This window comes from Harpia harpyja, chromosome 11 (genome assembly GCF_026419915.1).
Source record: "Harpia harpyja isolate bHarHar1 chromosome 11, bHarHar1 primary haplotype, whole genome shotgun sequence".
In the NCBI taxonomy this organism is placed as follows: domain Eukaryota; kingdom Metazoa; phylum Chordata; class Aves; order Accipitriformes; family Accipitridae; genus Harpia; species Harpia harpyja.
Genome location: NC_068950.1, coordinates 23,205,997 through 23,277,110, shown reverse-complemented (window position 1 = coordinate 23,277,110; position 71,114 = coordinate 23,205,997). Strand labels below are relative to the sequence as shown.

At 40.0% G+C, this 71,114-nt stretch overlaps 3 protein-coding genes across 4 annotated transcripts; all 3 read left to right on the top strand.

Annotated features, from left to right (window-relative positions):
* Positions 1 to 17,716: 17,716 nt before the first annotated feature.
* On the top strand, positions 17,717 to 34,091 carry RNPC3 (RNA binding region (RNP1, RRM) containing 3). Of its 2 annotated transcripts, none has more exons than XM_052802460.1 (15): positions 17,717 to 17,935; positions 19,173 to 19,220; positions 20,367 to 20,485; positions 21,646 to 21,723; positions 22,492 to 22,603; positions 23,086 to 23,154; positions 24,640 to 24,785; positions 25,747 to 25,872; positions 26,773 to 26,909; positions 27,752 to 27,913; positions 28,088 to 28,182; positions 28,262 to 28,320; positions 28,846 to 28,978; positions 29,941 to 30,013; positions 33,863 to 34,091. In XM_052802460.1, the coding sequence occupies exons 1-14, from the start codon at positions 17,732 to 17,734 to the stop codon at positions 29,998 to 30,000; spliced, it is 1,548 nt and encodes a 515-aa protein (XP_052658420.1). In that variant the 5' UTR covers positions 17,717 to 17,731; the 3' UTR covers positions 30,001 to 30,013; positions 33,863 to 34,091. The 2 variants fall into 2 exon arrangements, with proteins under 2 accessions (XP_052658420.1, XP_052658419.1); XM_052802459.1 differs by having other exon boundaries at positions 32,929 to 34,091.
* Positions 34,092 to 39,438: 5,347 nt separating this feature from the next.
* LOC128148544 (pancreatic alpha-amylase-like) lies at positions 39,439 to 46,970 on the top strand. The gene is made up of 10 exons (XM_052802461.1): positions 39,439 to 39,609; positions 41,167 to 41,313; positions 43,026 to 43,223; positions 44,585 to 44,815; positions 45,218 to 45,351; positions 45,430 to 45,552; positions 45,670 to 45,769; positions 45,986 to 46,107; positions 46,218 to 46,343; positions 46,659 to 46,970. Exons 1-10 carry the CDS (start codon positions 39,442 to 39,444, stop codon positions 46,846 to 46,848), a joined length of 1,539 nt encoding a protein of 512 aa, XP_052658421.1. The 5' UTR covers positions 39,439 to 39,441; the 3' UTR covers positions 46,849 to 46,970.
* Positions 46,971 to 51,360: 4,390 nt separating this feature from the next.
* On the top strand, positions 51,361 to 59,065 carry LOC128148545 (pancreatic alpha-amylase). The gene is made up of 10 exons (XM_052802462.1): positions 51,361 to 51,576; positions 52,189 to 52,335; positions 52,532 to 52,729; positions 56,680 to 56,910; positions 57,313 to 57,446; positions 57,525 to 57,647; positions 57,765 to 57,864; positions 58,081 to 58,202; positions 58,313 to 58,438; positions 58,754 to 59,065. Exons 1-10 carry the CDS (start codon positions 51,409 to 51,411, stop codon positions 58,941 to 58,943), a joined length of 1,539 nt encoding a protein of 512 aa, XP_052658422.1. The 5' UTR covers positions 51,361 to 51,408; the 3' UTR covers positions 58,944 to 59,065.
* The last annotated feature ends 12,049 nt before the right edge of the window (positions 59,066 to 71,114 follow it).

The window sequence follows — 71,114 nt, the reverse complement described above, 5'->3', positions numbered from 1 at the left end:
CATAAGTGGGTCTTATCCACAGTTATGGAGAGAATCCAAGCAACTTGATCAGTGTTTTATTATTTACTGGTTGCTATTTATTAAAAAACACTTGTATAGAGGTGGAAGGTTACCTCAGCTTTTTACATTTGTACTGTAGGATATGTTCCCTGTCTGGGAGATATTACAGCTTAACAGATGTCTCCCAGATGGTCATCTGATACAAAGTCATACACAGAAGTCAGGTCAGCAACTTTGGAAATAAAATCCAACTCACAGGAAATATTTATAGTTGATTCAGCATGCAGCAATATGACCTTTATTAATGTTTAAGGCAAAACAAAAGAAGAAGTTTACATACTTAGAGTAGAAATCTTTCAGTGAAAATATTAGTGAAACTTTTAGTTCGACATTCCTAAGGCCTACCCAAAGTTAAAAAAAGAAAGAAAAAAAAGTTTAACATACTTAGAATAGCAAAGTTTTTGGTAAAAATATTAGTGAAACTTTTAGTTTGCTCTTCCTGAAGCCTACTCAATGTAAAAAAAATACAAATACAAAAAAACCTCATAAATATTGTAACATCACATCTGCTCAAAACAGATGGATTAAGTGGATTATAGAAAAAAACTTATGAATCGGAAACAAAATACATCATCTTTCACATACTCTAAGTGCCTGCCCATAGTTATCCAACTATTTCTGTAAAAGCTATTCAAGCCACTTGGAGTTCTGATACACAGTGACCTGTTATTTCTATCAGTTAATAGCCAAAGAATCATCCTTCATGAGCAGAAGCAGAGGCTTACAGCATGAGCAGAGCATATGATTTGTTTGCTCAGCTTCGAGGGAAAACTGAAACAACTACCAAGGGACAAATGACACTAGCATGGAATAATTTTAACGTGGAACAGCTCTGTCTGCTTTTTAACATGTAGACACATCACTTAGGCACTCTGCAAACACTATATTCAAAATGAAAGTAAATATTAATGTTCATAGTTATCTATTTGAGGGGTTATTCATAAAGTCTAACATTATGATCCCTAAAGCCAATGCAGAAAAAAGCTACTAACTTAAAAGTGGTCTGCATTACCCCCAGAGGGGTTGTACCTTTCTTCTAGGACAGGGAAGCTTGTTTTGTAGCAGGAGCATCTCAGGCACATGTCTAAAGTTAAACAATTCTGCTCTTGTTGGGTTAGCTTTCAGCCAGATTAGCAAGCAGAAACATCCAGTGGTACAACCATATCAGCAGTCTGCCAGCACAGGGAAGACAGCAGAACATGTGGCCTAGGGTGGAGGGAATGCCACTTCTGACAGCAGCATTAGTGAACTTAAGCTGATTATGACACTATAACCCTTTCTTGCCAACCTGTCAAAACAATCACCCAAATTGCACTAGAGTACTTCCAGATAATACACTGGAACTCTCCTTTCAACATTAGAGATCCGGCCACACTATTTGCTATAACATTTCCTTTACTCTGCTTTGGATTGCATAGGAAGTTTATATTTCTCTCCTGGCAGTTGTGTGTCACTAATTTGTGTAGAGTATTTCATTCACAAAACCAAAAGTGTATGGTGACTTTATAAGTTTGAAAAAGTATTTAAAGAATGAAAAAAGTGGATTGTAAGTGACTTCCAAGTCTGATTCTAATACCAGTTTTCACAGTTTGTTATTCTGCATACAGTATAGTTTACCTCAGTCTTCTATAACTGCTCAGAAAAACATTTATTAGGAGACTGCTGTAACACGTTTCAAGTGACATAACTTCTTACTGTGAGTAGCATGCTAGTTTAGATATATGTCTGCACTGTAATGCAGTGCCTGCCTTGACTACAAAAGTCAGGTGGGCTGAATCTCAGCTGGGCACTCCCAGAGCCTTGAAGAAAAAGTCTTATGGCTTTCAACACTTTTTAATTCTAAATTGGCCTTAGTCCTATTTCAGGTTTGAAATAATTTATTTAATGCAATTTTTGAATTACAGTGGCTGCTAAGGTTCTTTTAGTCATACAACTTTAGTGCTCTTTATCTGCCTTTATAAAAGGGGCTACAAGATTTCAGGCACAAGAAGCAGATTCTCAGTTTACCCTTTTGTGTAAAGTGCAGTGATCTGCTTTCTAGGATCTGGATGAAGGATATGTTTTGGTTCTGGTTTTGGTTTTCATTGCCATTTGTCAAATACACAGGATGTAAAGTCAAAGTGTCTTCTACTTTCCCCAGGGAGACCATCTGGGATTTGTGGCAGTCCTTAGTTCCTGGAAGAACGGCACACGGCACAGGCCGGACACATGGGTTGTGCCATGACTTTTACATTCTTTTTTGCTTACAAACACTGCAGAATAGAATAGAATATTTCAGTTGGAAGGGACCTACAATGATCATCTAGTCCAACTGCCTGACCACTTGGAATTAAAGAATCTGGTTTTACCATACAGACTCAAAAAACATTAAGAAATATATTTACCCTAGATTTACACATTTCAGGTCCAGTTCCACTGTCATTACATGACCTCAGTGGGAATACTGCCTGAGTGAGGAGTGAAGTCTTCAGCTTTCAATGATATGCTTGTAATGTACACAAAGAAGACACGAAAGAAAACAGATGACTAAAACTTGGACTTGTATGCAGTTTCAGTTACTAATATCATCTTCATTTCAATGCCATTTGACATGTGCTTCATTTTTTAGGATGTTTTGCAGCATTCTTGCTGCACACCAAATTAATTTTAAATTGGCTAGAGTGGTACCTATTAGTGCCAAACATAAAAATTAGTTCTAAAATGGATTTTCATCTCCTGAGGGTAGATGGTACATTTTAAAGGATTTACAAATGTCAAGGTCACTGTACCTTTTTAATTTATCAAAGTCAGTTTGGGAAGTAGAACATGTTTTCCTGGAGGTGTTACAGCTTTTTGCAACAGAATTTTTGAATAGAAATTTACCTTTGATGTTACAAGATTCTATAAAATAGAAAGGAAAAGAAAATAAGTTTACTTCTTCACAGCAGAAGCGTGACTCAGGAGCTTGGCTATGCTACATCAGTTTAAATTAATCTTTCTTAGCAGAAATGTTGCTTGAAATTTAAAACAAATTTTTTAAAAATCAAATTGAATAATTTTTAGAAAAACTGACATATTCTATAATTAACTGAGGGTCATATTATTTTTTAATCTATTATCATTAAGGGGCAAAGAGTTATTTGTACAGCATTCAAGTATAAGCATATTACATAACCAAACAACACAATACCAGTTCCATTTCCCTACTGTAAATTGCAACTTTTTTCAGTTAGTCCACTCCAAGTATGGTTGAAATACTTGAACATGCTGATTTCAGTAGTCAAGTAGAAAATACCTTCTGATTCAGAAAAGTTTCCCTTGCACAGAAAACATCTTTTTAAGGCTGCCTTCCCAACACCTCTTCAATTTATGCAGATGACATGACCCTTCTGCAAAACTGGAGTCAGTCTAATATGTATCCATCCACTCCAGACTGTTCCTCAGTTCTGCCTGTTCTAGCCTCCACCAGGTGCCTTTAGGTGGACAGACCAGTGCTGCATTTAAGAATGTGAGGGGACATGTATTTTACTGTATTAAATGATCCATTTATCTCACAATAAATTGTTTGAGACTTACAGTTCAAGGCTCAAAATATGCCTCCAAGATAGGTAGAGTTTACAATTCTAATCATTGCAGACACCAAACAACAAGAATGTTTAACAGCTGTCAAACCTTCCATCCATTTAAAAGTCTAACTGATTTGCACATATGGTATTGGTCTTGGTATTGGCCTTTGAGAGGGTACACAAATACAATGAGAACCTTGAAGAAGTTAGCAACATGCAACTATTCACCAATGATCACTGAAAATGTTAACCACGTGATCTCTTGGTTAACACAGTTTGACACAAAAATGAAAAACCTAATAATCTGTCTCTTAAACCACAAAATAAAGATATTTAACAGAAAGTAGATTTACTATAAGGAAGATCCAGAAGAAGAAGAAAATACTACAGAAAATTTGGGATTATGCATATCTCAGTGGCCATCATGAGGAAGTGGCATAAAGCACTTCAAGGGAAAATAAAAACAGCATAATCCCAGCACATACAGTTTTAGGGTATGTACTCACAAGTGAGTAGATAAAAAAATTTCATCTAAAGAAAAAGTTGATATAACTTATTACTAGAATATAGAAAAGAAAGCAAGGGAAAGAGTCCATCTGAGCAAGTCATACAAGAACATCCAAGATCTTTTTTTCCCATTTCTTCCTTCCTTACCATGCCTCTTCCACTTCCCTCTTTGACAATATTTTTACAAAACTTATCAGAAAAAAATAGAAGTGAAGAGGTAAAAAAGGAAATGACTGCATTTTGTGAAGTTTTCCCTTCATGAAATTTCCTTCCAAAACTCCATAGATATGTTTGCACCGAATTCACCTGCAATTCGTGAAAGGGCACGTAGAAAATATGCAGGCAGCAGTTCATTGTCGAGAATACTCTCTAGCCTCTATTAACCCTTCCATTATTGCACTGAGTTTCAACTAGTCACATCCGTCAGTCAGCCTTACTCTTCACACTACCACTACACTCTCTCTAGAGAAGAAAGGACTTGTCTACTCTTACTGTTAGAGCCCTCAAGGAACTAACAGGCTTTAATAGCCCTGATCAGCCTCAGCTGGAACGTCCACTCACATCCCTTGCCCATGGGCCCGGGAGCTCTATTTAAACTCAGCCTTGGCCCTTTAGTGGCTTGAGTTACACTGTTGGAGGAGTAGTGGTCTTGGTTTAGTGCTAGTCACACCTATGCTTGGCTACTGAGCCCCTTGATTCAGGCCTTGACCTACAAACTGACTTCCTGCCTTCACCTTGGACTATCATGCTGCTGTGGACCTGCTGGGCAACCACTGGAACTGATCCTGATGTGTGTGGATTGACTCTCTCCCTTGATCTTAGTCCTGTATCATCACAATGAACTTGTCTTGTGATGTGGACACCTGGTTGGATATGGTAACTGTCTCTGGACATGCCCTGCCTACCTTGCTCAGGTACTGTGGGGCTGGGCCCTGGCTGGTGAGGCTGGCTCTGTCGTGCTCAGCTCCTAGCTTGCTTTCCCTCAGAGACTCGCTAGCCAGTGCTGTTCCCTGATGCTTACTTTTGTGCAGCTTTTCTGTGTTCTTGAGTACACTTTCTTATTACACAGTGTTAAGTGATTTTCCTTATGTTTTATCTGTATCTCTCCTTAGGTTTTCTGGCCCTTTTTCTCTTCAGGTTTCCAGCTGACTTTTGGTTTGCCCTTCCTTTCATACCCTTCTTCTCAGGTCCTCACTAGGACTCCTAGCTGTGGATCTCACTTCTTTCTCAAATCCCTCTATCCCCTTCTACTAGGAAATCTGTCAGTTGTTTTCAGTAGAACTACTTCACGCCTATCCTTGATGAAAATGGTTTCATGACCTGATCTGTCCCTAAATAAATAAAGGTGACTTTCTCACAAAATACATCAGAATAATTTCACAGAATAAGTAAAAAAGGGAGAGAAAAATCTTCGGAGTTAGAAGATAAGTAATGATTTAGCAGAAACTCTTAATGACATCCAAGAAAGGTCACTGCAATTGAGGGGAGGGGGGAGGAACTAAAATGCCAAGCTCTCCCTTAAATAGAATTTTAGGTGTACAAACTCCAAGCTCTTCCTCTTAAAATCTGATGTAAACTTTGTCTCGGTAAACTTAATGCTGAATGAACAGAAAGGAAAATGCCAATGTTTTTTGGTTTTGGTTGGGGTTTGTTTGTTTGTTTGTTTTCTGGGCCAAGACTCTGGAATGAGTAATAAGCTGGAATAATATTCTGCAGTAAATCTAGTGTTTGACAGATGTGCTTCTTTCAGAGCAGATAAGTAGCTTCTTACGCTAACGGAAGTTTGAGAAGCGTAAATAAGGATCTGCTGCTTTGCTCCTTCCATCAGGGGCTACAAAGCCTGAAACATTACTAGTAGATTTTATGAAACCCATGCAGGCCTTGTTTGCCAAGTACCATGCTTTATTTTCCATATTGATGAACTGATTTGCAAACAAAAGGGTTATGTGTTTAAAAAACAAACAAACAAAACCCCAAGCCAAACCACTGCAAACCAAAAAACCCCCAACAACACCTGACTATGGCAGTACAGGGACAGTGTGGGGCTTTGCCTCAGCACAGCTCTTGGAATTAGTGGCTCTGAGCACCAAAGACACTGCCTCCTGTTACTCTCGTCACAGCAGCAGCCCTCTCATGAAGAAAATAATTTATTCCCCCCCCTCCCCTGCCCCAGTGTTCATTTTTGCATCTTTCCGATCCAAGTGTTTTGCTGAACATCAGATCATAAAGTTTTCTGAGAGTGCTAGGTATTATTTCAGTACAAATTCTTTTTCTATGACTATGACAGGAATCAAACCACAGCAGCCAATGTTTTTACAGTTCCAAATCTCTTTCCATTATCATTCTGATTGTCAGAATAGCTATTTTTATGACCTCCTGACTGCCACGCTCCCAAGGCTGTGTTCAACAGTGCCTTGATCCCATTTGTTCTACCAGTTCATTTCACTGATGTCTCCCTATAGCAGGCGCAAAGGCTACTGTAGTACTACAAAAAGCAGCATGTCCTTTCTTCCTCCTAAGTTAAGGAACTAAGAACAGGAAATTCCAGTGGTTCCTAGACCAGGGTATGCCATATACATGTTCTCCTTCAATGGATAGTAAATTTAAATTGCAGTTTTCCCAGTGGGTTTCAAGTCTGAACTATATTGAATACTTAGACCTTAATCCAGCCAGTAATTAATGAGACTAATGTGCTTACAGCTTGTGCTTGAAGTGCTTTACTTGAGGTAGAGTGCTCAGCACCATGCATGTAGAAGCTTTTGGCAAAGTGAACAATCTATGTGTGACACTTACTGCAACTATTAGGATTCAGTGAAACTGCATGGAATGGTCTTGGCCTAAGGTAGCCTGGTCTGAAAAGTATTAACCTTATAGGAAAAAAAGTCTAGTAAGACGATGATCTTTCACTTGAAGACCTCTGCTGGATCATTCTGAAAGCATACAGATGAAGGCATTGTGATGCTTCACTGCACAGATTTTTATCAAAGTTACACTACAAAAATACTGTTCTGAATGTATAAAATTCTTTGTTAGCCCCACAGCTTTTTTAACTAGTGTGCAAAAAGAAAAAAGAATGTTTGTCTTAAGGGGAGAATTAATACTTAAATATCATCATAAAAACATAAAAATAATTTGCTTTATAAAAGCCAGAAAAAAATGAGTGGACTTATGAGAGTGTGCACTTGAAAGCCTTCCCAAACAGTCGTGCTCTTAGCTAGTAGAATCAGAATAATAACACGCTAGATAAAAACTCTAATTAGGGTACAACAAGGAGAAGAACCTAAGGGGAAATACAGCCTTTTATAGTTGTGTCTTAAATGAAGCAGAGCTGCAAAAGAACTTTTATAGACACTCTGCACTGGAAAGAATTTAACCACTAGTGAATATTCCTTATGTTTTGCTATGTTATGTTTGTATGGCTTAGGATGGTGCCCTCTCATTCTTCTCTGTTCCTCCTTTTAAATATGACCTGACTCCAATCTCAGGCTGACGTTGGCACCAATATATAAAGTAGATGTACACGTCTAATGCTAATGACTGTTTGAGCTCTTCTATTTATCAGTGACAATGAATGAAATCTACTATATTCCCTTATGAAATTTGTCATCCTCTTCTGTGATTTACACAAAGACTTAGTGATAAGTGAGCTGCTGTAATTCAAGTCAATAGATCTCCAGATGACTTTTTAAAGTTATCAAAGAAAATTCTTTTTGTAGCAGGGAAGCTTCTTCCAACCAATGAAGTTCTGCCAGAGTAGAAACGGATATATATACTAGCATCTAAAAATAGAGTTCAGACACAAAGAAAAAAGTTTTTAAAAAAGAATAAAAATCACACTCTCAAACAAAATAGAAGTGTGTTGCAACCCAAGAAGACTCTTCAGGGTTTGGGAAATATATAGATTTATTTAAATGGAAATTCTGGTGATGAAGCCTCTTGTATCAGTTTTAAACGTTACAATTGTACACCAATAGTTTTAAGGCCAGAAAAAGTCCTGGTAGAATGCTGATATCCTTACTAATACTGAATAAATATTTCATGCAGTACCTGGATATCAGTGGGACCATTAGTGAAACAAGGGTCTAAATTACCCAGTCATGGGGTAGAAGAATTAAAACAAGTGGCTCTTAATCTTTGCTCTAGGTCTCTTAGAAACTAAGACTGGCCTCTGCTTAAGCCTGAAGAAAGCCTTATGATTCTCCATCGTGCTGCCTCATTAGAATGTGTTACTGCATGCACACTGCAACTGTGTAAGCATGCTCTGCAGATTTGAGGTCCCTAACACCATCATTCTAGTGGCACAGAATTCAACAAATTTTAATGGCAGATATTTCACTTAAGGACTTTTACTTCATGTACTTGTTGCCTATATAGGCACTTCCTTTTTGGAAGGCAGTTTTACATGTCTTGGAAGGTGCCAGTAAGCTTATACCTGAAAGTGAAATGAGTAATAGCCTATATATTTAGTGAAACTACTGCAACTTGGTGTCTATTATAGAAGCCTACCTCAAAGTAAATTAGTAAAGACACACACCAAAACAAGAGTTAGCATGCTTATGTTACAGGAGCTCAGTTTCAGTATAATTGTTAATGAGTTTGCAAAAAGAAAGATCATTTTTAAAATGAATGTTGAATTACACCTCAACTCAGAGCCTGCTGTGACTATAACAACATCATGGTAAATTTGGCATTGTAGTGCAATGTAGCCATTTTCCGATTAGACCCTAGTGTGACTAGCAGATGCTATTTCAGTGAGGGCAAAATAGGCTTTATGTACTACTTATCTTTCAAAGAGCATAATTTCCTTGCTTACATATTGAAAATCTGATCCAGATCTCTGACTGGTGGAAGTATACTACATGCGTGTCTAGAAGTGGGAAAAGCTGTTATTAAGCTAGTTCCAAACCTCTTTTATGCTGGAACTGACAGGTGCTGAACTAGCTTAGAGGCTGTTCTGAATTGTATAACCTGTTTTCATTCCTGTGCTGTTTTTGACATATGGGGATCACCTGAATGGAGTCATGCCTCTAATACTCCTACAGAGGAGGCAGCTAGTTGAGTATGTATGCTTTGTCTGCTGCAATCAATTTAACCTTATTGTAGTTAACATTTCCCATAAGAAGATGGAAGAGTTACTGCAGAAATTAAAAAGTGTTTGTAGGAGTGCATAGAAATGGCAAATGCTGAAAAACAATCAGCTCACGTGTCAGAATGCTGTTCTTCAGTAAAATGATGTCACGTTTGAAAGTCTAATGGAGCTCTTGGCTAAAAGACCCAACAGTGTCAATCAAACCACTGTGCTGCTTAAAATAAAAAGGGGAAATGACTTATGGCAACAGAAATTGGAAATAATGCCTATGGAAATAAGTAAGACCATCTCATTTTTTAGCAATAGTTGCAAAAGAGAAATGTCACCCTTAATTCTAGTTGCAGTTACAGCATAGAAAAATAAATTCTAAAACTGAAACTAAAAACACCATTCTAACTAATTATGTAGGACAGATAAACAGAATGAAATATAAATATAACTCTGAATTAAATATATCAAATCTCTTCTCAGTATGCTTTCCACTTTTTGCAAAAACCTTTACTCAAAGCAGTCCACATCTGCATCTATGCAGAGTATATATATGCACAGCTTCTAGAATCATGTGATATTCACATGATTTCTGCTAGTATTAGCTGAGCCACTGCTAAGCTGTGTGATCTATATGGATTCGCATAAAATATAACTAGTCTATATATGATAACAGCTACAATGCATGTAAGAACAAGAAAGAAAATATCAATTTTTCATATATGAAAATGCTGCAGAATTCTATAAAATGAAAGAATAACAACAAAATATTAACAGTCCAGTATCATTTGCAATTAAGAGTCACAGCATCACCTAGTGGTCAAATATGAAAAGCAGAATTCTAAGTGAATTGTCCATTGTTTTGGTACTTTATTCAGACAGAAAAATTAAAAGCATAAAGAAAATGGCTACTTACACTTCAGGGAGCATTATACACAAAGCCCAGGAAAGCACTTACCTGACTTAAGGCTTTTTTAAATATCTACTTTCTCTTTTCACAGAACAGAAATTTAATAAACCATACTAATAGAGGAGACATCATGTACTCGCTTTTTCTTTAACTGTATTCAGATATACTCCAAATGGAAATAAAATCCTCCACAAAATGTACAAGTCAAGTGAAATGACATTTAGCAATTATTTTGCAGTCTCTTTGAGGTTATATGTATGCTTACATAGTTGTGGTGGGTTGACCCTGGCTGGATGCCAGGTGCCCACCAAAACCACTCTATCACTCCCCCTTCTCAGCTGGATAGAGGAGAGAAAATACAACGAAAGGCTCATGGGTCAAGATAAGGACAGGGAGAGACCACTCACCAATTACCATCAGAGGCAAAACAGACTCGATTTGGGGAAAAAAATTAATTTATTTTATTACCAATCAAATCAAAGTAGGATAATGAGAAATGAAACCAAATCTTAAAACATCTTCCCTCCACCCCTCCCTTCTTCCTGGGCTCAACTCCACTCCTGAATTCTCTACCTCCTCCCCCACAGCGGCACAGCAATGGGGAATGGGGGTTGCAGTTAGTTCATCGCACATTGTCTCTGCCACTCCTTCCTCCTCAGGGGGAGGACTCCTCACACTCTTCCCCTGCTCCAGCATGGGGTCTCTCCCACAGGAGATAGTTCTCAATGAACTTCTCCAAAGTGAGTCCTTCCCATGGGCTGCAGTTCTTCACGAACTGCTCCAGCATGGGTCCCTTCCACGGCGTGCAGTCCTTCAGGAGCACACTGCTCCAGCGTGGGTCCCCCACGGGGTCACAAGTCCTGCCAGAAAACCTGCTCCAGCGTGGGATCCTCTCTCCACGGGGCCACAGGTCCTGCCAGGAGCCTGCTCCAGCGTGGGCTTCCCACAGGGTCACAGCCTCCTTCGGGCCCCCACCTGCTCCGGCGTGGGGTCCTCCACAGGCTGCAGGTGGATATCTGAATTTGAATAACATGTAATACTGCCTATACCTCTAATATTTTTGATCTACAGAGTTGTTATTGCAATAATGACCTAGTAATATAGGATTACCCTGTAGGCCAGTAAATACAGTATTGCCATTACTAATAATAAGCCCCAGGCTTTCACTGAGTTTGCAAAGCCTCAGGACTGAGGCATGTCAGACTTGCTTTGCTTGTATTCATCTAGACCTGTCTGGAGCTTTGTCTTAACTTCTTTAGATGTAACATCAATTTTTCTTATCAGGTGGCTATGCCTAATTTCATTTACTTTTGTTTAGCTCTGTACTGAAAAATAGATTTGATATAAACTGTAGTAACAAGTAGTCATTCTGTATAGAATGAAATACTTGTCACTCTAATGCAGAAATACAGGCCTAGTATGATAGCCAAAGCCTTGAAATCAATGAAGTGTATGGAGCCATTCTTATCAACCTCTCAATTTGTCTGTAATTGTATGCAAACATACAAGAGCAGTTGTAGAAGCTTTGTAGAAACTGGAGTGCTACACAGTACTTGTAACCTGTATTTTGAATCTATCAAGGAAAAGTAAAAGCAGACTTCACTCAGAGAACCAGTCAAACAGTCCTGGCTGCACATTTTACAGTTCTGTGAGTCACTGTATAGTTACAGATCAGCTGTTTCATGTGGAGTTTGAGAGCTAAGATGTAACCTGTACTTTGAAATTATATTAGTCTTTCTTTGACACTTGTCCCAAGAATAAGGCTGAGTACCCTAGTGTTGGATATGGTTTGATACAGAGACTTCTACTTGTGATAAAGGCATATTCCGTAACTACATGGTTTATTTTCCTATGAGGTACTCATGCTCTTCCACAGAGGAAATATATTTGCTTATCAGCCAGTTGATAGAATCTACTCTGCACCATGATCCACAAACTGAGAAGTTCTGCTTTAAAGGATGCAATTGCAGCAACAGCAAACTCAGCACAGATACTGTCCTAAAGAACAGCTAATGCTGAACAGGTCAACATTTTTGATATTTTGAGAAAATCCACATATCAACACACAATTGGAATGCAATGAAATTTATCTATAGTTTTGAATGTCTTTGGTTTCTTGTGCCAAACACTTAGTATACAAATATTAAAGTCACTAGACAATTTTAACACTGAAGTCAGAGTAATGATGTCGCCAAATCCTATATGATGAATTAACTCTGATTCACAAGTAATAAATGTCCTATACTATACAGTCTTTGATTAAACCAAGTTTCTTTTGATGACTTTTGAAATAAGGCAGAAAATATGAGTTAAAAAAAACAAGATGAGAGTGAAAGAATGAAATTTGACAAGTGCCAAATTTGCAATTCAGGAGAACTAAAATGATATTCCTGTGGATGTTATCATTCTAAAAGCCATTTGCTTGTTATACATTCCTCTTTCTGAAGGAAAACAAAGATTCCCCCTCCCCTAGCTATTTTTTGTCACCTATAATTATTTCCTACATAGCTATAGTTATCATTCCGCAAGGCAGGAGGGACAGTAAGAGGGAAAACTGCAGAGTGCAATTGCCAGATCTTGCAGTGTGAAACAACTTGCTCAGGGTAAAATGTCAATTACTTCTGGAATGGCAGTGTAGAGGCTCTTCATTTCAATATAAGGTAACATGTCTGAAAACCCATAGCCCAATGATCTAGAATGAAATTGTACTTGCATATAAAGTATTGATTGCATTTGGTGGAAAAAGACACTAAGTATCTTACATAGAAGTATAACACATAATAAGGCATTTGTCCTGAACCTGATCCCCTGTGGGTAAAAAAAACAGGCACTCAGCTTATGCAGAGGTGTCTTTTATGCTTTCATCTGAAAGGTTGTTGACACTTGCTTTAAGATATGAAATACATCACCTTAGCATTAGACATGCAACCTGACAACTGACTTTGGAAACTGATGAAATGCAGCATGTAGTTCTTCCCCTCAACATATTGAGCAAAAGGTAATTTGATTTGATTGACACTTCACTGTTAAAATGTAGCACTTCATAATAAAGAGAAAGTGTTACACTAAATGGTTTCTTACTCTTATGCTGCGAGACATGCTTAAACACGCAGATGCTGTTACAAAAATTTTTATTCAAACAAAGGCTTGGAGGAAAAGCAACCAGAACACAACTGCATAGGGAGAGAAAGTCAAGAGACACCACTGTTAGAACAAAGTCTGTGAACTTTGTTTAAAACGAAAAGAAATAATTAGAACTTGCTGCTGAGACTTCTCAGTGTGCAGGCACAACGCTTTCCTTATTCTGATACTGGAATTCCAGTTGCCCCAGTCTGAATAATGTACAGAATATATAGAGAGTAACAAAAGTCTTTCATGTATTTCATTAAAAGCAGAAAAAAACCCCAATGAAAAACAATTGTATCATTTGAAAAAAAATAACTGAGGAAAGCATTTTTTTCTTCCCTTTAGTGAAGAGACTGTTTTCCTTAAAAAAGCCTTTTCTGACAGCCTTTCAAATTGTATTAAAAGTTCTGACTGTTCTTTCTGGGGGAAGGAACTTGAATTAAGGTTATTTGGAGTTGCTGCTGTTGTAATCTGAAGGTTTTTTTCTTGTAAAAAGAAAAAAAACCCTCTTCTTTCAGTAAAGGATGAATGCAAAACTGGAAGAGTCAGTCAGTAAATTCAATTGTACAGTCTTTCTGTAGTGCTAATTCTAATATGCAATTTCACTAATGAAAGAATGTGACCCTATTATACAGTGTTACTTATTCTGTGGATTGTGCAAACAGTTTTGGGGGGCCATTTAAAACTCTGCTGCTGGTGGCCTTTCTGGTCTTAGCCATACAAGAGAGTTCCAAAATGTTAGGTTGCCCTTGGATATTCATTAAGTACATGGGTATACAGTATTTTGCAGACAAGGTAAAACAAGCCATACTACCTTGGGCTTATCTTCATGCTAACACAGCTACTTGTCTCCTCACTTAAGAGCTTGCTTGTGTCCAGCCAACTGGAACAACTACTGGAGACAACAGAAAATACCTAGAGGAATATATATATATAAAAAAAAAGACATAATCCATAATGATAACAGCAGGGTCTAGAAATCCCACACTGCAGCTTTTCTTCAACATTTAGCCTCTTTCTAGTCTCACTTTATCAGAATGATGATTTAACAGCATCTTTGTGTATCTTAATTGCTCCAAGAAACAGTAGCATTGCTGCTCTCAAAAAATTGTGAGCCTGCTAACTCATACCATACAAAAGTAAACTCATCTATTTCAAGTGGACCCTTACATATTTTTTTTATAGATTTAAATAAACCAGTTTATCATTCAATGTGTCACTGATTTTCTGCTTTCATAAATAACTATAAAGGACAGGCTGAGTTGGAGTTCTTTTACTTTAGACAACTGTATCTGCCCTGGCCCCTGCTGATTTGATGTCACTAATGGAAGCTTTACGGGGTGGGTAATGAATGGTGCTTGTAGCTCTCTAGTACATTCCAATTATCAGTCTGCACATCAGTCACTGGATGGTGAAATTACACTACAACTTCACATATGCTTTCCTCTCAGAACTAAGAAACACTGTTTTCAGTTCTGGTCAGGGTAGGCTGAGAAAAATATGTGTTTTCTAGGGTATTCTGCAAAGCTAGCTTTCTTGATTTTTTTCAAATATGTGTTTCTTACCAACTCAATATTTTAATTGGGAATTTGAAATTTTGTCTTTATGAAGTTACCACACATTTATACAAATACAGTCACTTCCAAGTGGATAAAAGGGGAGAAAAAAAAAAATCACCAGGAGGTTAATTACAGAGTGGAGAAGCTTGTCTGTGCAGGCTGTAGAATCTTCACCCTTAGGGCCTTTTGAGGACAGGCTGGAGAAAGTCCAGAGCAATGTGGTTGGAATTCAGTGTTGACCCCACTTTGAGTAGGAGGCTGGACTAGAGATGTCCACAAAAGGATGTCCTTCCTTTCTGACCTGAATGAGTCTGAAATTCTGACTCACACTGGTATTACTAAAACACTTGCATTGAAATTTCTCTCTGTATAAGCAAAGAACTCCTAAACCTAGAATTTCAACCCCAAAACATGATGTGTTTGCGTTGAGGAATGCTATTGTTCAAGTATCTACAAATTTTACATCTTGGAAAGTAAAAACAACCCAACACATTAGTCAGCTATTTTGAATGTGGGGATGAGGGGAGAGAAAGGGAAAATTTAAATTTTTTGGCTTTCTGCATCTTAGAAGAAAGAACTGCACATTTTTATCACCTTGACTTGCATGATACTCTGTTACACCTCTGCTCTAGAGATGTTCAGCTTCAGTGGCCCAGCCCATCAGGGTGAACAGACTTTAAAAAAGTTTTTTTCTTTCTTTGAGGTGGATTCTGTGCTGAGAGGGACAGGTGGGCTAAACAGCCATGAGATATTAGAGTTGTTTCTAGTGAAGCTGTTCTTATCACTTTAGTGTTCAACATCACTAGAAAACACATATTTTTCTCAGCCTACCCTGACCGGAACTGAGAACAGCGTTTCTTAGTTCCGAGAGGAAAACATATGTGAAGTTGTAGTGTAATTTCACCATCTGGTGACTGATGTGCAGATTGATAATTGGAATGTACTAGAGAGCTACAAGGGAAACAGGGAAGCTTGGTTTGCCTACAAGTTTCAGGGACCTGCTGCATAAAAAGTTCTCCTATGTCATTACCCAGGAGTGAACTAAAAGTCAGGCCAACTTAAACAGGATGCAGCAGCACAGCTACCACAGACTTGCTTTTGCAATCCTGACACTCCCATCTGCTACAGCTGCATGTTGACCAGCATATCGCAGAAAGTCTTCTAGACTTTATATAAACTACAAGCCACCCATGGAACTTACTCAGCTGGCCAGCATTACTTTTAAAGTTTCAACAGCCTCAGAAATAATAGTAGTGCTGGTGTCATCAAAAGAGAAAGTACACTGCCATATTTGCATACCGTGCCAATTCTTCCACCTGTTTCCAAGTTCATAGATATTTCCTAGCTTACACTAATGACAGCAACAAAAATGCAGTAATGGATCCTGTAAGAAATTGCTGCTAAATTTCTGCTTTTCTCCTAGATCACTTTGGAACATCCTGTGCTTCCCCAGTCTTTTTTCCCCAACTCCTTCCCGAACCCATCTGTAGGAGCTTGGACTGTCATCTGATCTACTCAGTTGGACCACTGTGACCACCCACAACAGCCAGATCTTTCCCCAAATTGTCAGTGTTCAGTCATGAAATGAGCATGGCCTAAGACCCTTCAGGTGTACTGCACATACAGTGCCAGGTCTTGAAGGAAAAGAAGCAGCTTTGAGGACTTTATGGACTGAAGGCGTTATTTTTTCTATTGAAAGATATAGTAAACAATCATTCCCTATTCTCCGGGTACACTGCGCAGCCAACAAAACACGTTTTTACTGTGGCTGGCTTCAGTGTACCTCAGACACCAGTCCCAGAACTTGGGGGTCTCCCTCTGTGCTCTTGCTGTCCAGTGGCAGGGCAAGTCCTTCAGGCTCTGCACAGTGGCATCAGGCACTATGGCTGTCAGACCCAGAGCCAGTGGCAGTAGTGATCTAGGCAGTTGGTGCTTTTGCCAGCCAGCAAGCAGCTAATTAGATATGGTAAGACCTGAGATTCCATCAGTCAAGCATGGGGATTCTCCCCCCCCCCCCCCCCCCCCCCCTTTTGAGATCACAGCCTCTGTCTGGCCTCAGAAAAGAAGGCAGGCTTTGGATCAGCCTGTCTGGTTGCAGTAGTAGCTGGCTGGTGACCGTGTCTGTACTCACTACTCATGCTGCAGAATCCCATCTCATGCCTGTAATTACAGGTCGTAATTACAGCTGTGCTTCACCCATGCTGCTTGCCTTGGCCAGACACAGCTGCTATCCTGAAGCAGCATATTAATGTGTACGCCAGAAGGATCTTAATACCTTGCCGTGCAGGTGAAGCGGCAGGAGAAAAAGAGAAGTCTCTTCAGCTAAAGGCTAATGAGAATGCTATTTTGAAAGCAATACAACTTCTTACAATTCCGTCTGAAGACAACCTCCAAACTGTTAAGGGAGGGGAAGAAGGGAAGGGTCATCTCTCCCTCTGGAGCGTTATTTCAGATTTGACTAAGGCAGATTTTGTGTACCGTCTGTCTAAGGCACCACCTGACAGAGACACGGCCCTGAAGAACGCCTCACGGACAGCCCACCCCAGCGCTTACGGCAAGCCCGGCACCAGCGAGACGGACGGGGCGGCCAGATCCCGACGGCTGGCTCAGGTCGCTGCTCCGGCCGCCCGTCAGCACACGGAGGAAGAGCCGAGCCTGCCGCAGCAGCTTACCGCACCGACCCTTTCCGCCCCACAGCTGCCAGCGGATCCCCAGCACGGCGGCGGGGCGGGGCGGGGCGGAGCGGCAGGTCCCGAACCCGCAGAGCCCACCGCGCCGCAAGGACCGCCTCGGCGCGCGCTTCCCGCCCTCCCCGCTAGCGACAACCCATCCCGCGGCGCTGCCAATCTCGCGAGACTTGAGGCCCACACCCCGGCCTCCGCTCTCGCGAGATTTGTCCCCTTGCTTCCGGGTGCGTGCGGCTGTCGCGCCGGCTCTGCGCGCTGCGATGGCGGCGCCGGGCTGTGAGGAGGCGCGGGCGGCCGCCGTGGGGCTGGGTGCCGGCCCGCCTCACCCCGGCGTGGCGCGGCGGCGGGGCCGAACGCTGTTGGTGCGGCACCTGCCCGCCGAGCTGACGGCGGCGGAGAAGGAGGATCTGCTGAAGCACTTCGGGGCGGTGTCTGTGCGCGTCCTGTCGGACCACGGGCGGCTGGTGAGGGCCGAGGCCTGGGGCGGCTCCGGGCGGCAGGGACGGGAGGAGAGGCCGGCCTCCGCCCCGGGCCGTTTGCCGCGCCTCGGGGAGGGGGCGAGCGTGTTTGCGGGGTCAGGGCTCTTCCTGCCCCCCGCTTGGGCCGGGGCGGGGGGGGCTGCGGCGCGGTGGCCCTGCGCGCCGGGAGAGCACCGCTGGGCCGGGCCGGGGCGGAGCGGTTGGGAGAGCGTCTGACACGGGGGTCCCGGCTCCCCGCCGGCTGCAAGTCCTGTGCCCTTGGCCGCGGCTTTGGCCTCGCTTGTTGTTAATAATAAGCCTGTGGAAAAGCAGTGCAGAAGGGTCTGTTGGTAGGTGTAGGGATGCGGTTTCACAGGTCTGTCTCTTGAAATCTTTTTTTTTTTTTTTTTTTTCTTTTTCCAAATTACAAAAACATAGGAGTATCTGCCTGGTGGCGAATGCTGTTTGGAAAGAGCCTTGTATTCCTGCAGAACTGCAGATAAATGATGTCCGCATCTTGTGTCAGGGTCATGCTTTCTTTTATAGGATATTTAGAATACTGACTTCGTTACAATGATTTTCCTGATAGCAGCTCTTATAACAGTATTAATGTTTTGGGGTTTTTATACCGAATCAGGTAGTGGCAAGAAGAAGCAATAAAGTTTCTTACAACAAATTTAAGTTCAAGGTTAACTGTGTATTCTGTGAGGATTTTATCTAATTTGGAAAGCTTAAGGATTTTTTTTAAACTTAAAAAAGTAAGGGAAAACGCTAGTTAGAAGCCATCCAGACTTCCAGAGCACAACAATAGTTATGACTTTCGTAGCAGGAAAAGTATTACTTTTAGGAGTCGCTTTGATGAAAATGCTTTGCTAAGAGGTGCTGAAATAAATTTCCTTTTTTGAAAAGAGGATTAAACTTCTTTATCAAGATGTACTTTCTCACAGTTTAGGTTGGCTTTTGCTCACTAGAAAAAAAAAAAAATACTGTTTTCCTGTATTCCCCAAACTGCTCAGTTCCTATCTTAATTTTTGACTGCAGGAGGTGCTTGTCCTAAATTCTTAAGGAAAACATTCTGTAGTCCTTCACCTTTGCCCCATGTGGGAGTTTGATAACCACTACCTAGAAGCTTTCAAATATGTAAACTTGAACTTACGAATTACTTGAAGGTATATGTTTTACATGCAATTTCTTACCTTTTCGGTTTGAATTCAGTATGACAATTTTTTTGTTTGTTTTCTAGAAACATACTGCTTTTGCTACCTTTCCCAGTGAAAATGCAGCTGTGAAGGTTTGTATTGAGTTTGTTATTGAATGCTTTAGCAAAGCACTTTTCTGAATTGCCAGTTGTGCTATAAAATGTTTTACCATCATCTAGTACTCTGTGTCAGGAAAAAAAAAAGCAGAGCAGTGTAATATTAGAGTTCTGTTTCAGGAGGTGCTTGAGGGATTTGATGAAACAAACACTTCTGTAGAGTCATAAGAAAGGTGGGTTGGAAGGGGCTTGTGGAAGTCGTCTGATCCAACCTGTCACTTAGAGCATGGCACACTTAAATGAGTTGAGACTGATGAGGGCCTTGTCTAGGGTGTGTGTGCATTTATACGTAAACTATAAACCAAACATAATTTATTTGTCTCCTGCATAATTGCATATTTGCCATAAAATTCAGACACAGTGATGTACACAATTCAAGACTGCCTTGAATGCCCAACTTTGATAAGGAAAAGAAAACTACCATGTTAATGGGGGACATGGATGCCAAAAAGGTAAAGCTAATAATGCTTTTTAAATATGAATCTGGTAAAAAGCCTGTGTCCTGAATTTCCCTCTTATGCCCTGGTTTTTCTGGTGTTGCTTTTAATTTTTTTAGGCCATGCTGTAAAGTACTACTCAAAAAGTTACAAAGGCTGTGTGGGGTGAACAGTGGTGAATTTAGGTTGCTTCATGTCAATTGTTAGCAGGATCTGGAATTTCAGAATGATGGAGCTTCCTAGTGTCACTGTTAAGAGTCTTGATTTTAAAATTCTCAGCTATTACTGGTGGACTTCAGCATGTTTGTAGTTCATGAGCAAGAGGTTGGTTACTTGAAATCACAGAGATTTACTAGGCTGTGTAATAAGTGTCATTGTTAAAGCTGCAGTCTTGCTAATGTGTTCAGATGACCTAAGTCCCTGCAATGGTTCTAGCTGTGCAACCTTATCTTTTTCCTTCCTGCTAGCAGTAAGGAGGCTGCTTAAAAGCAGGGCTGTGAAGGCAGCAATGGTGCAGAATTACCTGTGTCTGTAGTTGCACAGACTTAGCCTAAAGCAGTTAGGACTGCATCCTATGCAAACTGTGGCTAGTTTACCAACCAAAGAAAAAGCAGTTATGCTTAGAAATAATTCTGATGTTTTTCCTCTTCCCTTTCTTTCTTTTCTCTGTTATAATTATTGGAAGGCTTTGTCAAGACTGCATCAGCTGAAACTTTTAGGTCACACTTTAGTTGTTGAATTTGCGAAGGAGCAAGATAGCGTGCAGGTACTTAGCCAGCCTTCTGTCTCAGAGAAGTGTAAAAGGTATGTGCATAACAATTTGACTTCTATGGGGTCAAGGAAAGGAAATTCCATATTCATGATACTTTCATAGTACTGTTAAGTCAAAGGATAAATTGTAACCATTTAAAAGTGTTAACAGGCAGGTTGAGATCTATAGATAAGTGACTGCATTAGTCCCATTAGTATTGTTTCATTCAGTATCATCATGAAATAATTCCCATCCTTATTCCTGTAGTTTAATAATCTTTAATCAGCAGATGGTCCTGTTTGTTCTCATTTACAGAGCAAGACTCCAGTCTGCGTAAGCTGACCTCTGTGTTGCACAGGTTCCCTGTGTTTAAAAAAGACTCTTCTACTTTTTTTTTTTGTCAGGATTATAATTTTCTTTTGCTGTTAAACAGTGCATGCAATGCTTTCCTGATGTTTCTTTCTAATCTAATCAAGAGTTCAGGCAGAATTGACACCTGCTAGCATAACTGTATAAGACTATACTATTGTAGCCACTGGCTTCTAAGCTGGAGCTGATTTGCATGTATCTAGCTTGAAGCATGAGCAGAACAAACATAAAACTGTCTGAGTCTGTCTTCAAATAGTTAAAGCATATGTAATATTTAAAAATAAAAATTAAAAAAAAAATCAATGAATCCTAATGCTAGTGTGACCAAGAACTGTGATAGTTTGGGTTTCAATTGTCTGTCAAGCACTTAATTAAAAAAATAAGGTGCATAGTTAGGCTCTCAAGTTCACCTGTGTAATATGTAACTAAGTGATAGAAGCTGTGTGATAGTGCTTAATTAAAGTCAACTGTAGTGGTTTTAAGTTATTTATTCCACTCTAAATATGAACAAAGCAGTAATTTAATACAGCCTCTGAGCAGAGAGTAACATGAAATAATTTTAGTTCTTTTCCTGTGAGTAGATTTAAGTCAGAAGTGTTTGAATATAGGGAGACTGAAATCTGCATAAATATTTATTTTAGAAGTCTGGCTACTATAATTATCACATGTATTAATTCTTAAGAATTAATACGGGCTGTAGTAATTACATTCATGAAAGATGTTAAAAATAGTATACTAATCTATTTCTTATATTTTTTTAATAGATGAGATTAAACATATTTCATATATTATGTAAGGCACTTAAATTTTGCCTGGTTTTAATTAATGCTAAATTAATTTTCAGTTCAGAAGAACCAGTGAAAGAAGAGAAGAAAGAACCAGGCTGTGTTAAAATAGAGAATGGAATTGCACCCAACCATGGGTTAGTGTTGTTTTTTGTCTTAATTATTTTATTTTGTCACTGTTTATTTTTAAATAAGTGTTATGCACTGTTGAACAAGAGAGAATGCAGTATGCTCCATTCTCTCTTGTTTTATTTCATAGTATGCTACTGGACTACATGCATAGCTGTAGGAATTGTCATAAAAGTGAAATTTTAGTTCTTCGAGTTTAGAACCCTCACAGTTGAGTAGTGACTGGTGCTTTGAGCTGTGAAGTTGTGGATTGCATAATAGCCTTCTAGCACTATGCATTGCTTTCTCAGGAAGAGTTTGAGGACTGAGTAGGTTATCCCAGTGTATGTTGTCCCAACAGCAGAATACTGTTGACTTTTGTTTTTCCAGAGGTTTCTTGTTCTTTCCCCCCTGCCATTTGCATTTTTGCATACATGAAGAATAAACTTCTTGCTGGGCTAATAAATCCAGAACTTTGAGTTTATGATGTTTGTACAGCATGGTATGCTGTGCTTTTTGTTTGGGGCATGTTGATTGTTTCTGTGTGCTTTAGGCTTTCTGTATGTGTTGGTACTTTCATTGTGCCCAAGCCCAGGAAGCCTGTCATGCATTAGGGGACTGCTCCCTGATGCTAAAGACATAATGTAAGTGGCCCAAACCTGTTCTAGGGGAAATAGTAATATTTCAGTGATACTTCAAATGTAATGAATAGTTAAACCTCTAGTAATCATTAATTGTTATCAGTTGTTATGTGGCAATGGTGCTAAGATGTCTTGTTTTTAATCTTTATTCCTCAGCCTCACCTTTCCCATCAATTCTTGCCTCAAATATTTGTATCCACCGCCTTCAAGTACAATTCTAGCAAATATAGCAAATGCCTTGGTAAGCGTGCCCAAATTTTATGTCCAGGTAAGTAAAAAACAGCAAAAAAAGAAAGTATAAAAAAAATCTCCTTTTTCCTCTTTTAATTATCCATAGAAATAATTTTTGTCCTAGTAAATATTAAGTTAGTTTTCCTGTGATAGTGTTACCCAGTGTTAATTTTTTACGATGTTGAGATAATAAGATTTCATTGACCAGAAGTAACTTACTTCATTGGCGCTGCAGACTTAACTGGATATGATCTTCCTAATTAGATGTTACTTGAGTACTTGGAATTTCATTCTGAGAAGATGCTTTACTTTTTTGATTCGCCTTTTTAGGGTGTCACTCATTTACCATTAGTGTTGTATCTCAAGTGCAGGCTTTCACATTGTTTAATAACCACTGTAGTTGTGTCTTCATTAAAACTATGCTGATTTTCACCTGCCAGAAGTTATCGGCTATGATACCTAGCAAGGAACTGTTGTCATTTGTTTAAATGAAATTTTACGTATCTTGAATCATTTCAGGTACTTCATCTTATGAATAAAATGAATCTTCCTCCACCTTTTGGACCAATTACTGCTCGCCCTCCCATGGTAAATTTTTAAATATATTTTAAGTACTGTAAAACAGATTCACAAGTTAGAATGTTAGCAGTGTGGTAGGAGATCAAGTTCAAACTTCTAAAAGTTGGATTAGAGGATAGCAAATACTGCTGCATTTCATTGGGTAAAGATGGGCATGTTAGTCTTCTAAAGAAATCCTTTTAACTACGCTTACAGCAAAGAAATATATGTGTATGACAGTAGCACTGGAATATTTCAAACTGTTGAATATAAAAAAAAAAAAGGGAGGTTATAGCATCATGTTACACATAGAGGAAATAAAGAATACCATTAACCCATTGCCTTACAAAGATGCGTTCTTTGATCCATGTGTTTCTTTGGAGTTCTGATTAGGTTCAGATTGTTAATAAGATTATACAGCGCTTTTGGATTTAACTTGCCCTGTCTCCAGGATGTTTTTTGAAAGAGGCAGGGTTGAGGAAAACTGGAAGAGGCTTAGGGGGAGCTGTTTCTGAAGGGAAAGAGCTTGTGGTCTCAGTTCTCTGTTGCTGTGATAGTTTAACTGACTGCCAGTGGAAGACAGAGCAAGTGAGGACTTGCATTAACAGTGATAGCTACAGTATTTGGATATAGTGAAGTTGTGCTCCACTACACTTTGTGTTTTCCCTAACAGAACACCTGCTTCTAATAACAGGGAAGCTAGCTGGTAAAGAAAACTATGAAATAAATCAAATAAAGTAATTCACACTGATATTCTGGGAAGAATTTTATTCGTTGCCTGGTATTGGGCCAGGTTAAGCACTGTGAATTTAATGGTCACGCAAAAAAGTAGTAAGGTGAGAAGCCAGTCCTCAAAATACCTAGAGCTGTTTCTAAAGGGCACAGAGTATTTCTAACGCCAGAAGACATCAGTGCCTTACGGAACTGATGATACGTAAAAGTAGCTGTTAAGTGTAGTAAGATTGTTGAAAGCGGCGCTGGAGATGATTTTGTACGTAGGGAATTCCTTATATGTGGTTTTTGCAGTCTCAATGAAAAAAATGATTCCTTTCATGAAATCCTCACTCCTTACAGAAAATAGAAATGTAACTTGGATAGGTGTTGGAAGGTTCAGTGTAGAAACTGAGATGGCTTGGGAGCTTAGGCCTCCTCCCATATGTTTTGACTATATTCTTCTCAGGAAGGTCCTTAAAGCTGAGTGCAAAGTAAAAAAAAAAAAAACAGGGCCATGGTTGCTATTTTGGTTTTTTATCTCCTCAGATTGAAAGAATGAAAACATCCACTGTTATGCTTCAGAAAGCAGCAGATTTTTTTTCTTGTGGAAAGTTTTCATTAGTAATGTAGTTTAGCAAAATAGGATCTAGATCCCTATAAACATACTTTAAAAAAAAATGCTTCTTGTCATCTTCTAATTTATTGCTTTGACTGTTTTTATTATGTAAAGGAAAACAAGATAAGCAATTTTTTTTCTTGAAATGTTTCATTTCTTTTTTTAACTTTTCCCCCCATAATTAGTATGAAGAGTATTTACCAGTGCCTGTGCCACCTCCCCCAGTCCCACCTCTGCCTCCTGAAGAGCCTCCTTTGCCTGAAGAGGAAGAGCAACTATCTACTGGAGATGAATCAGAATATGAAAGTGATAATGAGGAGGAAAAGGAGAGGTATGCATTTTACAGCAAGCTTTTGGGCTCTTTTAAAGTGGTGGTTTTACTTTTCTAGCTTCTAGTTCATCAAATGGTGGAATCTGTTCATGTTTGCAGTATGTAGATAATCTTTCCAGATGCTTAAGGAAGCTCCAGAGTGACTTAAAAACAGGACAGTGCAGTTTTGAATCACAGTAAGAGAAGGAAAATGGCCAAATGGTATGCAAATTATCATTTGTTCCCATGTCCAAAAAACAAAAACCCAACAAAACAAAAACGCAGAAAGAAGATAGAGTGCAGATATAAGGAAGCAATAATTAGTTTGTTTTCTGGATTCTTCATTTTTTCACATCTTTACTGAGTAAACTACCCAGCCTGAATCATACATGCATTCTGACTTCCGAAATGTTCTTTGTACATCAATGTCTACTGCTAGGAGTAATAATGGGAGGTTGTGTGTGCTGAGGATTCTCTTGCAGTTTGGGGACTGAATTACATCATAGCTGTTTTTTTAATCTTTAAACTAATACTAAATGAAGAAGCATTTTTTCTTAATTTGCTATTTGAACTGAAAAGTAAACCAAAAAGTCACTATGCTGTATATATTCAGAAAAGTACATGCATTTGGAAAAAGGCACTCCTGTTGACTCGAAATAGTATTAACAAAAAAAGTTCAGTTTGGGGCTTCTTAGCATTTCTACAGCTTCAGTGTACCGATCAGGTGCATGCTTGGGGAAGGAAGGGGCATCGTTGAACTAATTACAATTTTGATCAGTCACTTAAGTGCTATGTGTATATCGATTGGCTATGTGTTATAGTTTCTTGAAGTAGTTTTGGTCTTAAGGTAGCTAGATTTATAACCATACTCTGAAAAGTTGTATTTCAAGGGCTTTAAGGAGGAGGGAAAGGTTTTAAAAATTAGTATTTTCTAATAAACTGTAAACTGCTTCGGTTCTTTTTAAAATTTTGTTTAAAATAGAATGACCAAGTTGATGGAATTAGCAACGCTTCAGCCTAAAAGACCAATAAACACAAAGAGGCATGGTGTTAGAAAAAAGCAAAGAATTAAAGACTTACTGAATGTTCCCATGTGCACTCCTCACAGGTTTGTATTATTTCTGTGGTTTTTGCGCTTTTTGAGAAGATAAATCCTTTTACTAAATTGTTTTCTGTATCATCTTGCTTTAGTGTTGCTGTTTTAAAACAAGCATTCTTCACTGGTATTTAAATTCCGTAGTGGAGTTGGTCTTCCCTTATCTACATGCTTGGTTTTCTTGCTCTAACAGTCCAAATTTTTGTGTAATTTGAACTCAAGTCTGCTCAACAACCTTAATCTGTCAAGTGTTGCCTGGTTCAAGCTCTGTGTTTCTCTTGCTATCAAACTAATAATAATCCCTTTTGCATAAAAAAGAAAACCAATTTCATATCACAGCCCTGACAGAAGCAATCTGGATTTATTGTTTGGGATTCTTTTTAAAATAAAAATTTAAAATAAAAAAAAAAGTATGATACTGGAAGAATAAAAACTGATTTGGTTTAAAATATGTTTGGTTTTTGAAACTGCAGTACTATGGCACAGTAGACACCAGTGTAGTATTTCTATATAGTGATGATCAATTGTGAATGCATTTTTACTAATAGCCTTCTTCCTCCAAGTGATTTGCTATATTTTTTTGAAAATTTGGTATATTTTATACCCTATGTGAGAGCAGCAGCAAGACCGCTCATTTTTCGTATTTAAGTTACTGAAAAAGTTTTTCATAAGTGCCTGTATATATTGTAATGTGGTATGTAATTCTTGTTTTTGCTCTCACTGCCAGCCATACCTACTATATTTGCAGTGTTTTAATCAATTTGAACTGTATTGAGTGAAATTTATGAAATGGACAACTCATGTATTCATGGTAAAAAAACAGTATAAAAGCTGTATGGAAGAAATCTTCTATTTGACTATGTGTTCATCAGTGTCTGAATCTTTAATTAACATGTTGTTGTTTTTAAACAGTAATTTGCACCCCACACTGTCACCTTCAGATGTCTTTGAGCAGCCACACCATGTAGGTCATAAAAAAATTGAGTTCCATATTACTACTGACATACCAGCTGTTCTTCAGATAAACTCTGAAAAAGATGAAAAAAATGGTAAGAGAATTCATACTTCAAATGTATTTAATATTAAATTCATGTAACTTCAGTGTGTAGAAGGCTGCTGAAATTTAGGCCAGGGAATTCTATTCTTTTCTTCTTTTGTATTGGAGCTTTCATAAATAGTATACATCAGGATGTGTTTAAGAACATCAACTTGAGTCTTGTCTGAATTTGCTGTTTTTCCCATGTTAAAGCACAGAACTCTGCTTTGGTACAGTAAAGGATTAAGAGGATTTTAAAGGTCTCTTTCTGTCCTATGTGATCTGTGGCTTTATTGTGAATTGCACTCTTAAGGTGTTTTTAGCAGCTATGTTACAGATGCATTCTCAGTATTATATAGTATAATCGAATATGTAAGGCTAACTTCAGATTTTCCTTTTCCAGCTCTTAGAGAGCAGCATTCAAGTGATTGCCAACTCCTCTGTGATACACTGATTATCTGCTATAAAAATGCTGGGCGATAATAGCAATGAGGTGTGATGGTTTCTTACAGGGTTGTGGTCAGTCTGTGTTTCTTGATGCTTTACAGTAATATGCAGTTTCTTTCTTTGAATGAAAATTAAACCATTGAAATGGGTACAGGCTTGAACAGCAAGGCTAGTTTTACCTTAACTGGCATGTGCCATGGCTGTTATTTGTAGTACAGTTGATTTTATAGGACCATGTAGAGCAGGTGTGTTTGTCAAACTAGGGATTAACACACATTTCTTTAAGGATGTGTTCAAATTACTTTCCAAAGTTTACTATATTAAAATATTACTGAAATGTTACTTTTTTGCTTACTGTTGATCCTCTTGTGAATAAACACTACTTATGTAATGTGTTTGAAATTTCAGACCTTTATGCAGCCACAGAAGAAATCAATAATACAGGCTTTGGAAGGATTTTCCCAGCTCCTAGCTCAAATGATAAAATGGAAACTGAAGAGGAAGATGATGAAATACCATCAGAATTTATTTCTAGAAAGGATCTAGAAAAAAACAGACTGTCTAGAGAAGGTATAACTGTGAGAATAAATTATCTAATAATAGCTCTTTGCTTTGTTGTAACAAATAGTTTAAATATTTCCTTTATTAGTTCATCATATATTAAATTTAGTTACTTTATACTGAGCAAAAATACAAAGTAAGTAAATGAGCTAAAATATTGTCTGTTTTTCTGTCTTATTCAAGAAATGGAAAAATTTTCTGTTTTCAAAAACTATGAGCCAGGTGATCCAAATTGCAGGATATATGTGAAGAATTTAGCTAAACAAGTTCAAGAAAAGGTAGGTAAACAAGCAAATTAAGTATTTATCAAAAGGGCTTTTTATCAGCTTTCCTCTTATACCTACACTTTAATTTCAGGATCTCAAGTTCATTTTTGGAAGATACGTTGACTTCCAGTCAGAAGTGGAACGAAATATGTAAGTTAATTTGGTACTTGGTTAAAGTTAAACATTTTATTTAACTTCTATAATGTTGGTGAAAATGGTGATTTCAAAACTAGTCCATCTTTTTTCTTTATGCTTGTGCATAAAGAAAAAATGCATTTCGTCTGAAAATCTTCATTTATCACAAGTACAGAAATAGAATTATTTTTTGAACAGTGTCTGAAGACTCTGCTGTTTTGCCCTTATATTTTCCTTGCCAAACTTACTGTTTATTGGCTGAGTGACACAGAATGAACAGTGTAGATGATTGTGTGTATCTGATCATTTTGCATATATCATGTTTACTACAATTGCACACCAATTTGCCATCCTGCAGTGTAATGTCACTTTTTACTAGACAGTTCCCCCAGGCAAAATGGTCTCCAATGACGTAATTCCTACTTGTCGGCTCTGCTCCTGTTTCTGCTATCTCTCCGACTTGAAGCATGAGAATTATTTGTACTGTGAAATAAGTGTGGTTAAACATGAGTAATTCCCGGTTCTCAATTTTGCCTCTAGGTTTGATATACGTTTGATGAAAGAAGGCCGTATGAAGGGACAGGCTTTCATTGGACTTCCTAATGAAAAAGCAGCTGCTAAAGCTTTAAAAGAAGCAAATGGATATGTCTTATTTGAAAAACCCATGGTGGTTGTATCTTTTTCTTCAAACATTTACATTATATTCTTCGTAATCTGTCAGTTAATCACTAGTTTTGCTGTTATAGTGTTCTACTTATTAGAAATCTATGGAAAGAGGAAATATCTTAAGAAAACCAGGCAGCATAGCATAGGGCACTATTGTTAATTTTATGATAACTGAAAAATAAATAGGGGCACCTCTTCGGAAACATGGAGGTAAATGTGCTTTATTTAAGACAGTAAAATTGTCTTCTCTGGTTTTAGCTCTTTAATCCTGCAGACACAATACAAAAGATAATTTAGCTTGTATGACCATTGTATTTAAGTTAAGTAGGCTTTTTGGTCAAGCCTGTGTTAACAGAATTAAGAACATAAAGAAATGTTCCTGTCAGGGTCAGTGATCTCTGTTTAGACTGCTTCTCTAGCTGGAGCTGTCAGTTACTTCTTGGGCCTGTGTAACATGTTGGGATTTCTACACTTTTTGATTGCATTGCCCTGTGTTTTGTCTATAAGTCCTTTCTTATTTTTCACTTAAAGGTTTCATAGTTTATTTTCTTTTCTTTGTACTCTTGTTCCCCCCAACCTCTGTTCCTTTTAGCTTTTTTTTCCTTGCAAATACCTACTGAGACATCAAAGTTATGAAATTAACATGCTGCGATATAGGATTATAAATGTGAAGTATGTATCCTGCTGTAGTTACTCTGCACCTAACGCATTCCCGGTTAGTCCTCCTTATTTACTTAGTATTGTAAACTCTTGGACAGGCTCCCTTAAAATTTTTTTGTACTGCAAATCAGTGAGATCCTAATCTTTGACTAATAGATGCTATTGTTATAATATTTAATACTGTGGTAGAATTGATTCACAGATAAAGGCCACTTTTTAAACTACCTTTTGCTGAAATAATACTTCTTTTTTGCTTCTTGATTGGCTTCTGTTTGTCATTGACACTTGTAGTCCTTAACAGAATCTCAGCAATTTGCTCGTTCAGCTAGACCAAAACAGGATGCCAATGAAGGGAAAAGAAAAAAGTAAAACACTGCACAAGGTATGGATTGTCTGCCTAAAAATAAAGAAATAGGCTGGGGTTCTTCATTCCTTTGGTTTGTTGGGGGTTTCTTGTTTGTTTTGATTTATTATCTTTTTAATGGCTTCTTTAGGCATAGTGATGGTGGAGAGGAAATGTTCCATACAATTTTCTTTTCTTAAATGTGCACTTATATCAGAAAACCAGAATGCAAGGTACAAAGTTAGCGTAAGTTTAAAATGTTACTTCTTCCCCTGTTTAGAAACTTGGAGACTGCCATTTCCATAATCCTGATATTCTAGGGTAGTTGTCAGTTTCTCTAATCCTTAATCTGGGGAGCTAAGGAGAATAATTCTGTAGAATTGGACCATTTACCTCTTAGTAATCTTCTGGGGTTTTGGCTTTGAAAAGAGTTACCTCTGTTCTCCTTCCCTTCTACCCCTGCCATTGTAAAGCAATCCTGAAGAACTGTTCCCAGCAATAAACTCGCTTCTAGCTCGTAAAGGACCTTTGTCTTTGCTAACTTTGAAAAATGAGATCTTAGTGCTGTTGCAGCATTCTTGAAACTTGTCTGATTTAGGAAAGGATATTGTGTCAGGAAGTGCTACTTAATGTTGCATTGATCAAGGCTTCCTTTGTCGTGGAACGCATAGGTCCTGATTTTTGGCATTGTTGTCTAAACTTGATGGGAAAGTAACTTCTAGCAGAAAGTAATCACTATTTAACTTTATTTCCTGTCATACAGCTTTATTTCACTACTGCTTACTCTATGTGTTTTATATGAGAGTAAGTGAAGCAAAATCAGCTCTAATTTAACTGTGAGTGGTTTCATGGCCTAAAAAAATTTGGGTAGTGAACTGTCTCAAACTAGCATGTGAAGTAATTGGTGCAAGAATTAGAAGCATTTATTTCTCAGTCTGCACCCTCTGATAGATCAGCTAGCTCAGATTTAAAGGGCATTTAGCTTAATTGCAGATTACGGTTGGGCATCACTTTGGTTATGCCTCCACCTAAGACCAAATGAACTCAAAGCTTAGGCTGAATACTTCTGAAACATTCTAATTAATCCATGATGTGTTTTTAATCTGGATGTTTTGATCATTGTTACTTTGGAAAAAACCCTGAAGTTTGAAATAAAGGATGTGAACAGCTGGTTTTGATTTTTAAAAATTGTTTGGAGACCCTGCAGTATGGTTATTGTGAGGGTAGTATTTCTATTTATAACAGTTACTTCAATTGTAGGTTTATTGTTCTGTCAGTTGTCTAAGGATTTTTTCCATCAGATTATATTTGAGCTTGTTTCCCTCATTTCTGTGATGCTATTTGGTCTTACCACTTCCTATTTTGAGTTATTGATTTGTGGTTTGCAAAATCTGTGCTTTATTTTATCAAATTAAAGATTACTTTTTTTACAGGCATTCTTCAGTATTAGTCATTGAAAAGAGACAAATGAGGCTTGGCTGAAGTATTCTATTAGGAATAAGGGTTTATGGGAATGTTTCAGTCTTGTTTATTACTCCTTCCTTGTTAGAAAAAACTTATATTTTATCCAGTGTCTAATAAGGAGAAAATTACTAAGGCTTCTTTAAATGCAAAAAAGAAACCTGAAGTATTTTAGCTATGGGAAAGCCTTATAAATGAAGTCTGAACGCTTTTATTCTTTTAGGAATTCCATGTCTTTTCAACTAATTTGGTACAGTAAATCTAATTCTGACTTCACTAAACATGCTAAATAATACTTGAATTACATAAAGAAAATAATAAGGTCCTTATTTGGTTATTAATTATGTTGATGGTCAACTCAGAAGCTTTTTTTAGAGTGAGCAAATATGTACTTATGCAAGACCTGTTTGTGCACCTGAAAGTCTTACATGAATTACCTTGGTGTCGTTGGTTTAATGTATCATGGGCAGAACTTCTTCCTTACCTTGACCAGTTATATGTAATAATCACAGAATGTGCCAGAGACTAATACAGATTTCTAGGGATCCCTGAGGTTTAATTAAAAATATTTGTTTCACTTCCCCAACTAATGATGAAACTGAACCCTATTTCTGCATGACTATGTTTTCCTGTTCCTGCTGGAATATTCGTATGGATGCTGATTTATGATGCAAATTCCATGATAGAAATCTGTGTGTGTAAGGAAGAAGAGTGTTAGAATCTTGTTTGAAACATAAATATGCATATAAACAAGTTTATGCAAACATTTGAGGGACTTCAAATTTGATCTGTATCCTGTGTCTCAGTGTTGTTGTTCTTTTTTTTTTTTAACAACTAAATTGACATAAGTTAAACTTTTGATTATTTTTAAACAGGAAGAAGCTGTGTTAAATTAATGAATGTTATTGCAAATATTTTTATTATTTTTTAGTATTTTCTCTACAAAGGTTTTATCCTTTGTAGAGAAAATAATACATATGGTTTATAAAAATACAATGTAACTCCTTGCTGGCTGAAATGTCTTTTTTCTTGATTGACTGGCAAAAATTTCAGTTAGTGTTTGGGGTGACTATTTTTTCTATAGCTAAAATACAACTTTTTGGGAGAAAGGTTATGTAGAAGAAACTGATGTTGAGAGGTCTCCAGCTTCTTCATAGGGAAGAAGTGACTTGAAAGCCTGCATTGAATGGAAACATGATTGGGTTTTGGACCTGATGGAGAAAGTGAGTCTGTAAAATGGCAAAGACTTGAAGGAGAATTAATGAGAGAGAAAAATCTGGTGGTGTCCTAGTAGTTCAAGTTATCAAAAAATGTTTTTACTTTTGAATATGGAGTTTGGTGTTGGTGGACTCATCAGCCCTCATTAAATCTCATAAGGGGTCAAAACTGTATTTTATCAGAGGCATATTTGCTTTTGATAGGTAGCATAAGTTACATGTATGCAATACTGAGAATCAAGTAAAATTAAACCACATTCTGCTGTTCTTCTTTAGAAACATTCCTGCGTAAATACTGCAGTAATACTGTCATGCAGAGTGTATCCTTTCTTGTTGTATCCTTTTTTTGTGCAATGTTTCCCATAGCACTCAACTACATTTAAGTTTTTGTATAGAGTAGGTGTGGGGATGAACTAATCTGGTAATTTTAAAAGCAAAGGGCACTTTTTTAGGGGGTGGGGAAAAAAAAAAAATCAATGAGTTGTCTGTGGTGTGTGAATAGACACAATGAAGGTTCCTAGTCTTAAAAGGTGGCCTACACCTTCTTCCTCAAAGTTCATATAACTTGCTAATTTGTGGTCCAATTCCTTAGCTTGTATGAGCTAGAAGTGTTCCACTGATGTGTGTGGAGCTGTGCTGAGCTCACACTGAGGATGTCTTTTTTTTCTTTAAATAAATATAGTAATAACAGTACATTGGTTACAATATGTTGCAGAGCAATTCTTAATAATATTAAATGGTTAGCCAGTATTGTAGATCATTTGATGATTACTGTTGTCCTGATATATGAGAAACAATCTGTAGCTGACTGACTTTGTACATTCCTTACTTTTTCTTTTTTGAGTAGTGAAGAAAATCTAACAGTATCTCGTGATGAAGTATTTGGAATTGAACTATTAATCACTGCTACCTTTTTGTTGGTTTTGTTGTTTGTTTTTTTGTTTGTTTTTTTTCTTTAGATTCTCTGCACTGAGGTAGTGTTGTTGCCAGTGACTTGTATTTTTCTTCTGGGTTTCATATTACATTATTGTTTAACTTACTGTAGTATAAAATTAATACAGCCTGTATCTGTTAAGTCAGATTTTTTTTTTTTCAGACATTCAGCACTTTTCTAAATGCTAAGCATCTTTCAATTTAGTTGTCAAAAGAAAGCATAACACTACTATTTTCTGGTTGTTCTTACTTTTAACATGCCTTTGTGATGTTCCAGGTCCCTTTTGTGTTCCATCTCTTTCAAGTATTATCAAGCTGGGGAAAGAAGCAGTGTAATCATCGGGACTCTTGAACTGTGCGTAGTAGCATTTCTAAAGTATTTAAGGCAGAGCATAAATTTTCTCATCTTAAAGATTCCAGATATCTTTAAACTGTCACAAGACTTATATGATAAATGTATGTTAGTTTGCTTGTGAAATCTCCTAATAAATTATTTCCTTTCTCTTAATTTTGCCTTTTTCTCTTCATTTTGACTGTTTTGTTATGGGGTTTAGGAGTGGGAAGGAGGAGGAAGACACTTTTTTTTTTTGAAAAGGTGAACAGTCCAATTGTAACTGTGCAGCATGTTCTAGATGATTCAGAGTATATATTCATACGCACCTTCTAGAGTGTGATGTTTAGCTGTTAGTGTTTCAGGGTAAAAAGAAAATCTAAGGATAATCTCATTTTAGTGTAAGTCTGCTTGTCTTGGAGACTAAGCAGGAGGAATAGTGCACAGTGCACTGGTATGAATTTGTACTGTGAAATTAGGCACTGTTTTTTCCTCGGTAATTAACTTCCATTGTTCATCCACATCTTAAAATATCACTAGTGAGACTAAAGTCATTAAAACAAGAGTAGCAGTTAAAACAATGTTAAACCAGTGTAGGTGTGGTCCTTGCCTTGTTGATCTGTGTTTAATAAAAATCAATTTGTTTTGTTTGATCTGATATTTCAGATCAAATAACCTCATTTTTTTAACAAGTCACTAGGGCCAGCTTCCGAGGTTGCAGATAAGCAGTGAATGCAGGCTTATTTCACAATTTTTCTTCATTAGCTAATGACATACAGACACAGCAACACTTCTTATTTAATTAAACTTTTGAATATGCTCATATCACTATAATTTTCAAAGTGAGGCTGACTCAGGTAATCTAACAATCATGAATTTTACTATAGTGCTCTTGTATAAATTGACTCCTTGATATAGGAAAGATCTTGGGATAACAGAAGCCAAATTAGATTTATTTTCTATATATGCGAGTTGTGTGCCTTGTCAAAATTTTCTTTGAAAGCCAAATTCAGAAGGTCATTCTAATATGCTTTTAATTCTAAAGAGATGGATATTAAAAGAGCATGCACATTTCTCCAGTGTCCTTAGTGTGAGTTTGTTATATGAGGCTCATCTTCACTTCCAATCTTTTGAGTGTGTTTTTCCTCAAAAACTTTGAATTTTAGGGACTTCACTATATGGTAGTGAAAAGAAGTTTTGGTTTTGAGAAGGTAAAAATAATGTCATCTACAGAGTGAAGTTAACATGCATTCAGAAATGAATGGTTTCTAGCTAAATTATCCTTATGATGATAGTAACTTGGAAAATTCACTAAGACGTTTCACGTGTTACATAGTTTGCATCTTTGTTATCCGTTCATATCTTTGGAAGCTGACAGCTTAAGAGGGGACCTAATGTCAAACTGAGAATCTTTTTTCCTTGAGAATTTTCTAGGACCTTTCCAACTGCTTCCAGCTCTTTTTTAAATGTATCTTCCTACTTGATACAACGCTAAAGAGAATGTATTTGCTATTGTAAATACGTTGGTTTCCTTGAGTAGCTTTGCTAATGTTCCTAGTGTAGGACAAACGCTTGAGTCCTGCGACTCCTACTGGAGTCTTTTACTCCAGCCTAGCAAGCAGCTTCTGGCATGAGATCCTTTTATGTTATATATGACCAATATTTACTCTGGTTGGGGTTTTGACTGTTCCCGAAGAAACATTATTGTGATAATGACAAACTCCATTTGTTACTTTGTATGGCAAAACCACTGTTGCAATGTAGCAACATTAAAGTGGAAAATACTAGTTGATCCACTGTAGCCTTGAAGGATGCAGAACCCTTCCTTGCCCTACTGCATTTTTAGTATGTATCTGGATGGAGCCACTTTACAAAGCTTTGTTACTCAGTTTATTGCACATAAAAAGGTATATAAGAGAGGAAACAGGCAATATGTCCTAACGCCCACGTTGAGTTACAAGTACAGAACCAAGCTATTAAAATAGTGCATAAAAGGCCAGCTACGTACATTTTCAAAGCAGTGAAGTAGGATAACAGCAAGGTGGTGCTATACTCAAAGGCAAAAATACTTAAAGAAGTGTATACGCAGAGGGATTTCCTTTCTCAAACCTCCAGAACAAATATATTCCAGATTGTAATTTTATCTTGAATCAACGTAATCGCGTGTGATACAAAGCTTGTGGAGAAACCAGTTTACTTTGCCGTCCACCAGTGTCTCACTGGCAGGCCTGGCGCGGGGCTGGAGCTCGCTTCCTGCTGGAGGGCAGCAGTGCGGGAGCCGCCGCCCCTCCCTCCGCGCCGCCCCTCCCGAGCGGAAGGGGCTGGGCTCCCGTCGCTGCGGCCTCGGCGGCCCTCGGTGGGCGCTGGGCTGGCTGGTGCTGCGGAGGCCCCTGAAAACGACCCAGGTTAGCCCCAAGCTGTACGTGTTGAGTTCTGCTGCTCGCTTCCGCTGTGTTTCTTGCCCGTCCGTGCTGAAGAGGCCCGGCAGGATTTGCGGCCGGTAGAGCTGCTGCTGACGAGGTTGTGTAAGGGGCAGCGCTGTGTCTCTAAAAAGGTGGCGAAGCGGGGTTGCGTGGTCTCTACGAGACGGGCAGCTGCTGAGGGAAGTTGTGTGGGGAGTGACTAGAAGTTCACGGGGAAACTACTTTCCTGTAACAGCGTTTAACACCTTGGAGCTTCAGCAGGCCTGCGTCAGACCTCTCGTGAATTTAAATACTGTTGCTAGTATTTTGGAGATAGCAGCTGAGTTTCGTACCACAGACTTTAACCCAGCAGAAGACAAACTGACCTGAGTTCTCACGTTGTCCGAGGTAGCAATAGCGTTCCTCAGAAACAATTATCTCCCACATTCTTTGAATTGCAATCAGTTGTGCTCTCTTTTCTCCCATAGGGGAATACAGGCCTCTTACTTTTCTTCCAAGTTTCAAAAGCATTTTGAAGCTAAAGCCTTCAGAGTGTGTTGGGGATTTCAACATCTCCATTCTCTTACCAATACTTATACTGAAGCCAGAGCAGCCGTAAACCTATTTCAAAGAAATGAAAAACTGTATTTTCTCTTCAAGCACTACGCCTTGGAACTGGTTGAGTCAAAATATATTGTTCTTACTGCTTCGTGTAATTTACTGCTTTGTGTACTTACTGCTGTAACTAAAAATTGCCGATCTGATAAATGGCTTCTCATCAGAGAAGATCGAACTGTCTCAGCTTGTTTTCTGTTAATGTATGTTCTTCCTATCAGGGCAAAGAAGCTTTCTTTCATGAAAATGGAAGCACACGCTGCTTATGGCTGAAATTTAGCTGTATGCTCTACCAAAGATCTACAAGTAAATAATTTCATTAAAATTATTTTGTTCACAAGCAGAAAAACAAGCTAAATTTACCAAGTGATTCATTCTAAATAACTCTGGCTGCCTGTGAAGTACAGTGACAGGTGATAGCAACAGGCTCTGGAAGGCGGGTTCTATGTTTCATAAACTGGCATATTTTGTGCTTGAATTTGCTCCAAAGAGTGCAGCTACCCTCACTGAGAGATATGGATCATCCTTTTCTTGAAATAAAAATGAGGGTCCTTTTGTAGAAGTAACATAAGATCTTATATAAACTTTTGTTTGGGTATCGGTATCATAGCAGGTTGGAGTTTTTAGCCGTGCATTCCCAAATGTGTATTAAATCAGGAAAGGGTGCAGGTTTTTTTCACGTAGCAAACCTGAAGGCCCTTGTGTTCATGTTTAAACCTTCACTGAAGTGTTTGGTGTCCCTTATTCCCCTTATTCCCTCTTTGCCCTGTGTTGTTTCGGTGTTAAGATAGCTTTTTACAAAGAATAGATACTTAGAGGAAAGTAACAAGATTCCGTGTTTTGTTATTTAAGGGAAGTAGTAGTTCAGCCTTTTGTTTGCAGAAGATCTCCTTGTAGGACTCCTCTGTATCTCAGACTCTCTAAATCAACTTCTAAACCTGAAGAGTGCAAAATGAGATCCTAAATAGTGTAACATAAACCTTGATAGTTGTTTAACTTCTCGTTTGTTTTAAGTTGTATCAATCTTTAGATGAGAAAAGGGAGAGGCAATTTTAATAAGCTTGTCAGCTGTGTTCGTATATAAGTAATAGAAATACAATATGAATTGGGAAGTATAGTTCTTAGCCTAGCTTATCAGAAGGTAATGCAGCTGGTTTTCTTCCTCTGGAAAGCTTCAGTGCACTTGCAGAACTCTGTACCTGGGCACTGAGAAGGAGACTTCTTGGTTATGGAACTTCACAGCACTTCTAACCTCTGCATGCCATTGTGCTGTGTTCTCTGGGAGAAGAATATCTCCACACAAATTGTGCAGTTGTGCAGAGATTAAACAGCATTTCTGGTTTTGAGTCAGTAATAGTCACTTCTGTATCTGAGAGATCTTCCAAGATTAGGGCTGCTGTTTGCATGTTAGATGTCATGCATATCACAAATGACAGACTCACATATGTTAGACCTCCAAAATATCTGGGGTTTCATGGCAACTCACGATAAGGAACATACTGCTTGTCCAAGGCCTTGTCTAAGTATGCACAAGTCATAGTAACCAGATTGAAAAAAAGAGGCCTCTCAAAGATAAATAGGAATGTAAAATATTATACATTAAAATGAGAAATGAAATGCCCATTTCAGTCTATGTAAGTACTCCTTTGCCTTTTGGGGTTGTTTTTGGCCTTATATTAACAAAAATACAACTTTTGCACACTAGAGACGGCCTGTATTAGACAATATCTGAATTTTAACTTTGGAAGAACAAAGTTACCATTAGTATGGGAGGCTGATATAGCTTAGCTAGAATACAATTCTCAAACAAAATGACAGTCAAGTATAGTTAAATAAATAGGATGCCAGAGATGGGCACAGTCGTGGTTTCAGCTGGGTTGGAGTTAATTTTCTTCCTAATAGCTGGTATAGTGTTGTGTTTCGGATTTAGTGTGAGAACAATGTTGACAACACACTGATGCTTTAGTTGTTGCGAAGTAGTGCTTATCCTAAGTTAAGGATTTTTCAGTTTCGCATGCTCTGCCAGTAAGCAGGTGCACAAGAAGCTGGGGGGGAGCACAGCCAGGACAGCTGACCCAAACTAGCCAAAGGGATATTCCACACCGTAGGACGCCACGCTCAGTATATAAACTGGGGGGAGTTGGCCAGGAGGGGCCAATCGCTGCGTGGGCATTGGTCAGCATTGTGCATCACACTGTCTTTTCTTGGGTTTGGTTTGGTTTTATTATTATATACCTTTACGTTACAGTTATTATTGTTATATTTTATTTTACTTTAGTTATTAAATCGTTTTTATCTCAACCCATGAGTTTTAGGTTTCTTCTGATTTGTCTCCCCATCCCACTGTGAGTGGGAGTGAGCAAGCAGCTGTGTGGTGCCTAATTGCTGGCTGGGCTTAAACCATGACAGGCATTTACTTTTAAATGTGTATTTCGTAATGTGTACTTCACTCTCTTGCAGGAGCATAAATAGGCAGTAAGAAGAGTGCAACTGACCACAGAGCACAGGATGGGTATCTATTTTCTTCTGTTAATTGTAGGGGTTTGCTGGGCACAGTACGACCCCAATACTCAGGCTGGGAGGACGTCTATTGTACATCTCTTTGAATGGCGCTGGGTGGATATTGCTCTTGAGTGTGAACGCTATTTAGCTCCTAATGGATTTGGAGGAGTTCAGGTATGTCTGTTCCTATCAGTAGGTAGTAAAATTGCTGCATAGATGATAATTTGTTTTTCAGAGAAAATGTTCAATTCACCAAAGGACAGGTACTGAGAAAGAAAAATAGAAATGGGTAATGGAAGTAGTAAATGCTGACAAATACGTTCTTCAGCCATCATCATGTAAGCGTGAATTTATTTCATTGCTCCAAAGTGCATGTTTTGCACTCTGTGCTATTACATTTTGATGAATTAGAATTGCATATCACTGGTTAATCTTTTTTTTACTGCTGTGAAGAGTAACCTATGTTTATCTGCTTGATATTATTTAAATCAAGGGAAGCTCTTAAGAGCTGCATAAACATAAAATGAAACTATGACTGAGAAAACGGGCTCTCAAAGAGAATACCAAAGGGCTGAAGGTTTTAAACAAATAAATATAAAAGGCTGCTAATTGTGTTCACCCAAACTGGCAAGTTTCTTTCTGTAAAGCCTGGTGTCAGAGTAAGCCATTAAGAGACCCTCCTTTGCAGCAACCTGGTGTGAGCAGGCAGAAATGGAATGAACACAGGTTCTGGTGGAGGTGTGTCAATGTGAATCTGTTCTGTCTGAACAACAGACACACGTTCCTGTGGAACCAGTAGTATCAGATGGGTGGGGTAGTACGGCTGGAGAGCAGTCACCTATTAAACTATTTCAGTTTGTTTGTCAGATTGCTCAGGAAAAATTGGTGAGAGAAGTCTGCCTATCTCTTGTAACCCAGGAGTCTGCAAGTTGGCCTCAGTGAGAACTTTCCCATAATTTTCAAATACCACATCTTTTCTTTGCAACCTTCTTTCAAGGCACAGGCCTGATTGATTTTAAACTGATTTCTCAGACTATGGTATACACTTGGATATCTTTTTAATCCATGCTGTGACAGGGTCTCAGAAAGTTTTTTCAGATGCAGACTTGCTGAGCTGGTCACAAAGGCATGGCAGCTAAGTAGGCTGCAGCCTGGGAATCTTTGTGAGAAATGGTGGGACCAGGTGGTTATGTCCAGAGACTTGGAGGTAGCAGCAAAAGCTTGTTGCCTTAAAAGTATCCTGGAAAGAGTCTATAAAAGGAAGAGGTATAGCTTATCTGGAAACTATGACAAGTCTCATGTCAAGAACACTTTTATCCAAAACATTACGGAAATGGGAAGTTAGATCAATTTTAAGGGCAGGATGTTGTCAGTTGTTCTGCAGTCACTTCCTCCCTGATTCAGGGCTATCTCTACTGACCTAGTCCTTCAGATTTCAGAGCCTTCTTTTGATCTTTGAGGCCTGCATTCACGAAGATAATTAGGACACTATGTCCATGGACATCATTTTTATAGTATGTTTCTACCCACTGAAGATACAGGCCTAAGTCTTTTATTTTCAGCCTGGTACGGTGTAGGCAGAGGATACTGAGGATCTACATGGGTTAGGTATTGTGTCTTCCATTAAACGGACCTGATTTTCTATTTTTATATGCTTTCTCTAACAATACTGGGCACACAAATAAACCATTATCAGTATCCTGTTACCAAGAGACACTATCTTATTCACAGATTTCACCTCCAAATGAAAATGTTATTGTTACTGACCCCTGGCAACCATGGTGGGAAAGATACCAGCCCATCAGCTACAAGCTGTGCTCGCGATCTGGAAATGAAACTGAATTTAGAGACATGGTGACCAGGTGCAACAATGTTGGAGTAAGTGGTTTGAAAACCTTCTGGTGTTAACAATGCATGGATATAGACAACCAGTAATTTAGAAGGGAAGACATGGTAGCACTGAAGTGAAGGTGAGGGTTTTTTCATAGAATCATAGAATAGTTTGGGTTGGAAGGGACCTTTAAAGGTCATCTATTCATCTATTCCAACCCCCTGCAGTGAGCAGGGATATCTTCAACTAGATCAGGTTGCTCAGAGCCCCATCCAACCCAGCCTTGAATGTTTCCAGGGATGGGGCATCTACCACATCTCTGGGCAACCTGTTCCCGTGTTTCGCCACCCTCATTGTAAAAAATTTCTTCCTTATATCTAGTCTAAATCTACCCTCTTTTAGTTTAAAACTATTACCCCTTGTGCTACCGCAACAGGCCCTGCTAAAAAGTTTGTCCCCATCTTTCCTATAGGCCTCCTTTAAGTACTGAAAGGCTGCAATAACGTCTTCCTGGAGCATTCTCTTCTCCAGGCTGAACAACCCCAGCTCTCTCAGTTTTTCTTCATAGCAGAGGTGCTCCAACCCTCTGATCGTTTTTGTGGCCCTCCTCTGGACCCGCTCCAACAGGTCTATGTCTTTCCTGTGCTGAGGGCTCCGGAGCTGAATGCAGTACTCCAGGTGGGGTCTCACCAGAGCGGAGTAGAGGGGGAGAGTCACCGCCCTCGACTTGCTGGCCACACTTCTTTTGATGCAGCCCAGGATATGGTGGGCCTTCTGGGCTGTGATCACACATGCCTGCTCATGTCCAGCTTTTCATCCACCACTACCACCAAGTCCTTCTCCACAAGGCTGCTCTCAATTCCTTCATCCCCCAGTCTGTATTGACACTGGCGATTGCCCCAACCCAGGTGCAGGACCTTACACTTGGCCTTTTTGCACCTCATGAGGTTCACATGGGCCCACTTCTCAAGCTTGTCCAGGTCCCTCTGGATGGCATCCTGTCCCTCAGGTCTGTCAACCACAGCACTCATCTTGGTGTCATCTGCAAACTTGTTGAGGGTGCGCTCGATCCCACTATGTTGTTGATGAAGGTATTAAACAGTACTGGTCCCAATATGGACCCCTGAGGAACACCAGTTGTCACTGACCTCCATCCGGACATTGAGCCTTTGACCACTACCCTCTGGATGTGACATCCAACCAATACCTCATCCACTGAACAGTCCACCCATCAAATCCTTCTCTCTCCAATCTAGAGAGATGTTGTGGCGGGACCGTGTCAAAGGCCTTACAGATGTCCAGGTAGATGACATCCATAGCTCTTCCCTTGTCCACTGATGTAGTCACTCCATCATAGAAGGCCACTAGGTTGGTCAGGCAGGACTTGCCCTTGGTGAAGTCATGCTGGCTGGCCCAGATCACCTTCCTGTCCTTCATGTGCTTTAGCATAGCTTCTGGGAGGTTCTGTTCCATGATCTTCCCAGGCACAGAGGTGAGGCTGACAGGTCAGCAGTTCCCAGGGTCCTTTTTTCTACCCTTTTTAAAAATAGGTGCAATGTTATCTGCCTATCTGTTGAGATGGATGTTGTATCACCATTGCCGTATATTAATAAAAGAGAAATATTTTAAATAAAATGTTGGCAGAAACAAGCAAGCAGAAAGAGGGGGCATAGGGCAGGAGGTAAGAGAGAGAGAACGTTAATTAGTGGTGCCGTGGGAAGTAGCTTTCTCAAATTGAAATGTGAATACTGTTCTCTAGGTACATATTTATGTGGATGCAGTAATCAACCATATGTGCGGAACTAATGCTGGTGCTGGCGACCATGCTACTTGTGGAAGCTACTTCAATGCAAAGACTGAGGATTTTCCAGCTGTGCCGTATTCTGGCTGGGACTTTAATGATGGTAAATGTAAATCTAGAAGTGGAGACATTGAGAATTATCATGATATATCTCAGGTAAACCTAGAATTATAAATATATTTTTCATGTACATCCATTCCTGGGCTGTGGATTCTTTGCTCCCCTTTACTGTCAGACATTTTTAAAGAACAAAACAAAACAAAAACCCTCATGGAAAACCATCCAAATTGATAATAGAGGTTAGTGTTGCTATCAGGAACACCACTTCTTAAAGGGATAGCTCTACTTGAGCCAATGGCTCAATTTCAGATTTAGACAAATGTGCTTAGATACTTTGTAAAGACAGTTTTAAAGCTCATAAAATCTATTTAGGGATTATCTTGTGTGGTTTTTTTGTGTTTAAAAGAAAAAGTAGGAGTTATTACTTGCCTTTTATTGTAATTTGGAAGTTTTCTTTGGTCTCCATTTCAGAAGATAGAGGTTAGAATTTCATAAAGAAAAATAATAATGCTAAAATCTTGAAAATCAACCTTCTGTTTAGAGATTTCTTTTCCTAGGAGTCTGTCTGTTCCTCTGTATCAGATTACGAGGTCAGGACTTTAAAACTACCACAGAATGAAAAATTATTTTATAAAGAAGAATACCTATCTTTCTTGAATAATGTTTTATGCCTTTCAAATGCATTTGATCTTTCCTGAATCTGAGTTGAGGGGAGATGGGTTTTGGAGAAATGACCGAAGGGGAGACTTTAAATGTCCCTGAATTCTTGAGCAGTTCTAAAGGAGCATCTTTATAGCCAATTCTTTAGTACAGTTTGCAACACAGGCTGATGCACCTTGCTCTCTCCAGGCAGATGTGCATAGCCATGGAAACCCATTGTGAGAGTTATTAAAAAAAGCACTTCAGTATATTCAGTGTATGTTTAAAGTATTCTTTTGATGAAAATTGATGCCCATCATTTTGTATTTACTGGAAACAAAGATAAAAAGGGGACCAAAACCAGGAGTTTAATGTTTTGTAAGGCTATAATAACTCAAGATCTTTAAAAGATTTACAAATGTAATTTCTAGAAATCTTTCCTACATCAGAGAACAAATGCGTGCACTTGAAATAGTAATGAATCTATTCCTTAATACACTGTAGTAAAAATAATTTATCATATTCTTGCCCTATACTTTCATTAAAAAAGCTGATCATAGATTTAATGGTTTGATGCTCTATTATAATCCTTCAACACCTACAGCTGTGTAAGCTGGGTGAATGTAGACTTCTTAATACACCTTCTGTGTAGATGACGGTGCAAGATAACTGTCCAAGGCAAAGATATGCATGGTGAACAATGGCTAGTGAAGGTTTTACTTGGCATTGTCATGTAGGTAACAAAATTAAAAATGTATGTAGAACACTACATTTAGTTTATTAGGTGAAAAATGTTTCATTTCAGAATTTTTAAATAGGTCCGTGACTGTCGCTTGGTTAGCCTTCTTGATCTGGCCCTAGAGAAGGACTACGTACGCTCAAAAGTTGCCGAGTACATGAACTACCTCATTGATATCGGCGTAGCAGGCTTCCGAATTGATGCTGCCAAGCATATGTGGCCTGGGGATGTGAAGGCAATTTTAGAAAAGCTGAAAGATCTAAATATGAAATGGTTTTCTGCAGGAGCAAAACCTTTCATTTACCAGGAGGTAATCTCCATGTTTTTTCCTTTATGTTTGTCTGTCTTTGCTCTCTCTTTTACCTTCCTCCTTCAGAGTACGGGCCGTAATACATCTTCATCTGACTTTTTACCCCAGAAAAAGCTAGCCATTTCTTTGGAGCAGCCCTGCAGACACAAGTAGTTTTGCTTTTTAAAAATGCCTCCAGAAGAGATTGTCATTTAACTTTACCTTTTCTTTCTTGACTCATGTCTTTGCCTGTGTGCATCATGTATTAGATGGACTTCGGGTTGATCTACATAGCAGAAATAAACATACTTGAATATTTTTTCCTCTCAACGTAAAGCGAGAACTAATGTCGAGGGCTGTACACTGCAATTTTTGTCTCTCTTGAGACGAGAACAGATGCACAGTTTCTGTTTCCTGTACCAGGTAATTGACTTGGGTGGAGAGCCGATCAAAGGCAGTGACTATTTTGGAAACGGCCGAGTGACAGAGTTCAAATACGGTGCAAAACTGGGAACAGTGATCCGCAAGTGGAACGGAGAGAAGATGGCCTACTTAAAGTAAGGATGACGATGCTGCGACTTATCCGGGATACACCATTTGACAGGGTAGCTTCAAGTCTTTGTGTTTTCGGCTAGGAACTGGGGAGAAGGCTGGGGCTTCGTGCCTTCCGACAGAGCCCTGGTCTTTGTGGATAATCACGACAACCAGCGGGGGCATGGGGCTGGTGGAGCTTCCATTCTAACCTTCTGGGACTCCAGGTAAGGAAGGGATTGCTCTTGTCGGGGCGATGCTTCTTCCTTTTGCTTGCCTGTCTTTCTGTTCTCTGGCATGGTTTCTCTTTCCACGTCTCATTACTTTCTTTGTCTAATGAACAGGCTTTATAAAATGGCTGTTGGTTTCATGCTTGCTCACCCATATGGGTTCACACGTGTGATGTCAAGTTTTCGCTGGCCGAGATCTTTTGTGAATGGACGGGTAAGCTGGGAACACTGAAGAGAGATACATTCATGGTGCGTAAGGATCAGAACGGGGCCAGAGAAGCAGTCCAGTGCATTTGAATTTGCAAAGTGATTTCTCTGTCCCATGTTGGGATCTAGCAGGTGGAAATTTGATGCTCCATCTAGCTTTTCTCTACAGAGAGGCTCTCTGCATTTTCAGTAAGAAGTTTTAAAGTTCTCTTTTTAATTACAGGACGTCAATGACTGGGTTGGACCACCGAGTAACTCGGATGGATCAACAAAGCCTGTTGCAATCAATGCAGACACTACCTGTGGCAACGACTGGGTTTGTGAACATCGCTGGCGTCAAATAAAGTAGGACACTGTGGAGAAAAAAATAAGTGAAAGCAGTTGCTTTTGCTTCGTGTTCCTCGTGGCTTTAGAGCTCTTGCAGCCACAGTGAGAGCCGTTCCCTGCATTTTCAGGAACATGGTTATCTTCCGTAACGTGGTGGACGGTCAGCCTTTCTCCAACTGGTGGGACAACGGCAGCAATCAAGTAGCTTTTGGCCGTGGTAATAAAGGCTTCATCGTTTTTAATAATGACGACTGGTAAGTCAGTGGGAGAGGCGGTGTCCCCCGAGAGAAGCACAGCGTCCCTCATCAGCCATACTGATGGGAAGGGGCATGTCCTCTTCTCCCGACGAGAGCGATCACTACAGCCTGAACTAGTCATTCAGTTGCATGCCAGGTCTAGAGAGCCAGAACGGGAGTGTAGGGAGCAAAGCAGGGATAGGATCAGGAAGCTCACACTGTACATTGCCCTTCAAAGTAAGGGAGTAGCAGCAGGTTCAAAAATCCTGTACCCAGTTTGAAATGCCTCTTTTGAAAACAATGGATAAATAGCGTTCACTTATTTTCACACAGGAATATGAATGTCAATGTGCAAACTGGACTGCCTGCTGGTACCTACTGTGATGTTATTTCTGGACAAAAGGAGGACGACAGATGCACTGGAAAAGAGGTGCATGTTTCTGGTGATGGAATGGCTAATTTCCAGATTAGTAACAATGCTGAAGATCCATTCGTTGCAATTCATGTTAATGCCAAGTTGTAACACAGGAGAAATGTCCTTCTCCGTTTGGTCTGTGCATTACTGTTTCTCCTATATGTGATTCCCTGGTATTCGAGCGTGAGTGACTCTGTATCTAGTGAATAATAAATGGCAATCAAATTGAAGAGTAATGCTTTTTCCCGTAATGCATTGGATTGTAACTTTATCGCGTCATAACTAGCGGCAACGCAGTGGCGGGTTTTAAGGCAGTGCAGCACTCCACTTCCCACATCACAGAAACACGGGAGACAATAAAACGAACAAAAGAACCCAAACCAACACCTGGGTAGGTTAAAATGCAGTATTTCCAGGGCCAATACACAGACACCCACCCCCCCCTCCCCCATATCCCAGAGCAGCCAGACACACACACCCTGTGGGCGGTCAGCTACGTGCAGTGCCTACACACACAGGCAGTTTATCTGTTTCTTGTGACAAACCAAACCCGGGGTCTGGGTTAGCAGAGGAAGCTGGGCCGTGCCAATCAATTATTCCAGCCTACGACAGCAGTCAAGCCAGCGGGTTACCTGGTTCACAGTCAGCTTGTGCCTGTACAAATCAAGAAACAGATCTTCCATCGTTAGCCCCAACGGCTTGCTGCAAACTAGCGTTCACTGTGGCTGTTCCAGAGGCGGCTGAGGAGCAGCACGCTGTATATCCAAGCATCGCTTAGACTTCGTGACGGTGGCTGAAGCACAGCCTAGTCTTGTCTCTGTGGTGCGTTAGGCTTGCTTATTCTGTCATATCTCAGAGAATTACGCAGGCGGAGCATGGACTTGGCATCTTTCCCAATTTCATTGTCAGCCGTGAGAAAATGCCGAGGTAAACGTGAGAGTGCACCGTGTTGCTGAGGGCAGGGGGCCTGCTGGCAAAACGCAGCCCCTGGATCTGCTCACTGGAGCCGTGTCAAAGATTGAGACACCCATGTGGCAGGATGTTAATAGTCATTGCAAACCTGTTGTTTGCTCCCCCCCCCCGCCCCGCCATGGTCAGGCCAGGGAGCCCTCCTGCCCCTTTGAAACAGACCGGCTCCACTTGTTCGTGCAAACCGGGGTGACAAAGGGATGGGTTCACATCCATGTTGTGCTAGAACATCCCCAAAGTCAATTTTCGGGAAAGCTGGTCCAAAAGCATGACCTCTCATGTAGTGTGTGATAGTGGCAGTATCCTGGCGGCTGAGAATTTACAATCAAGATGTTGTGGAAATTGGCATGATTTTTTAGGTCCTACAGCTATGACGGCTTAATCTTTTCTTGTACTGGCTCTTTCTCTGCTTCGCTGAAACCACTGTTTCCCACCCTTCCTGGGATTTCCAGTGGACTTGCTATGGCAGATACCACTGAAATTTAAGAACTGTTTCTTTACTGAGAGGAGGACAATTCTCAACTTTGCAGCATGTTATGGTACTCACCTGTCTGGTGAGTAGCAATAAATGTAGACATACTCTTCTTCTAAAAGATGATAATTCAAGTCTAATATCGCTAACTGAGCATCTTTAAGACTGTCATCTCCCTTAGTCTTTTACGTTGTTTTTAACAACCTGTCTGGGAATAGTTGAATGCTGTGTTTAATACACAGGCACACTTAACCGTCTTTCATACCCCTCAAGCCATTGTTATGACAGAGCACAACGATATTGATTATTCATTTGGTCAAGCTAAATAGCAGCGAGGCAGACGACTGCATTGAGATTGCTCTGGCTGTGTCAGAGTCCCATATGCTCTGATCAGCTCCTTTTAGATATTTCACATGTGCAGGGTGTTAAGTTTAACGTCAAATTTACTTATTTGAAGATAATCGATGCTAGATACTTCCTCTAGCAGAGTGATACAAAATATACTGAAATCACAAGACAAATGTAAGTTACACTTAGCAAGAATAAAACAGTTGCAATATACAGTTCAATCACAGTATCGACGTGATCTCTATAATATGCTCACCATCAGGATGCTGGGTGTCCCCAGTCACTGGAAAGGAATATGTGGGTTGAATCCAGCTAAAGCCCGTTGCTGTCTCCGAAAATCTTCTGTTAATTGTTTAGTTTTTATAATTTCAGTTGTGCTGAGTCATGTGTACACTCCTCCCCATGCTGGTGTGGCTAAACGAGGGAGACAGTCACTCTCTTTTAATTAACTCGGGGAGAAATAGTTACACTACCAGCTGATGCACGCAACTGACATAGCTGTTTATCTAAAATAAAGGCCACCTTCCAGCCCTCTCTGTGTTGAGATAAAGTCAGCATTCTTTGCAACCCCTGTGGACAGTCACAGCCTGCATTATTCCCTGAGCTTCATGGGCAAGTCACTGTCGCCTGTCTCCTCTGAGCCTTCTTGCTTTACAGGGGCTTATCGGTCAGTCACATGCTGGTAGGTCTTGTGACACTGCAACAGTGTGTTGGGAAAACGCTGGCATTGCAGCAAGGCATCGATTGTGTATTTTACTGACAGAGCTGTGCCATGACCATATAAGGACATATAAGAGCAGGCCTGCCTTTTTAGGTTTGCAGTGCAAAAGCTTGCAAATAAAAGGCTCTCTTTTCAATGTCTAGAACCCACATCCCCCAGTTTCTCACAACCAGGTTTCCAATGATACTGGGGGATCAAATAGATTAAAACATGGGATTTCAAAACAAAGCCAAACCCCTCCAATGTCTTGTCTGCCCAAAGCTTCAACTCCCCTGAAAATCAGAGCCAATTTGTGAGGCACCTGACATTTTTACCATACCACAACAGATGCTGTGATTGAAACTGCACATTAAATACTTTCTACTTGGGGTTATACTTCAGAAAGACTCATAAATTATTGGTGCTGGATGGCCACCTTCTCTCCTGCCCTCAGACATTTCCTCAGCATGCTAAAATATTGCAGCCTGTTCAGCCTGAGCTGCTGAGCAGCCTGTCATGTGAAGGCTCCCAGTTCCCTTGCCAGTGGACTGGCCATCCATCGCATCAGGCTATCAGGGATGGGGCCTTACCCTCCTGGGCTCATAGCAGTGTATTTCAGTGGCAAACGCATGTCACTGGAAGCTGAATTTTATGCAGTGACATGCTATCACATCAGTGGAACCCCACAGGGAATGGTGATGTAAAAATTAACCTCAGGCACATTTGGTTGCTCTCGGTAATATTGAGGGGGTGGGGGTGGTACGTCTCGTCTCACTGAATTGGTAATCACAAGGTGCAATCGTCTCACTGGTACCTTACTGTTAGGGAGTAGGCAAGATCATTCACAGTAATTTACTATTTCATTGTTGTAGTGAAAAAAGAGACCTTTCAGACGGTCTGGGATAGGAAAATGAACAGGTGGGCAAATGGAAGCTGCTTCTGCATTTTGTCCTTGAGGACAAATTCTGGGAAAAAGAAGGATGCATGTGTCATTCAATGGCATGGCTACTTTCAGAAAGAACATACTAGAGGCAGTTCAGGTACAAAACGCACTGAGGTTTCTTTTCTCTTGGAGTAGATGTGCCATTTTGTGGACTTTTTGTTTTCCTCCCAGATATTCATCAAACATCAGGGATTTTCTGGTCTTCATATTCTCTCAGAGTGTTGTTTTATCACTGGCATGACTTGAGCTTATTCATGAAGCATTGCTGCTTAGACCTCGATCTTGTAAGTCAGTTCCAAATGAAGACCTGAAATTAAGTCATGAGCAAAAGTCAGCAGGTTTTTTTGAAGGAGGAAATTGCAGGAAAAGTCAGAAGGCACTTGGGCCACAGCTCTGGCTTTCAAATTCAGTTTTATATCAGGCAGCTAAAATTCATCTGCGGTATCACTTTACCTCTGATTCTGGGTTGCCTGCCTTGATTCAGGTGATTCATTGATCATTCAAAGTGAGATGAAAGCTTATGCAAGGTCTCCGTTGGAGAGGAAAACACTTGCAGCTCTGATCACTTTCAATCAGGTAGAGCAACAGTTGCTCTGCAAGACCACGTGAAGAAAACCCGTAACAGTTCCTAGCAGGGACAGGGCAACGACGATCAAAAAACTTCAGGCATGAAAAGGGGTCAGTTTCTAGTTACCAGTGTGATTCACCTGGTGAAGACCCAGGACGTGTTGCATGCTATAGCTGCTATTGACTGAGAGTGGCTGATCAGGTACCCTGGTTTGAGCTTGGACCAATCCTGAGAGCTAGACACCTCTGAATGCTGGCAAACTCATTCATTCTCCTAGAGCTGTTAGATTCGCAGTTGTCTTTTAATTACGTCCCTTTCCTTTCACCTTCCAGAGCCCCCTTTGAGGGCCTACGTGTTATGTTTTGTAATACTTTTGATGAAGTATCTTTGTTTACATGATTGGAAGGAGTACAATTCTGAATTGGGGTGCACTACTCACAGACCGCTTGGTTTATGATAATGTATAATCACTGTGAAAAGGTATTTTATCTTCAGCTGTTGGGCAATCCGGGAAAAAACAAAACAGAACAATGATATCGAGCTAGCTAGCCGAATAATAGCTGATAACATTGATCTGTGTGAATTTTGACAGCTGCAATAGGAACTTTGTCATCTTGCAGGTGTATAAACTGCTAGTGGAGAGACCACAGCCTCATACTGAAGGCATCATGCAAGTCCTTCTCCTACTCGCAGCTGTAGGGTTTTGCTGGGCACAGTACGACCCCAATACTCAGGCTGGGAGGACGTCTATTGTACATCTCTTTGAATGGCGCTGGGTGGATATTGCTCTTGAGTGTGAACGCTATTTAGCGCCTAATGGATTTGGAGGCGTTCAGGTAAGTTGTTGCCTGTAAGTAGGTAGGCAAATCGCGCTGTAGCATTTGATTAATAAATCAAAAAGCCTGAATCAGAGACAGCCGGCTCCAAGTAACTTTGGTGTTGGAAGTAGAGGCGGGGGGGGAAGGGGGTGGAGGTAGTAACTGCTCTTAGAAGCAACCCTAGAGCCTGCAGGGCCAGCCAATGACATTGTATCTCCAGCAGGTCGTTGTTACAAAAAGGGGCATGCTTTCCTCCGAAATGCTTCCCCTGCAAAGCTAAGTTTTCCTCTTTACCTTGTTCTGAGGGAAGTGCATAAGCACTGAGTTTTGGCTTTCCCAAGGATGTCACTATTCCAGGTAAAAATAATTCCTGTGTCTTCAGCCCTCCAATGCACATGTCCTTGAAAGCAAGCCCATGCTGGACCTGGGCAGCCCACAGGAAGAAAAGAAAGCTTTCTTGCCTGTCTACTAGACGGACATGTCCCAGACCTGAGCTTAGGCTGTGGGAGAGAGACTGGCTTGGGCACTAGCCTTCCTCTGAGGGCAGAGGTGCTGAGCGCAGATTTTGCCCTTAAAAGGTTGAAATAAACCCAATTGCTTTCTTATCAAAGTGCACAATTTCATCTGCAGGTTTCACCTCCAAATGAAAATATTGTCATTACTAACCCGAACAGACCCTGGTGGGAGAGGTACCAGCCTGTCAGCTACAAGCTCTGTACTCGATCAGGAAATGAAAATGAATTCAGAGACATGGTGACCAGATGCAATGATGTTGGAGTAAGTGCCTTGAAAATCTGTATCTGATACGGCAAGAAGTGCTGTATCAGCTGAGGGAAGTTATTGCTGCTGTCCTCAAAGGAGGCATAAACTGAAGGGGGAAAAAAAGGTGGAACTACTAGTGATGTGGTAAAGCTCTGGCTATCACTTCACCATCATTACAAAACATACTGAAATGCACTTACTGCTTTTCCAGGTTCATATTTATGTGGATGCTGTTGTCAACCACATGTGTGGGGCTGCGGGTGGCTCAGGCACGCATTCTACTTGTGGAAGCTATTTTGATGCTGGGAACAGAGATTTTCCAGCTGTGCCATACTCTGGCTGGGATTTCAATGATGGCAAATGTCAAACTGGAAGTGGAGAAATTGAAAATTATGGCGATATGTATCAGGTAACTTTCTCTGGCAAAAGTTTGAAATCTTTTTCTTTTTTTTTTTTTTAACCTGTTCCATAAACATTACAGTAAGGCCAAAGGGAGTAGTTTCTCACAAAACCTGTGCTTAGTCATCTGACAAGTGACAGAAATAGTGAAAATAGGTACAGGAAGGGTACTCGTGGTGCAAAATATTTTAAGTACTGAGAAATCAAGGACCCTCCCGCATGTTTCACGTCGGCATGTATGTCGGCAGTTTGCTCCTGAACTGAGCCCAGTGTACTCAGCTCAGCTGGTGAGCTCGCTCTTATAGCTTGTAAACTCAGCTGATCTTGAGAATGAGCCCCCCGCCCACCCCCCCGGAAAATGACAGCAGTGCAAGATGGTACCCTGGTTGAGTGACTTTCTCTTTTTGTAGATGGAATGTGTGGCAGTACTTTCTCAAGGTTACTGCTCTTCCTTCGGCCACTTTGTTACAATAGACCATGCTTTCTCATTCTCAGTTCTGATGACACCTGCACAGGGAGGTGATATCCTTCACCAAATGTCCTAACTTGAGTATTGAGCTGTACAGTAAATTTACCTATGTCTTGGTGCAGACTGTTATGGTTTAACCCCAGCCAGCAATTAAGCACCACACAGCTGCTCACTCACCCCCGCCATGGCAGAATAGGGGAGACAATTGGAAGAATAAAAGTGAGAAAACTCGTGGGTTGAGATAAAGACAGTTTAATAAGTAAAGCAAAAGCCACACATGCAAGCAAAGCAAACCACGGACTTCATTCACCACTTCCCATCGGCAGGCAGGTGTTTAACCATCTCCAGGAAAGCAGGGCTCCATCACGCATAGCGGTTACTTGGGAAGACGAATACCCTAACTCCAAATGTCCTCCTGCCTCCTTCTTCTCTCCCCTGCCAGCTGTATATGCTGAGCATGACATCATATGGTCTAGAATATCCCTTTGGTCACTTGGGGTCAGCTGTCCCGGCTGTGTCCCCTCCCAGCTTCTTGTGCACCCCCAGCCTGCTCGCTGGGGGGGTTGGGGTGGTGTGAGAAGCACAAAAGGCCTTGGCTCTGAGTAAGGACTGCTCAGCAATAACGAAAACGTCCCTGGGTTATCAACACTCTTTTCAGCACAAATCCAAAACATAGTCCCATACTAGCTACTGTGAAGAAAATTAACTCTGTCCTACCCCAAACCAGCACATTCTCCACCCCTTATTCCATACCATTTACGCCATGCTCAGGTACCACGCTATCCAATACAACCTCATTAACCACCACCACCCTCCCCATCCTTTAATATATACACAGATATCATTCCCTTAGTCTGTGGACCACCCCTGTAAAATGTCTTTAAATTGTCCACAGATGTCCATTGAGTTCATTCAGTCCATGACTTTGGGCTCCATCTGTTAAGGTGGTGTTGTGGTTTAACCCCAGCCAGCAACTAAGCACCACGCAGCTGCTCGCTTACTCCTCTCTCTGCCAACCAGTAGGATGGGGGAGAGAATTGGAAAAAAAAAGTAAAACTCGTGGGTTGAGATAAAGATAGTTTGATAGGACAGAAAGGCAGAAAATAATAATGATAATAATGATAATAATCAAATGACAATAATAACAATAATAATAACAACAACAACAATAATAATAATAATAATAGAATTGGAATATACAAAACAAGAGATGCACAATGCAATTACTTGCTGACTGATGCCTAGTCAGTCCCTGAGCAGCGATCTGCCCCTCCCCGGCCAACTCCCCCCCCCAGTTCCTATACTAGATGTGATGTCACATGGTATGGAATACCCCTTTGGCCAGTTTGGGTCAGCTGTCCTGGCTGTGTCCCCTCTCAACTCCTCGTGGCCCTCCAGCCTTCTTGCTGGCTGGGCGTGAGAAGCTGAAAAAAATCCTTGACTGAGTATAAACACTACTTAGCAACAACTGAAAACATCAGTGTGTAATCAACTTTCTTCTCATACTGAATCCAGAACATAGCACTATACTAGCTACTAGAAAGACAATTAACACTATCCCAGCCAAAACCAGGACAGGTAGTCACTCAAGACAGGAGAGGTGGCATGTTGTGTGATTATTGGGCACCAAAACCAGCTCAGTTTGGGTCACTGCTGCACTTGCACTGCTTCTTGTAAGGCTTGTCCTCCATTTGTTCAGGTGGTTCCTGCTATGGGAACGCCTATAACATGCAACTCAAATCTCAGGTTCCAACAATTTAAAGGTATTATTTCCATTAAAATCTCCACCCCTGGTCCCTTTGGACCATGCCATAGGGTTTAACATTGCAATGAACTCCTGCCCTTGCCCCTGTTCTGGCTTGAACTTCTCCACAGACTGCAGTTTCTTAGGGTTGTACCTGCTCCACGTGGAGTCTTATCTATAAGCCACAGTCTCCTCAGGGGTACACCTGCTGTGGCATAGACTCATCCACAGCCACAGTCGCTTTGAGGTGCACCTGCTCCAGCGTGACCTTACCCACAGCCACAGTCTTCTCAGAAGTAAACCTGCTCGGACATGGCCTTAGCCATGGCTGCAGTCCCTCCAGGGGAGTACATCCTCTGCCATGGGCTTATCCATGGTCACACACTTTGAGGTGCTCCAGCATGACCTCATGCACAGCCACTGATGCTTCAAGGTGTACCTGCTGCAGCATGGACTTGACTTACCCACAGCCACAGATCTTTGAGGTGTACCTTCTGCAGCATGGTCTTATCCTTGGGCCACAATCCCTTCAGAGGTATACCTGCTGCGGCACAGACATAACCATGGCCACAGATGCTTCGAGATGTACCTGCTCTGGCATGGGCTTGTCCATGGCCACAGAGGCTTCGGGGTGTCCTGCTCCCACGTGGACTCATCCACAGGTCACAGTCCCTTCGACTCGAGTTCACACTGGAGTTTCAGCCTGTCCAGCACAGCAGCACAGAGACAGCAGCGATGGCCTGGCCATCTGCCAGGCCAGGCGCATTGCCATTGCTGTCATCAAATTGTTCCCAGGCACAGTAGAGTAAGATGATAAGCAGTACAGCAAGCAGCAAAACCAAAAAAAAAAGCAGCCACTAACGAGCACTAGAGTCTAATATACAGTAAGGCAAGCAAGCCCCATGGCAAGCACAGGAGCCTGCCAATTAATAGCTAAACAGCAATCACAGCTATAAATTCGACCTAGCACATTCCAATCAAACCTGTCATTATCTCAAATCCTTCAGGTCCCACATTGGGCTCCGAAAAGGACTGTCATGGTTTAACCCCAGCAGGCAACTAGAGCACCACACAGCCGCTCACTCACTCCCGCCATGGTGGGATAGGGGAGATAATCGGAAAAGTGAGGCAACTCGTGGGTTGAGATAAAGACAGTTTAATAAGTAAAGCAAAAGCCACACATGCAAGCAAAGCAAACCAAGGAATTCATTCACCACCTCCCATCGGCAGGCAGGTGTTCCACGATCTCCAGGAAAGCAGGGCTCCATCACGCACAGCGGTTACTTGGGAAAATGAAAGCCATAACTCCAAACATCCTCCTGCCTCCTTCTTCTCCCCTGCCAGCTGTATATGCTGAGCATGACGTCATATGGTCTGGAATAACCCCTTGGTCAGTTGCAGTCAGCTGTCCTGGCTGTGTCCCCTCCCAGCTTCTGGTATGAGAAGCAGAAAAGGCCTTGGCTCTGTGTAGACACTGCTCAGCAATAACGAAAACATCCCTGGGTTATCAACACTCTTTTCAGCACAAATCCAAAACATAGACCCATACTAGCTACTGTGAAGAAAATTAACTCTATCCCACCCCAAACCAGCATACAGACCTTGGCATAATTCTCTTCTATGCAAATTGGATATCGAAGCAGAATTGATTCTGTGGCTCGAAACATGCAAACATTGCATTGAAAAGTTTTACAAACTGACGGAGTGGCACCTCAAAAATTTTTTCTTTCTCTTTTCCATTACACAGGTCCGTGACTGTCGCTTGGTTAGCCTTCTTGATCTGGCCCTAGAGAAGGACTACGTACGCTCAAAAGTTGCCGAGTACATGAACTACCTCATTGATATCGGCGTAGCAGGCTTCCGAATTGATGCTGCCAAGCATATGTGGCCTGGGGATGTGAAGGCAATTTTAGAAAAGCTGAAAGATCTAAATATGAAATGGTTTTCTGCAGGAGCAAAACCTTTCATTTACCAGGAGGTAATCTCCATGTTTTTTCCTTTATGTTTGTCTGTCTTTGCTCTCTCTTTTACCTTCCTCCTTCAGAGTACGGGCCGTAATACATCTTCATCTGACTTTTTACCCCAGAAAAAGCTAGCCATTTCTTTGGAGCAGCCCTGCAGACACAAGTAGTTTTGCTTTTTAAAAATGCCTCCAGAAGAGATTGTCATTTAACTTTACCTTTTCTTTCTTGACTCATGTCTTTGCCTGTGTGCATCATGTATTAGATGGACTTCGGGTTGATCTACATAGCAGAAATAAACATACTTGAATATTTTTTCCTCTCAACGTAAAGCGAGAACTAATGTCGAGGGCTGTACACTGCAATTTTTGTCTCTCTTGAGACGAGAACAGATGCACAGTTTCTGTTTCCTGTACCAGGTAATTGACTTGGGTGGAGAGCCGATCAAAGGCAGTGACTATTTTGGAAACGGCCGAGTGACAGAGTTCAAATACGGTGCAAAACTGGGAACAGTGATCCGCAAGTGGAACGGAGAGAAGATGGCCTACTTAAAGTAAGGATGACGATGCTGCGACTTATCCGGGATACACCATTTGACAGGGTAGCTTCAAGTCTTTGTGTTTTCGGCTAGGAACTGGGGAGAAGGCTGGGGCTTCGTGCCTTCCGACAGAGCCCTGGTCTTTGTGGATAATCACGACAACCAGCGGGGGCATGGGGCTGGTGGAGCTTCCATTCTAACCTTCTGGGACTCCAGGTAAGGAAGGGATTGCTCTTGTCGGGGCGATGCTTCTTCCTTTTGCTTGCCTGTCTTTCTGTTCTCTGGCATGGTTTCTCTTTCCACGTCTCATTACTTTCTTTGTCTAATGAACAGGCTTTATAAAATGGCTGTTGGTTTCATGCTTGCTCACCCATATGGGTTCACACGTGTGATGTCAAGTTTTCGCTGGCCGAGATCTTTTGTGAATGGACGGGTAAGCTGGGAACACTGAAGAGAGATACATTCATGGTGCGTAAGGATCAGAACGGGGCCAGAGAAGCAGTCCAGTGCATTTGAATTTGCAAAGTGATTTCTCTGTCCCATGTTGGGATCTAGCAGGTGGAAATTTGATGCTCCATCTAGCTTTTCTCTACAGAGAGGCTCTCTGCATTTTCAGTAAGAAGTTTTAAAGTTCTCTTTTTAATTACAGGACGTCAATGACTGGGTTGGACCACCGAGTAACTCGGATGGATCAACAAAGCCTGTTGCAATCAATGCAGACACTACCTGTGGCAACGACTGGGTTTGTGAACATCGCTGGCGTCAAATAAAGTAGGACACTGTGGAGAAAAAAATAAGTGAAAGCAGTTGCTTTTGCTTCGTGTTCCTCGTGGCTTTAGAGCTCTTGCAGCCACAGTGAGAGCCGTTCCCTGCATTTTCAGGAACATGGTTATCTTCCGTAACGTGGTGGACGGTCAGCCTTTCTCCAACTGGTGGGACAACGGCAGCAATCAAGTAGCTTTTGGCCGTGGTAATAAAGGCTTCATCGTTTTTAATAATGACGACTGGTAAGTCAGTGGGAGAGGCGGTGTCCCCCGAGAGAAGCACAGCGTCCCTCATCAGCCATACTGATGGGAAGGGGCATGTCCTCTTCTCCCGACGAGAGCGATCACTACAGCCTGAACTAGTCATTCAGTTGCATGCCAGGTCTAGAGAGCCAGAACGGGAGTGTAGGGAGCAAAGCAGGGATAGGATCAGGAAGCTCACACTGTACATTGCCCTTCAAAGTAAGGGAGTAGCAGCAGGTTCAAAAATCCTGTACCCAGTTTGAAATGCCTCTTTTGAAAACAATGGATAAATAGCGTTCACTTATTTTCACACAGGAATATGAATGTCAATGTGCAAACTGGACTGCCTGCTGGTACCTACTGTGATGTTATTTCTGGACAAAAGGAGGACGACAGATGCACTGGAAAAGAGGTGCATGTTTCTGGTGATGGAATGGCTAATTTCCAGATTAGTAACAATGCTGAAGATCCATTCGTTGCAATTCATGTTAATGCCAAGTTGTAACACAGGAGAAATGTCCTTCTCCGTTTGGTCTGTGCATTACTGTTTCTCCTATATGTGATTCCCTGGTATTCGAGCGTGAGTGACTCTGTATCTAGTGAATAATAAATGGCAATCAAATTGAAGAGTAATGCTTTTTCCCGTAATGCATTGGATTGTAACTTTATCGCGTCATAACTAGCGGCAACGCAGTGGCGGGTTTTAAGGCAGTGCAGCACTCCACTTCCCACATCACAGAAACACGGGAGACAATAAAACGAACAAAAGAACCCAAACCAACACCTGGGTAGGTTAAAATGCAGTATTTCCAGGGCCAATACACAGACACCCACCCCCCCCTCCCCCATATCCCAGAGCAGCCAGACACACACACCCTGTGGGCGGTCAGCTACGTGCAGTGCCTACACACACAGGCAGTTTATCTGTTTCTTGTGACAAACCAAACCCGGGGTCTGGGTTAGCAGAGGAAGCTGGGCCGTGCCAATCAATTATTCCAGCCTACGACAGCAGTCAAGCCAGCGGGTTACCTGGTTCACAGTCAGCTTGTGCCTGTACAAATCAAGAAACAGATCTTCCATCGTTAGCCCCAACGGCTTGCTGCAAACTAGCGTTCACTGTGGCTGTTCCAGAGGCGGCTGAGGAGCAGCACGCTGTATATCCAAGCATCGCTTAGACTTCGTGACGGTGGCTGAAGCACAGCCTAGTCTTGTCTCTGTGGTGCGTTAGGCTTGCTTATTCTGTCATATCTCAGAGAATTACGCAGGCGGAGCATGGACTTGGCATCTTTCCCAATTTCATTGTCAGCCGTGAGAAAATGCCGAGGTAAACGTGAGAGTGCACCGTGTTGCTGAGGGCAGGGGGCCTGCTGGCAAAACGCAGCCCCTGGATCTGCTCACTGGAGCCGTGTCAAAGATTGAGACACCCATGTGGCAGGATGTTAATAGTCATTGCAAACCTGTTGTTTGCTCCCCCCCCCGCCCCGCCATGGTCAGGCCAGGGAGCCCTCCTGCCCCTCTGAAATACATTAGCACTGCCTTCTCTTTCTGGTTTACTGCACCCTTGTTCATTTACTTCATGCATTCAGCTCTAACCCTCCAGAAACTGTCATGCTGTACTATCTATTACTCGAACATTACCTACAGCCCAATGTAATAGTCAGTCTACCTTTAAAAAATTATAAATCCACCCCCAGGACACCGAGGTATTTTGATAAATGATTGAAATGACAGGTATTGTGCCAAGGTGTCCATAAATAGGAGATGATGTAGACTCAGATAGCTCCGTTTTTAACAGTGCACTTAAATACAAGGTGGAGAAAAAAACAATCATGAGACAGTTTCCTTAGGTGTAAGGGAACATTGTGGGCCAGATGTTAACTGCAGTGAAAGCACAAGACCTGCATCCAGATTTGGGGTTTTTGTTTCTTTTCTTTCAGTTTTTTGACACTTTGCCTTATAATTTTGAGAGGAAATAAGATGAAGAAATAAACACCAGGTCTTTCAGATTGGTCATGAAATCATTGATCTTTGAGTTCTTCAGAAATTATTAGTAATGGCAAATTTTTGTAGTTATTTTTATCATCTCTTTTGCTAGTCTTCTATATGTAATTTATGTCAGTAAGGCCTTAATTTTATATGCTGTTAATGAATAAAAATTCCAAGTCCTGTTGTAAAACTTATCATGGTTAAACTAAGATATTTGCTAGGGCTCAATAGGATGTATCTGCTGAAGTGTAAGATATTAGAATATTGTGGGCATTATGCAATATTTCATCTTCTGTTGCTAAGTAGTGGTCAGTTTCATTGGCCAATCTGAGTTTAATAGACTACTACCAAAACCTCTCATAGCTGATATTCTAAATTTTGTTGCAATATCGCATGTATCAAGCCTTGCAAAATAATATCTGAAACCCTACAAATTTTGAGAATTAAAACAAAGTAATGGTTTGAATTAGAGTTGTTTTTTTATTTTCACACCAAGTTTTCAGTTTTTCAGGTAAAATGTCTTCTTGTTTTTACATTTTATTTTGAAAGTTGGTCTAGAATTTAAGCATGGAAAAATCCTCCAAACCTAACTGGCTGGGATTAAGCACATAAAATTAAATATTTCCTTTTTTAGGGCTATGCCATGTAGCTGATTGGAAACAGCTTGACTTTGAGCAAAGGTACATACTGTTCACTTTTACTATCAGCTTATCAGACCGGTTCTAAAGTGAATGGAGGAAAAATGATGGCTAGTAGTAAAGTATTTTCCTTTGGATCTCTGAGATTTCTCTTCCAGGGAAGTTTAACTAGTTCTGTTACAGAATTTCCTTTTCAGTTGCTCCACTGCAGAAGAGCATGAATGCAGTTGCTGGATCATGAGGCACCACTCAGCTGACATTTGTCAGGCAGTCAATCCTCAGTTAAGAGAAATAAGAAAACAGCATTGCTGAGAAACTTTCTTTTCTTTCCTCCTTCTTTTGTCTCTGGTTTGGCTCGTCCAGCTCCCCTCTGTTCTACTCTCTTCTACTATACTTCCCCCACTTTTGCTTTTTGTGCTCGTCTGTCTCTTCTGTCACATGCCAAGTACCATTTTGTTCCTAGTCAGATCTTTGTGCTTTTTGTAAAGTTCAGAGGAACTGTGTTAGAGTTATGCAGCCATGAAAAGGAAATGCTCTTTATAGTTGTTTAGTTTGTGAGATAAGAAATCCATATCAAATGTTTGTATGATGGGCATTTTGACCACTGTTTGACCAACTTTATGTTTTTAGAGCATTATAGTGTCGTTTTGGATAACGCAGAAGACAAACAACACCCGAAGCAATTACAGTTTTGTGGAAGCTTTTGCATTGATTTTACATCAAATGATCACGTGAATTAGCTAGCAATGTTGAATGTTAAATAAGAAACAAGTTGGTATTTTCTTTATATTGGGCTGGAGCAAGAGTGGAATGAGACTGTAACTTCAAGAAATATGAAGCCTACAATGGTATCATTTGGAATAGATACATGTCATAGGTACCATAATTGAAACTAAGCAGAACTTAGTATATATCAACATATTGTTTGAGCATGGTTTGTTTTGTGCCATACAACATATGGAGGCATTTAAGGGATGTATTCTGGAACAGAAGGAAGATCAAAGAAGAGATAATTAATTTGCAGTGTTCAAGAGAAAAATTTCTTGAGTTATTTCAACCATATGTTGTATAAGTATCCATTATTGGGCAATCGTATCCCTTAGAGAACATTTTAGGGACAGTAGTTAAATGGTTTTCCAGAGAAAGGTTAAGATTTTACCAATTCTTTCTGTGTATTTTATTATGGTCCTCTAATTTACCATCTTAAATTCTGTGATTTCTACACTAAGTAAGTTTAGGGGCTTGTGTTATATTCTGAACAGTTAACACTTGCAAAATCAATGAGGAATAGTTTCTATTTTTCTCATTTAATTAATCGTACTTGTGTTTAATTGGGTGATAAAGAAAGAAACGTCCTTTACTTTCTAAATAAATGTTGTGATGAGGTGTTTTAAGTGTACTGAGGTGGGAAAGGCAATGGAATCTTGTCAGTTTTGTAAGTATAAAACACTTGGTCTCTTCAACTTCTGACAAAAAAAGAGAGAAAGAACAAAAAAAGGAAGCATAGCAATAAATGTCTTTTTGTTGTTATGTACATTTCTTTTGTTGATGTGTTCTCTGAATACATGTAAACAAAGCACACTGCACTTAATTAAACAAAACACAGTGTTTTACTACTGGAGAAACTATCTAGGTTAGTTATAAATTGGACATCTTTAATGTTATCAGTAGTTTATGTGAAGAAGGTAAAGTATAGCAATGCCCTCACAAAAGGAAAGATCGTCAGTCCCCTTAGAACCTAACAAGAAATGTTGAGCCTAGAGCTATATGACCTGTTATGGTATAAATTGTCAGCTATTGTGTTGCCTGATCTGGTCACAGCAGTATTATATTTTCAGTGAATATTTATAGCAGAATACTTTTACTTACGCAGACTAAACCAGTGGTAATCAATTAGGAGACCTATATATGCTATATTTAATGAAGATGTCGTCAGTTTAAGTAGCCAGTTGACCATAGCAAAATCTCAGAGATGGAAATGGACAGTGTCTTTGTTCATTCAAAAATATACTAGAAGTAATACCATAAAATACAAGTTCACAAACATTACTCATTTCAAATAAATACTATATATTTCATGGCTTCATTTGTTACCCTGTGCACTGAACATAGTTGTTTCTTGCATAACTTTTTACTACTAGTTTTATCCATACCTAGTAGAATTCTGTTTGAGATGGTAGTGGTAGAATTATATCCACTTACTAGAGCCAAAGTGAAAGTGCTTGTTTTTTTCAACCAGTTAGGATGCTAAGAGCTCTGAGATAAAGAGGCAGAGCATTTAATGTACCATTAAGAAAGTGACTTACACCCTGCAGGAGAAGAATAAAGTGTGAGAGAGTCTGTGGCACTTGTGAGTTAAAAATGGAAATACCAAACATTTGTCACATAATGAAATTCTATTATCTTCCTCGGTCCTAAACTATGAATTAGATTGCCTTTTCCAGCCACCAAGACTGAGAAGTAGCCCAGTTAATTAACTGCATTGTACTTCCTTATTATTACAAGGATTTTTTTTCTTCCCTCCAGAAAAAAGAAAGGGCGATGTCATGGTAAAAATACGCTACCATCATATTTTATTTTTCTTTCCAGTTGTGAAGAAATCCTTTGGAAGCTTAGTAATTTCTGAGTGTTCGTAGTTGACAAATGGTAATAACTGTGGATGTTAATTTCTGCAATGGTCTGACTATTCTGTGGAGCATGAAGTCAGTCAGAAGACCCTTGGAAAAAGTTAACCTTCAGAATTTCGGCAAGATGACTGCAGGGAACTCATTATGTTTACAATAATGAACATTCAGATTTTGGCCTAATTTACTTTGGTATTATTCCTTCGTGATTCCCTTATAGTCTGTGTGGGAAGTAGTCACTAAAATTTTTATTCATTATCTTACAGGACCTTGTGGTATATTTTAAATATTGGAATTCATCTGTATTTAAGCTGAACTGTTTGTTACACCATTATTGTCTATAAGATTTTTTGTAAGCATATCAGTGTCTTGGGGATTGTCAAGACTAAGCTTAAATAATTGCTGCCTGAGCTCATAGGATAAAAACACTGACTTGCAGAATAACCATTGACTGAATTTAGATACTAATCAAGTTGTATCTCACCAGTCATAATGTTTACGGAAGGAAAAGAACATTGAGCTGGTCAGATTAACACTAACACTAAAAGGGTAATTTGGGCTTCTCTTCTCTTCTCTTCTCTTCTCTTCTCTTCTCTTCTCTTCTCTTCTCTTTTTTTTCAGGTGTGTTCTTGTTTTTTCCTGTTTCTTCTTTTCTGGCACTAAACCCAAAGTGAATGGAAAAAGCTTCTTGTATAGCCTTAGTTAGCAAGAATAATGAAGTAAACAAGCATTTTTTTAAGAAGTGATAGGGTCACAGCCCGCTGTTAAAAGCACAACAGATGCAGCAGCAGTCTTGGTCTGGAGAACTACTAATGCTTATCAGAAAGCAATACAATTGGAAGAATAACATTTTCCTAAAAGGAAGTTTCTTGCAAATGATGGCAAGTTGTCCTTGGTTCAGCTGGGATAGAGTTAATTTTCACAGGAGCCTGGGAGGGGGCACAGCCGGGACAGCTGACCTGAACTAGCCAAGGAGCTATTCCATACCATGTGACATCATACTCAGTATATAAATGGGGAGTGGGCTGGGGGGGTGCACTCTGGGCTTTGGCTGGGGGAAGTGGCGGAGCGTCGGGTTCCGGGTGGTGAGCAGTTGCACTGTGCATCACTCGTTTTGTATGTTCTTTTATTACTGCCGTTGTTGTTGTTGTAACTTCTTTTCTTGTGTTGTCCCAGTACATTGTCCTTATCTCAACCCTCGAGGTTCCGTTTTTTTTTTCCTTTTCTCCTTTCTGATTTTCCTCCCCATCCCACTGGAGGGGGGCGGGAGGAGTGAGCGAACGGCTGCGTGGTCCTTTGTTACTGGCTGGGCTGAAACCACACCACAGCTTCACAAAGATATACCCACACCTCTCTAAGGACATCTGAATATCTCTACATTTTGATTCTATTTAAACATATATAATTTGCATGGTCTTGTAGAAAATGGCAGGACAATGACTATGACGATGCAGGAAGATAATAGAGGGATCAATAACATGTCAGAACCTTCCTGTTGAGATATACCCTAGGATGGCTGAAGTGGCATAGAATGAATGTGGATTTCCATGAAGTACTCTCATGGCAATTCAACCGAGTTCCTCTGAACCCTATCAATCAGGACAGATAATGGGGTATAGCAATACCTAAGGCAATAAAGGCTAATAACACATAAGGAAAAATGCGAGCTTTCTCACTCTGGCTTCTGTGCACATGTCTAGCTTCGTACAGCTATGCCTTGAATATACCCTTTACTAGACAGTGCAGTTAGTGATGGAGAGCTGCTATGAACAGTGGTGCCAGTGACAGGACAGATTAGTCAGTGGTGGACAGAGAACATGGCAGAACAATTAGATGGGTGATAAGCTAGAATGAATACAAGTGTTGACAAATAAGAAGATATTGACAAGATGAATAAATGCAAATGATAGATAACAAGATAGAACACAAACAGAAAATAGGCAAAGTGCTTCTGGATGACTAGTCTAAAGCACCAAACTGTGTGTCCATGAGTCGGAATTACACATGACTGAAACAACAAAAAGACAGGACTAAGGCAAGTCGATCAGCAAGGATCATGTTTACGTATTGTAGATAGGACTTTCATGCTTTAACTGGGAAAAGAAATTATATCTTACAACAGCTGTGATTGATAGAACTTTGTAAGGCTGTAACCTGTAGCAAATTGTCCATTTACTCTATGAAAATAAAAGTAATGACCTTATGTTGTAAGACGAATGGGATGTTAAAACCTCTTGATAGGAGACCTCAGAAGATACGAGACAGAAGGAAATGTGGCAGAAAACTTTAAGCAGTGGAATTGGATCTAGTTTTCTACTTTTCTTTGGAATCCATTTCAGTATCTGCTTCCAGAATTTTTTTTTTAAATTACCCATCTTTTACATAGAATAGCTAACTACTTTCATCGCCAGCCTCGATTAAGTTGTGGTCTCTAGATAAGTTCTCTGTTGCTTGCCAAGGGAAGTCAACATGGCGGTTCTGCATAAGAAGGCCCTACACGTGCAAAACCAGAACTCAAACCAGCTGCAATAAAAATCACTTTTGTGATTTTCTACATTGTGGGAAAATGCCTTCTACACCTTTTCATGCAGAAACCCACATGTTGTCTGTGCTGATATTCCTTCATGGCACTGTGTGAATATCATGAGCTCATTGTACAATCAGTCAAGTCGTTTTCTGACCGCACATGAGATTGGAGAAGGCTTGTCTCAACAAGTCTGCAGCTTATTTATAAAGCTGACACACTGGAGGAGTGATATAACTTCACAGTGGAGGGCTGCGTTTTTCTAGAAGAAGGAAACATCATGTAATCCAGGCCTGAATTACTACTATCTTCCCATTTGCCGTGGATGCAATACAATTTCTCTTTCTATGTCTGCTAACTTTGGAAAAAATATTCATCTTCTAGTGTCACAGGTGGCTTTCTGTTCATTTGAGATTCACACGCAAATGCCATGTTCTGTTTATCCCACACTTAGAGATCAGAAGGTTGGATAAGACCATTGGGATCATTTGAGTTGCACCTTAATTACAAGATGATCCTCTCCATTTATCTCAAGTGTTTTATCTGGTCTACTTTGAATACAACTTTGTTGATGCACCTTTTGAAAAGCTACTCTACTGCCTAATGGAATTTATAGGCAAATTTCTATCAGTAAGCTAAATTTTACATTTTTAAGTTATTATAGTTCATTAGTCTTTAATCACCTTAAATAATGCTTTGTCTTTCCCCTGAAAATATTTACTATCAGTAGTGGAGAAACTAAGTGTGTGCTGAATGTCAGTGTAGTATAAATCAATTAGAATTAAGTACACTGTCACAAAATGAAAGCCACTTTCATTTTTCCCTTCCTCATTTTTATCTAGGTAGACACAAAAATCTAGTAACAGAATTTTTCTAATCCTGCATGATTCAATAGATTTTTGGCCTCACGTGATGTGACACTTACAAACTTTGTTAGTTAAGCTGTAATCATTGCAGGTATAACCTTATTTCACTGTATCTCTCTACCCTGAAAAGATTAGGAAACAAGTGGTCTTGTTACCGAAATCTGGAATAAAACTCCTTAACAGCAATGAGAAGTTAAGAAGCAGGCACTCCTTTATTGCAGCGCTGGGCACACGGGGGATCGCTCCCTAACTGTGCAGGCTAAATACACACCTGTTATACATATTCACTAAATTTCTGGAAAATGTTATACATAATCATTAACTTTCCGATAAATCATTAGCATATGTAAATGTCTCTTCACGCAGGCACAGTGAAGGTCTCTGGTGGTCTTCAGGAGCCCTCTGGTGGTCTTCCATAGTCTTCCTCACTTGTCCGCTTCTTGACCTCTCTTAGGTGATTCTGTGCAGTATGAGTCTCACCATCATCTATATTAGTTTACATAAAAATGCATACTATGTCTATTCTTAAATGTAACCTTTCTAATAATTGGTCTTTCAGTCACACCATCTTATTAATATTCTTATGTTAAAACAATCATTGGTTAATCTCACTTAACTCTACTGATTGGAATCCTCGATAATTAGATCGAGGTGGGAAGGGTAAGGGGTTTCCAAGCAGCAAACTGGTGTCCATAACGGTTTCCTTAGTTTCTTAAAAAAACCCACTACAAATCAACAAATCTTTGTCAAAGTTTCTATGGTTAACTGATTTTAGACAATACTTGAATTCTTATGGTTACACATCATAGTACATTTTCTAAAGTTCCTATGACTATATTTCAAACTTAACACTCCCATACCTATGCTTCACAATTTTCTACTTCTTAATCAAACCAAACTCTTTTATATAATCAAATTTTAATTTCTTTATCAAAATATTTGCAACAGTCTGACTAGTGTCAAACCAAGAGGCATATAAGCGTGTGTGTGTGTATATATATAGTAGGAAGTCTGTGTATATCCATACACACATATGTATATATTTTTTCATTCTTTATGCCTGCAGGACACCCCTTAGGCACTTAGCTGGAAATTATATGAAATATTTATAGATTCCATTATATTCAGTTTCTGCCATAACTGTTTAGCAATCTGACTTAGCAAATAGGGTTTTATTTCTGGGATAATCAATGGTCCAGTCTCATACTTCTTCTGCATCCAGAATTCTCATTGAGCTCAAGTAGACACAAGTATGAAAAATAAAATAGCACTGAGACCAGAATGATCAGATGATACAGTAATCTTTTTGGTTTATGCATAGTTCCCTTAAAATGTTTGAAATAATGAGTCTTATTTTTATGTTTTGTTCTAATCTCAACTTTTAACAAACAAGTAAATAAGTGGAGAATTTTTTACTGAAGCCCAACACCCTTTACACAGTAAAATATCTGCAGTCTGAACTCTCCCTACTCCCTCTTCTATTCCTCAAAAATGATAGAAATGGCAGTTCTTGTTCAAACTTGTATGGGTGCTTTAAGAAAACCTGATTCTGTCCTTCTCCCTTCACTATTTTGCAAGTACACACTCTGTTTCTACATGGGTACTTGAAATATTTACTGTAATGAGAGGTGACTTCAGCTTTGGAAGAAGGAAAAGAGAATAGCTGATTTTTCTTGCCTTGTGTATACTCTGATGGCAGATACTTAAGGATGTGATGATGAAGCTATTGTATCACAAGGTGAGTCAGGGGCCATGTACTGTGATACAGGATGCTTTTGAGCATTGTAGTTGGGGAGTCGTACATGGAGCCCATGTGGAAGACTCTCATAAAGAAACCATGAGAGCTGACAGGTCTGTTTGGTGTCTGATTACAAGGTGGTCACATATGGAATGAAATAATTACTTTATTTAAAGTAATACTTGTCCTAAACTGAGTTCAGTTTAAGGCTGAGAGTGGAATAAGGCCACATCTATTCATCTTTGTATTTATGTCTCTTCCCTTCCTTCTCCTCCTAATACATAAATATCTGAGAACTATGAATGAATTCATCATCATGGTAACTTGGTTGGAAAGGATTTGCATTACAGAAATGTAACTAACTGAGGCATAAGCAGCCTGGATCTGCCTGGTCTTCAGCCTGCTAAATTAAAGACTTGGTCAGGACAGACTTGGGAAGGAATAGCACAGTATCATGAAAGCCTTAGAACAGCTCACTAAGGCCCAGAAAATTATTACCTGTACGGGACCCATGGGTGTTTCTGTAGGACAGTCCCATGCTCCTGAATGCAAAACTGGAAGCCACACATCTCTTCTCAGGAGGAAACACTACGCCAAAAAGTATTTCCAATGGAATGCCCCATGTGAAACAAGAGTCCTGGCATTCCGCCTCTTAAAGGAAGCTGCTCTTTAGCTAATTTAGGCACACAATGTGTTACTTTTGCTTAGCCTCTCTCCCCGTCTCTGAACTTTGGACACAGTTTCAACAAAAGGTAAAGGACACCATTCCTGGTCTTCCCAAATAATTTGCGGCCTAGTAGAGCAATGTCTTAAAATATACGAGCAGATCACTGACACCCTTCCAAGTCTGAAATAAGCCTTAGACAGGGCTAACCCCCCTGCAACACTCTCTCCCTCCGCCACTGCACCATGGGTCCTCTAATCACTCATGTACCAAAGGCACATAGCAACTCTGCTGGTATATCCTGCATTCAGAAGAGGACCTCAGACTGAATTAATCTAAGCTCAAGATGGAGGACAGGAACACAAACCAGCCTGTTTTCAGTCCATCTTGGTGGGTAAGTTGTAGCTATGCTTAGTCTGTGGCTTTCTGGACCACCTAAGTATTTTTTGTTGAGTGTCATGCATTGCTGGTTTAGGTGCTGTAACCTGCCTTTGGGGCACTTAAAATAGACAGTCTGAGTCATGCCTAGACTCTATACCTGAGAACAAACAATGCTGGAGGCCTGATTCACATGTTACCGTTTGAAAATTGTTAAGAATTAGGAGTGTAAGATAACACTAATGTTATTGTATTAAATTTCCTTTCTTATACTGAACCCGCTGCTCTCATGGAATATGTGGAAGAGAAGATATTTGACAGAAAGGTTTTTCAGCTGTGTGTGTACCCTGTTTTAAACTAGAATGATAAATAATGCAAAATTTTTTATATCCTCAATGGCAAGATATTAGCCATATCAATTTCAACAAAATGTGCTTTATTTTTAGGGAATAAGTGTTCAGTAAGTTGATCACAGTGATGGATAAAGCTGCAATCTAAACACCAAAGACAGCAATAAAAAATAAACATCAACTCAACATCAAGAAATTCATCTTATGAGAATGAGACGTTATTTTGTCACAGTGATCTAGTCTCATGATTTTATTGCTTTTGACTGCTTGATTAACTATATATAACCTCGTGTTCTTGTTCACACATTCTTAACAATGCTTCAAAATACTGTGCCTTTTTATGCCTTAACTGTTGTGCAATAAAGTGTACATTTTCAAGGCAGATTTAGGGTAGATCTAATGAAAAAATCTCAAGCAAATCTACAGCTCAATTCTTCTGTTATTGAAAAGCTGTCTATCTGATTGATATTTTATTGGCATCTTCGCCCACCAGAAAATGGGTAATTAATAAATCTGTTATTTCACAATTATATTTTACAAATGAGCTAGGTGAAGAATTTTGTCCCCAAGCAATTCCTAGGAATACTACTCATTTAGTTTATATGTGAGCAAAGTGACCACTAATTAGTGTTTGCAGAGTCATGATAATATTGTTCAGCTCTTCAAAAAACTTTTGTGCTGCTACTAATTAAAATTACTGTGAAGTTTTAGGAATGTACTGCTGTAGAGCACCTTGGCAACACCTCTTCAGTCTCTGGTTCCATGCATTTTTCTATCATTCTTGAAAAATAATAGGCATTCTGCTCTCAAAAAAAGAAGCCATCAAAAAAAAAAAAATTACTTGTGTCATGTCATTAGAAAACTATTTTGTTCACAACTGTGTTTAATTATTGCTATAATGACAGTGA

Bases quoted from the DNA above. Each gene is read 5' to 3' on its own strand.
- RNPC3 (XM_052802460.1), top strand. From the start codon at position 17,732: ATGGCGGCGCCGGGCTGTGAGGAGGCGCGGGCGGCCGCCGTGGGGCTG. The intron at 27,914-28,087 runs GTATAACTGTGA...GTCTTATTCAAG, and splicing joins AAACAGACTGTCTAGAGAAG to AAATGGAAAAATTTTCTGTT. The intron at 28,321-28,845 runs GTAAGTTAATTT...TTTTGCCTCTAG, and splicing joins TCAGAAGTGGAACGAAATAT to GTTTGATATACGTTTGATGA.
- LOC128148544 (XM_052802461.1), top strand. From the start codon at position 39,442: ATGGGTATCTATTTTCTTCTGTTAATTGTAGGGGTTTGCTGGGCACAG. The intron at 43,224-44,584 runs GTAAACCTAGAA...ATTTTTAAATAG, and splicing joins ATTATCATGATATATCTCAG to GTCCGTGACTGTCGCTTGGT. The intron at 45,553-45,669 runs GTAAGGAAGGGA...TCTAATGAACAG, and splicing joins CTAACCTTCTGGGACTCCAG to GCTTTATAAAATGGCTGTTG.
- LOC128148545 (XM_052802462.1), top strand. From the start codon at position 51,409: ATGCAAGTCCTTCTCCTACTCGCAGCTGTAGGGTTTTGCTGGGCACAG. The intron at 52,336-52,531 runs GTAAGTGCCTTG...CTGCTTTTCCAG, and splicing joins CCAGATGCAATGATGTTGGA to GTTCATATTTATGTGGATGC. The intron at 58,439-58,753 runs GTAAGTCAGTGG...ATTTTCACACAG, and splicing joins GTTTTTAATAATGACGACTG to GAATATGAATGTCAATGTGC.